We start from the raw sequence: 64367 nt of genomic DNA, 5'->3' as shown, positions 1-64367 counted from the left end.
TCCAAAATAACTCTTAGAGCATCTCCAATGGGGGGGTGTAAACCGTATAGAGTGGAAAGTTTACACCCCAAGTGTCAAAAAACTCTATCCAATGGGGGTGTTAAACCATAGATAATAGGCTACTAGTTGATAGAAGGGGTGGGAAATTCTCCATCTCTCTATCAGTCGAAAAATAGCCCGAGCGACACTTGAACACACGTCTAAACAAAAAAAAAACATTCGGACATCACTTGGAGTGTCGTCCCTATCTATTTCTAAAGTCACAATTTGAAAATTTTAAACTCGGACGACACTTGAAGTGACGTCCCACTTTAATTTAAAGAGGGACGTCACTTCAAGTGTCATCCGAGTTTAAAATTGAACTTTTTTACACTTCTCCATTGGAAACAATAGAGAATGGATATTTATGAACTATACAATAATTTGCAATTAGAGTTGTAAAATCCTAATGGCATCTAGGTAGAGCCTATGTGGAGGTGTAATTTTACACCCCCCCCCCCCCTTGGAGATGCCCTTAATGTTATAAAAAAAAAAATACTATGTGTATATACTTTTTTGTACACAACGTAACATAACTTTAGAAATACATAATTGATGAATTGGATTAAAATAGTTTTAGAAAAAGTTTAGATTGTTTTTTAACATGAATTTTTAAAACACAATAATTAATTAACGCTAGTTGCAAATTTTATAACCGCGCAACGTGCGTGCATGTATATACTTCTAGTTTATATCTATTATAATAAAACAAAATGGATAGACAAAGGGTGGTGGGGATTTCATGAGGATCTGAGTTTGATGTGCATGGGGATTTGCGTGGATCTCTTTTGAGTTTTAAGTGAATTTAATGCAAATTTAATTTCCATAAAGGTTTAGTCATTTTTCCTATTTGGTTCTTCAAAGATTTAAGCGAATTTAAACAAATTTATTGGTTATTATACATTGGATTCCATATTTCCTATTTGGATCTTTTCTTACTAATTATACGCATTTAGTACTAATTAAAGAAAAAGCGTTTCCATCGAGGATTAAGATTAGCCAAGTCTGAAACGCATGTCCCAAACCCCTCCTCTTCTCGCCTTTCTTCCCATTCATTTCCAACTTCCAAGCTCTCAATGAAACAATGTACTAAATAAAAAAAAAATTAAGGAGTTACTATTCTTACTTTCGGTTATACTTAATTCATTTAACTAAAGATCTTCCCATAAATTGACAAATTTCAAAACCTCTTCAATACATAACTCCTCACTTCATTTGACCAAAACATTTCCAAAAGAAAGAGTTTTTATCGGTGGGCTTTCATGAATGCCATTAGAGCAACATCGAGTGTTTCCTTACATTGCTCCCCTACCATTCAATGCAGTTACTCCATGAAGTTAAGCAGAACACGACTCTTCTCTCAAGTCTCTGTATAAAACCTTAGCATATGAGCTCTCTCTCTCTCAACTTGCAATACTCTCACTCCCAATTTCTAGCATCAACTTTCCTAAATCTCACCGTTAGAATTTCAGAAAGTACAACATGATTTCATTTTTCACATTAGTTCCATGAATTTCTATGTTTTCATCTTAGATTCCATGAAATTTATTGAATCCTTTTATGCTTTGCTGTGTTTTGAGCTTTTAGTGCATCTTTATACTTATTAGTACTGCTGGATATATTTTTGTTGAATTTTAGTAGCTACATCACATTTGAAATGATCTAAATACTTTTCTAAATTGTTCATCTCCCATTTTAACACATTTCATTTTCCAATTTACAATTAACTTCCAGAGAATTGTGTATTTCCTTTTGTCAGTTTATCTCCAATGGTGACACTTGAAATTCAGTAAAAAATGGAATATTTGGTAGCAAGCACTCCTTTCCCCCCACGGGTCATTTCCAATGTTTGTCACTTTTCACTTACAAAAAGAGTTGGGGTGGAAACATTCCATCTTAATTTTCACTCACCAATTTACAGACTTTGTAAGCTTTACTCTTTAATATATTCCAACTTCCTTTGATGCTTAAATGCACTTTAGTGGACTAGAAATATCTAACTACTGCTGTAGAAGTGTATTGCACCTGTTTCTTCCTCCATTCCAGCTCCAAAGCTTTTCCAATGCTCATGACACCAGTATGACTTTTAGTCACAAAACACTAATTTTTAGACCTACAGTCCTTAGTGATCTCTAAAGGTGAATCCTTAACCTGAGATTGCTCTACCCCCACTCCACGCTCCGTCTGTTTTCACATATATTCCCTGCCTTTACTTGAAGTCTTGCAGGTCTTCAACATTATTGTGCATATCATCCTTGGTTTTAGACAGGTTTGCTAAATTGCTTACTTTATCTGTGAAATTAGTGCCCCAATTTTTATTTATATATATATTTTCTTTCCTTTACATCTGCATTATTGTAATTTTGCTCTTCCATAGATCGGTTCAATTGGATATGTATTAGTGTTGCATGTGCGACTTGCCGACTTCAGTGGTTGAGTAAAAATTTATAGCATGTCAGTTTGATTAAGGGTTCAGCACAGCCCGAAAATCAACAAATATAAAGCTACTATGACCTTATTAGTCACACCAGTCACAGTAAATACAGTAGTGGAAACCAAATATACTGTATAGAACCATTGGTTATCTTTTTTTACTTCAAGTGGTCAACATTGTTTGAGCAGAATCACAAACATGGTAAACTTAATCTCTCTACCCTTCTATCATGCATGGAATCACATCTCTCAATTCTTAGGATTTATGTATTTTTTCCTATTCATGTAGATAGTTTTGGAATTGGGAATGTTGCAATCACTTCAAACTTTATATGTTATTGCTTTGTGGATATACTGGTCCTTAAGTGAAATAATTAGAACATATGTACTTTTTAATGAAATGCTAAAGATATATAAAATTGTAACTTGTATTTCATGTTCTGAACAGTAGTTCCAACTTCCAAACCAAATGACAAGGCTCAGGTTTATGTCTACATGCTCATCAGCATCTTAACCATCTTAACCAGGTATCATTTTTATTTTTATTTTTTTCATATTGTTCTGTTTGCTCTTTAGTTTTTCCAGATATTGTTCTTTGTTTGTTTTTGCCATTCCATTGTTTTCTATTGTACTTATGGGTTTAATACGTAACTACTATTCTCAAATAACAAAAGTATCCCATCTCAACCAACTTTGTGCACTTAAACCAACATCTTGAATAATCAGAATACTCAATCTAATCAACTATGGTTAAGTTAGGATAATAATTAACATTGTATGAAGAAGTGAGTGGAGCTTAGTGTATTCCTTTCGAGGTTTTGGTGATGAGGGCTAGTTACAAGGTGTTGCCACAGAATCTGATTCTACAAAGAGTTAAATTCATTTATTGATTCATACTAAAGAGTTATTGAAGTGATTGTCCATCTTCTACACTTTAATTGCTGATGTGCTGAACTTTTATAGTTTATTAATAGGTCTAAAAAATAAAGGCTAAGGTATACTACTCATGAAAAATTTACATATTATAGCATTTACTTCACCAAAGGATTTGGAAAAAAGAAAAAGTGAAAGATGACATAAATTTTAGATGTTCCTCCTTAATTGATTACTTTAGATTCATACATATTTAGAAAATAGATGCTGCTAGGTTTTGTTTTATTCCATATCACCATACGTCTCATCAACGATCCAAAAATCATAGCAGCTCTTCTGCGGATGCAATTTCATGATTGCTTTGTCAAGGTATGTGCTTGCTCTGTATCTTGACCTTTCTTTTTGGACACGTAATAGTTTACATATGTTGGGCTAGAAACATGACTATAACCCAATTTCAAATGTGAGAAGTGCATGACCTGTTTGTAAGACACCTTAATTCATGATTTTGATTTTTGTAAGCTAATGTGAACATATTTTGTTATTTTTACCTTGCCAATAAAATGTATTTCATTATTAGCTTTTCCATATTTGTGTAAACTAAGTATGGTGCTTATTGTTGATTGGAAGGGATGTGATGCATCAATGCTCCTTGATGGCAATTCAACCGAGAAAGCTGTTATATCGAACCTTAGCGTCAGAGGATACGATATCTGTCACAACCCGAATTTTGAAACAATTGCAAAGTGAATATTTGAAATATAAATATCTCAAACATCACTCGGTTCAATTGTCTAAAAACCCAGGCTATGACGGGGTGGATATAACACATGTCAAAACCTAAAACCCACGTCATACAAGAATCAACTTAAATTAAAATAATCCCAACAATTTTCCACCATCACTTTATTAAGCTATCTTCCGTCCAAACAAAACATCAAACAGACTCTCTGAATAATAGTCCTCACTACCATGTTCTCATGTCATGCTAAAAATAAAAACTACGTTATTACATCCTTTCAATAAGAATCAGACCTAATAAAAGAACTAACAGACTACTCCAGGCAAGAATCCAAATCACACGCCGCGGTTCCACTGCCTTCCACCTATGTTCCCAAGAACACACCCACGTTGCCAAAACAAAGCAAATATGGGTAATGGAATTTGCTGGTATGAGTAGACTAATTTAACCACATATAAACATTTCCAATCTTTACTTATCCAACTAACACCTTAAATATATCATAATATAATCATTCTCAGCTTGGAAGACTGATAGTTTCGTCATTTCAACCGGCATAGTTTCTTCCCAAGCAAGACTCCCATCTTATTAACTCGTTATAATAACTTGTTTTAATAACTAAGTAATTGAACTAAAACTTACCGATATTCATCTTTGTATTAGGGTAGGATCAAGGCGTCCAAGACAAAATATTATTAAGTCCTACCCTCCCAAAAAGAAAGTTAGAAATTTTATATAACGTATGTAGATATCCTATAGGTATTCAAATGTAAGCCCAAACACACTCAAGATAATCAAATCAATTTCTCTTATCAATTAATCAATTACTTTTCTTATACACCCACCCTTTAGTACCTACTCCACGATTTGCACTCCACACATTTGCCAAATCACACATTCCTATGTGCCTCTCTCCCACCGAATACCACAATATCATAGCCACCTCTGGGCTTTCATACACATATTTCACAGCCTCTTTGGGTACAAAAACTCAGGTCATTCATGGCACATTCAATGAATACCTTAGGTCATTCCCGCCACATTCAAGGAATACCTATCCTATCACTAACGGGCCATTCATGGCACATTCAATGAATGTCTTGGGTCATTCCCGCCACATTCAAGGAATACCGAACCCTATATTCCCGTACACTCAAGGAATACAACTAACCCACAAGGCGAATACCTTAGTTCCTCTTTAGGGCAGTTCAAACAATCTGGTCATTCATGGCACATTCAATGAATACCCGGGTCATTCATGGCACATTCAATGAATACCCATATATAACGCTAACGGGCCATTTATGACACATTCAATAAATGCCCACCTAACATATGACATCATCAGTCATAAAACCCAATTCCAAAACTTGAGGCGTGGAGAGTTCTAAAAGGGTGCTGTAAATTTGTTTACGCATTATTGAACTTTATTACATATATTATTTCAGAGAACGAAAAAGTATCTTGTTTCTTGTATTTTTGGTTTACGCGTTATTAATTATTATGGATGTCTAAGTGTCATAGCGTTGTGTATCATAAAAGACTGGCATATCACAGAGTAGTAAATACACGTACACAAGTATATTTAGAAAGGTCTTAGCCTAAAGTCAAGCATGCTAATAATCCTAGACCTATTATAATAGACCGAATCATAATCCGAGGTAAAAGTCAAATTTGGATTCGATTTGGTCAAAGTCAACCCCGGTCAACGATCAAAGTCAACTCCAATGGTGGTCAACAAATCAACCCGGCTAGGTCAAAAAAATCAACCAGACCTAAACTCCTCTAATCCAAAAGCCCAGAGACTAAGGCCCAAAGTCTAAACTTAAGTCCAAAAATGGAAATCTAAAGTTTAAAACATCTAAGCCCACATGCCGGCCCAAGCCCAAGCCCAGCTAAAAAGAAAACAACAACACATTTTCTTCTCCTTCTTCCTCCTCCCTTCACCAGTGCCTCCACCACCTATGTAGCCACCACCGGCCATCTATATCCAATATGAACCCAGCGGTTTGGTTCCTGGAGAAAAACCCATGTACTTTATACCAACAATTCGCGATTCCATTATACTGAAAAAATCGGGATCGACACCATTAATGGCTTCTCTGGAGCTTCAATAGCCCCACCCAATCTAGTATTTAACCCTTCCACTACAACCAACACTAAACCAAGAATTACAACTTAATAACACAAGAGTTCAAACAACAATCCAAACAGGCGACGCCATTAATGCTCCCTCCAAGCTTCGACAGCCCTCATCTCACGACACCAACAAATCGCCGTCAATTCAACTCACTAAGACGCATAGATACTTACCTAGTTCACCTCAACATTTACAGTACGTAATCATAATCAAATCAAATTAGGTACTTGTTTTGTTTCAATAGATCGGGCAGATTTTCTGGAGACACTTTCGAACTAGAGAAAACAGTAGTTAAACCATATAAATTTAAATGTAAAATTTATCATGTGAACACAATAGGTATTCTCCAAATTCCTCACATACATACAAAGTGAGTAAACACAAAATCTTAACATAAGCAGTAAAGCAGAAAACGGATATCATTATATCTTTGTCGGTAAACCCAAAACATGCTTTAAGAGTAATAAGAGTAAGAACTTTCATGTTCAATTGAAGTGAGGTATTCTCTACTCACCCGTATTACGCTCCAACTATCAGCTAGGTCTCAGAATAAAACTCATCCTTTTCTTTTTCAATAAAACCCTTTTTTTTATGTATAATACTCTCAATGTGTTTTTCCCCCAGAAACTCTACGTGAGAAAACACCATTTTTTTATTAGTTTTAAAAACCTCACCGAAAAACAAGGATAACACTTATCTAGTTACTTACGGGACTTTTATCCCTAAGCTGATAGTTATCATATATCTGTTTTATCTATTTTCATTATTATTATTATTATAGGAAAATAAAAGAAAAGGCGGGGTGTTATAATATCATTGACCAAACAAAGGCTGCCATAGAGAAAGCTTTCCCTGGTGTCGTTTCATGTGCCGATAATTGTGTTGGCGACCAGAGATGATGTTGCCTTGGTATGTATCACACGTCTAGATTGAGTTGTTGACTTTGCTGACTTTAGACATTTCCATTTTTGGGTTTTAATGACGATGTGATGGGATGGGGATTAAAGAAGATACAATGTGCCAACAGGGAGAAAGGATGGTTTAGTCTCTCTTGCTAACAATGTAGACCTTCCATCCCCTTCAATATTGGTGTCTCAATCTGATAAGAGCCCAAAATTGTAGTTTAAACTCTTTAATAGTATTTCTATTTAGATAATTATGTTATTAATAATATAGGTTCATCAATAATTACGTGCTTTTGAGTATTCCAGGCTTCGGAGTTGAATAAATGCCAATTCGTTATTAATTTGGCACTAAAAGGAGCTAAAGTGATTACTAGAGAAGTTCCATGAAGAAAGCCCAAGTTTAATAGAGAAAAAGCCCATATCAACATAGTTAAGTAAAGGTCAAACCGGATTAGAGAGCGGAAGAAAAGTCAACAGAACTTCAAAAGATCATATCTTTGGACTCATGCCTCAGAATTAGGCCTATTTTATATTAAAATGACCGGCTCAGAAAGCTCTTTCCAATGGTTCAGACCTTGACTCAATCAGAGCAGTATAAGTTGGTGAAAATGCATCCTATAGTAACACGACCATAATTAGAAGTCTTGGATTTAACCAATTGGGTTATGGACTTGATTTATGGGTCTATAACATAACCTAAAAGCCCATGCACAAAATTGTAACCTAACCTTCTCCTATATAAAGAGGGTTAAGGCTAAAACAAGAGGGCTACTCCCTCTTTAGTTTATAATAAATTAGGGTTCTCTCTCTCTCTCTCTCCTTTTTAGTTTTAGTTTATAAGTTTAGTTTGTAGCCTCCATTAGAATTATTAATAAAAGCTTTAGTTTACTTTCAATTCAAGTATCTTTAAATTATGTCTTCTATTCAATCTTTAGTTAAGATGATTCCTATGATACAAGGCTAAACCTCCATTAGAGGAGGTTTATGAAGCCATGTGAGGATGATTGGTAATTAGTATGGTTGTGGATTTGTATTAGTGTTTTAAATTTGATTCTTATGATTTCTTAGAGATAAAGATCATAAGAATTGAACTAGAGTTTAGAGCCACCACCAAAGAGATTTGTGGTGGAGCTAAACTCTCATGCTAGTGAAGCCTTGATCCGAGAGGACTTGGTGTTCTCTAGGGATCAATATGCAATTCGATAATCAACCTAATGGTCAATCGAATTGCGTGGTGGATTGAATATTCTCTATACCCTTTTATCATCATTATATCTACTGTTTTGACATCTTATTTACTATTTTCACATCACATATTACTCTCATCATTGTTCCTTTTGTTTGGTTAGTTGAATTCTATTTATGCCTTGATAGTTTATGAGTGGAACGAATCCGTACTCTTTATATATTGCATAATGAATTGAGAGTAGGAATATTGATCTAAGTACTTATTTAGTTAATTGATTATTCGTATTTACGTATAGATAGTTAGTTTACGTAAATTTGTCTTTATCAAATGCGCCGCTGCCATCTTAAACTCTTTCAGGACAAGAATTCAATTGCTTGAATCCAAGGGGCAATCCCCCGTTCTCTACCCACCCACCCTTTTCATTTTTCTTTCTTTTTTCTAATATTTTCATTATTTTTCACTGTTTTAAGCACAGGGGCACACACCCTCTATTTTGCCTTGTTCAGAGCGTTTCTGCCTTCCCTTGTGTCTACGGATTCACAGTGAAGAGTACTACGGTAAAGGTATTTGGAAATTTTGAAAAATTCTGAAATGTTTTAGGAATAATTCTTAAGGTGTTACTGATTTACTGGAATATTTTCAGATTTTTCCAAATTATTTTACCTAACAAACTAATACCATCTTTTCTGATCTTTGCATTTCAGCTTCCAAACCATAAGTTTCTGGAAAAACAGACGAGTAGGGTTACTTAGGCAGTTCTAAAAATTCTAAAATTTTATAGGAGTATCTATCATAAGTTAGGAGTTTGCAGTAAAAATTTGACGAGTTTTTTATTTGTTTTGACCACCTAAATAGTATATTGTTTCCAGTGTGTTTCTGCAGTTTTGCAACACTTAATTTTTGGATCAATAGCCGATAAGGAGGGTTTGTAGAACTCCAATTGCTCTAAACATTTTATAGGAATACGCATGATCTGTCAAAAGTCTCCAGTAAAAGTTTGGCAATTTTTGGCTCTGTTTTGATTGATTAACCATTCGATTGTTTGTATTGTGCCGAAAACTGTTTCACAAAATTTGCAGGGCAGTAGAAGGACTTTCATAGCTCCGATTATTCTGAAATTTTACAGGCTACTTACTGGACATCTTAGAAACCTACTGAAAAAATTTCAAATTTTTTGGAGCGCGCTCCCGTGCCCTAGATAGCCTACTTCCAAGCGCGCCTCGCGCTCAACCGCCTAGACATTGTGTCAAGCAAGAGCACGCCCCGCGCCCTCCATAGGCAATTCTTGAGCGTGCCCTGCCCTTAAGTGCCTGGACTTCGAGTCAAGCAAGAGCGTGCCCCGCGCCCTTTATAGGCCAATTACAAGCGTTCCCGCGCCCTCTTATGAATAAACCCGATTTCCCAGGTTAGTTCAAACTTTCATTTGTTCAAGTTATTCAGTGTTTCTATCTTCTTGAATATACTGAGATTGTGTATACAAGACGCTATTCAAACACGTAGTAAGGAGGCATTCATGTACTCCTTCTTTCACTCATCGTTTCTTCTATCAGAGAAGTTTAATTCTAGTATAATCAGGTTTGTTTTTCGTAGACATAAATACCACACGCCTATCTAGAATTTCACACATTACACCTACATTAATGGTTAAAGAACATGAGACTCCTTTCTCTTATTTTTATAAAGCCCTAAACGATGGCCCTAAGTCATGCATTGTTCTTGCAGACCTAGTTGGGGATTTTCGAATTCCCCCTAATATATTTAACTTGTTACCGGTTTTTCATGGTTTAGACCACGAGAAGCCTTACCAGCATATGCGTAGGATAGAACAAGTTCTCACTATATTCCATCATCCTAGCGTAAGTCCAGATCAAGTTAAAATTAGGGTGTTTCCTTTCACCCTAGCCGACAAGGTGGCATCTTGGTTAACTGCCTAAACGCCAAACTCTGTGGATTCATGGGCTAATCTTGTTCAATTGTTCATGGAATAGTTTTACCCACCACTGAAGATCGATGAAATGCTTCAAAAGATTCATTTCTTCCACCAGAACCCTCATGAATCCTTTTTAGAGGCCTGGAACCGTTTCACTGATCTTCTCATAGAATGTCCACATCATAACCTTGCAAAAGACACGCTTGTTCGTGCTTTCTTCAAGGGGCTTTCACATTATTATAAAGAGGTTCTAGATATCAAGACTGAGGGTAGTTTTCTTAGTAAAGGAGTCTTGGAGGCTTATAAATTTTTAGAAGATCAATCTAAGAGGAACAACAATTAGGGAGGTAACAACTCTTCCCACTCCACTCCTTCTTTTTGAGGTTAAACATGATCCCGAGCTTAAAACTCTTTATCGATGCCCTCACTAAAAGGTAGATGCCATCTCGTTAAACAACAACCCACTCTCGTCATGAACATTAAATCTACTTTCGTTGTAATGTCTGTTTTAGTCTTGAGCATTCCGACTTCTATTCTTTTCTTGTCTATGCACAACCACCACCACAACCATCACACTTCAACCAGTTAACTCAATATCAAGGACAAGGAAACTTAGGTGACCAGAATAGAGGTTTAGTGCCCATGACCCAGAACTATCAACATCAAGACATGAACGCTCAACAAGTAGGGCAGGGATCGGGTCGGGTTCGGGTCAGATATGGCTATATCCGAATCCGAATCCGAATAGTTTCATAATATCCGAACCCGATTATATCCGAAATTTAATATTCGAACCCAACCCAAACCCGACCGAACCCAACTAACCCGATCGGATAACACTAAAAACTCAAAAAAAACCCAAAAAATATATCCTAACCCAACAGACCCGAACCCGACAGACTCGAACCCGACCCGACCTGAATAAGTAAACAGATATAAAAATTGACCCAAACCTGAACTATTCGGGTTTGGGTCGGGTCAAATTTAGGACAAACCCGACCCGATTCTCTGCCCTATCAACAAGCCTTAATTCCAGTCCAACCATCTACAAACAAAGTAGTAGTGACCTTGTTGAAAAAACAAAATCAAATTATGCAACAAAACTTAAACTTGATGAAAGATCAGCATGATCAAAACTCTAAAATGATGCAACAAACGATGCAAATGATGCAGTCTTTATGCCAAAAGGTTATTGACATGTCTCCTAACCAAACTAAAACCAAACACTTTCGGAATAAAAAGATTATTCAATATAATGGTAATATAACCCCGGGGGACTATAAGCAAATACTAGTACCGCCGTTCGAGGGAGAGTAGTTGATAACAAAGTGACTATGCCTGCAGATCACTCACAAACAGGTGCTGAAAATGAAACCATATCGAATACTGTCATAGAAACTAAAGACCCTACAACTGTAGAAGTTCCAGTATGGACACTTAGATGGAAAACGGCTAAAGACAAAGCAAAGACTAATAATACTTTTGACCCTTATGCTAAATATAGAGATAAACCACTGTATCCCCAGAGTATAATTGTGTCTAAAAAAGATGATAATTTTGATGAGATTAGGGAAGTGTTTAAAAATCTGACTATAAACCTACCTTTTCTAGATGCTATAAAAAGTCTACCTGGATACGCTAAGTTTCTAAAAGAGTTGTGCACCAAGAAGAGGAAAACCAACATACTTCACGAAGCCTTCTTAACTGAACAATATCCTTCTTTATCTTAACATAACGGAATTGTTAAGTACAAGGACCCTGGTCATCCTACTGTACAATGCACCATAGGTGATACCTTTATAACAACTGCTTTATTAGACCTAGGGGAGAGTGTTAACTTACTCCTTTTTTATTTATATAAACAACTAGGTCTAACAAAACTTCAACCAACCAAAATGACTTTGCAGTTAGCTAATTGTTCTATTAAGTATCCCAAAGGCGTAGTTGAAAACATTCTCGTTAAAATTCAGGATTTTTACTACCCGGTTGACCGTTATTTCGACGTAAAACCGGTCATGATTCTATTCTCATCATCTTAGGGCATCCTTTCTTGGCAACCGCCAATGCCCAAATGAATTGCCGAGATGGCTCAATGACTCTTTCTTTTGGAAAGCTTTTACGTGGAGGTTAACATGTTTAGACTCAGCGAGGGACAACTAGGTTTGCTGTAGAAGGAGAAGTGAAGTCCATTGAGAGTTTTGTATCTTACATTAGTGTGGCCGACGCTTTCATCCCCCACTAGTAGATACCCTCTTATGGAAGAAGACAAAGATCATAATTTCGACTCCTTGGGCCGAGATTGATGACTTTTTCAAAGATGGATGAATACTATAATTATGTAGATGCGACCAAGCTAGATGAGGAATTCTATGAGTTTCTAAGAGCCCCGTGATGATCCACCCTCTCAAAACTACCTAGAGTACCACCGACCACCATCCACTTTGAGCTAATCCTTCATAAAATCCAATCATTCTTTCCACCCTTTTTTTCTAACACTTATCCACATTCTAAGTATTTTCCACAACCATTATTTTTTTTCACAATCATTCACTTGGACACCCCTTTCATTCAAAAAAAGAAGATAGTACACGCATTTCAATTAAGTTCTAGGTCCATCAAATCTAAGCTCTCATTCCATTTAAGTTAGCATATAGAAAGTCTTGGTGCTTGATTATGTTTGGTGGTGCATTCCGTGTTAATTATTTATGGAAAGATCCATAATTCTTTAGATTATTGATATATGGTAAATTGCATGCTAATAATACATATATATCACATTAGGTCTAGGGAATCTAACTTAAAAAGACCCATATAATTTTTTGTAACATACCACCTTTCTGGAGTATAGGCCAAACAAACATTTTCAAACTTAAAAAAAGTTTTCCAATTTTGTTTGGGGGTGGCGTATTTTGGTATTTTATTTTAAATCTTTTTGCCACCCTTTGCCTGTCGTGTTTACTCCAGTAGAGTTTGTGTTAGTTAATACGTAACAGTTTAATTGTGCTTCATGTTATCATATCATTTTTACAATATTTCTATTACAAGTACTGCCAATTATTGCCACGTTTCTATGATAAATTATTTCCTTATCTCTTTACACTTTGAGGACAAAGTGTTCGATTGTTTAGGGGTGGGGATGGAAACATTTGCAAATATTAGGCACTTTTAGGATGTAAATTATGCACTTTTTTTTATAAAAAATAAAAAATCATAAATATTGTTTATACTAGGCACTTAGTGATAATAGTATTGTTCCCTTCTCCATGATGATATTAGTCTAGAAATCTCACATAGTACTTGAATTAGGATTTAATTTTTGAAACATAGATTAATACGTAGGTAATAGTCATTGCATTTTTTCACGAACATCTTGCATGAGCATTTTTTATTGTACTTGGCAGTATTTTTCTGAGACCTAGGTTAGAGTACTTAATACATATCCTATGAGCATCTAGCCTAAAAGTCTCATAAGAGTGAAATATCTGAGTGATGACACAAGGGAGAAGTCAAATCCGAGTAGAGAAATCACACATCCACTTGCTTGATCACCAGACCATATCATAAGCGAGAATTTAGGCCCTCTTTGGATCGATATAGCCAGAAATTCACACCTATATAAAATTTATTATCCGTTAGTTAAGCCATTAAGCCTTTCATTTTCCTTTTCACAAACCACAAATCCTTTACCCAATAAAACAAAATAAAAAATAAAATCAGCCTACCTATCTGAATAAGTATGAGAAATAGGATGAGTGAGGAAAAGAGAAGAGAAAAAATTGTGTAAATAAAAATTAGTTAGTTGCTTCATAAAAGAAAAAGAAAAGAAGTTTCCATCCAAAGAAAAGAAAAATAAAATAAAAATAAAAATAAAATAAAAACTCCAAATATAAAATAAAATGAGTCAAAAAGCCAAAATAAAAAGGCTAAGGATGGAAACAAAGTGTAGAACCAAAAGAACAAAGTTTTCTCTATTTACATAATATGAAGACCCTATTTTCTCAGACTTGTCTTTTTAAATATCAATTTTCTTCCTTCTTTAACCAACACCTACGCCTAGTATCACCTAATAAAGACCTCTAGCTCAATTAGGAATAGGTTAGTGTGATAGTAAGTAGTAGATGTGTTTGATCAACCTCAGATTCCTTGGATTGTCATTGAGATTGTGAGGAAATGTGTGCCTACTGCACACTGGAGTTAGCAAACTTGAGTGGAAAAATCAGAGCGTTATGTGTTTTGACACATTCCTTGTGAGAACCTACTTAGGCACGCTACCCAAAAGTTTCAGAAACAGACTTGCCATTGTATTTCATATCATAGTTCATTGTATAATTGTTTATCTTAAGATGATTTGATTATTATGCATGTATTAGTTTAAGAATGATCATCCTTGTTTAAACACTAGTGAGATGTATAGATTCTGAGATAAAATTAGGGAACAATTACTTTTATTTCTTAGTCGTTGTAGTATAAATGAAGTTTGTGAGTACCTTCTCTAGAAAACTCTCACTAGGCTATAACTCGTCCACTAGGAAATTCTTAGTGGTTTAAGGCCTTATTGCATATGGTCAATGCATTCGCACTCAGCAAAACGAGACTAGTTAAAAATACATTTTTTGCCACTTATTTTAATTTCACATATTTGCTTGAGGACAAGCAAAATGCTATTTGGGGGTGGTTTAATAAGAGCCCAAAATTTTAGTTTAAACTCTTTAATAGAATTTCTATTTAGTCAATTATGTTATTAATAATATAAGTTTATCACTAATTACGTGTTTTTGAGTATTTCAGGCTTCGGAGTTGAATAAATGTCAATTCGTTACTAATTAGGCGCTAAAATGAGCTAAAGTGATTACTAGAGAAGTTATATAAAGAAAGCCCAAGTTTAATGGAGAAAAACCTCTTAAAAAGCCCAAGTCAACACTGTTAAGTGAAAGTCAAACCGGATTAGAGAGCTGAAGAAAAGTCAACAGAACTTCAACATGTCATATATTTGGACTCAGGACTTAGAATTATGCCCATTTTATATCAAAATGACCAGCTCAGAAAGCTCTTTCCAATGGTCCAGACCTTGACTCTATTAGAGCAGTATAAGTTGGTGAAATTGCATGCTACAGTAACACAACTAGAATTAGAAGTCTTGGATTTAACCAATTGGGTAATGGACTTGATTTATGGGTCTATAACCTAGCTTAAAAGCCCATGCACGAAATTGTAACCTAACCCTCTCCTATATAAAGAGGGTTAAGGCTAAAACAAGAGGGTTACTCCCTCTTTAGTTTAAAATAAATTAGGGCTCTCTCTCTCTCTCTCTCTCTCTCTCTCTCTCTCTCTCCTTTTTAATTTTAGTTTATAAGTTTAGTTTGTAGCCTCCATTAGAATTATTAATAAAAGTTTTAGTTACTTTCAATTCAAGTATCTTTAAATTATGTCTTCTATTCAATCTTTAGTTAAGTTGATTCCTATGATACAAAGCTAAACCTCCATTAGAGGAGGTTTATGAAGCCATGTGAGGATGATTGGTAATTAGTGTGGTTGTGGATTTGTATTAGCATTTTAAGTTTGATTCTTATGATTGTTTAGAGATAAAGATCATAAGAGTTGAACTAGAGTTTAGAGCCACCACCAAAGAGATTTGTGGTGGAGCTAAACTCTCATGCTAGTGAAGCCTTGATCCGAGAGGACTTGGTGTTCACTAGAGATCAATATGCAATTCGATAATCAACCTAATGGTCAATCGAATTGCATGGTGGATTGAATCTTCTCTATACCCTTTTTTATCATCATTATATTTCTTGTTTTGACATCTTATTTCTTGTTTTGACATCACATATTACTCTTATTATTGTTCCTTTTGTTTGATTAGTTGAATTCTATTTATGTCTTGATAGTTTATGAGTGGAACGAATCCATTACTTTTTATATATTGCATAATGAATTGAGAGTAGGAATATTGATCTAAGTACTTATTTAGTTAATTGATTATTTGTGTTTACGTATAGATAGTTAGTTTATGTAAATTTGTCTTTATCACAATCCCTAGCAGTATTTGCTAAAAGGGACTTGGTCTTATAGATATGGTTTTGCTTCTTGGTACTCCATCTTGGAACACTTCAAAAATTCCAAATCAAATTCATTTAGACCAAATTATTGGCAAAGTGCATAAATGATCGCATTGTTTGAATGCAATGTACTTAACAATATTAATTTGTTGTGCAATTTTTCCATTTTTTTCGTGTTCAAGGTGGTCATATAGTGGGTGTAACACATTGTTCGTTAGTTCAAGACTGACTCTATAATTTCAACAACATAGGCAAATCTGGTCCAACCATGGATCCTCTTCTCGCCATAGCATTGAGAATAAGGTGTCCAAGAAATGGAAATACCAATAACTCAATTAATCTAGACCAAGGTCTTCTTAATTCATTCATCCTTGACAACAATTACTATAGGCAAATAAAAATGAATCGTGGAATTCTTCAATTTTTCCAGTTGCATGTAGACTCAAAGTCTTGCAACTGACTTTGGTTAATATAATCGTTAAACTTTGTTCTGAGATATTGTTCGATTCTTCTGAGAGATTCTTAGAAGCGACGTTGTTATGTGTAGAAAGTGGCAATTATATTAGTTAATATTGATTTTTGGGAGTTTTTTGTTTTACTATTACCAATGTTTTAAATGTATAATATTGTTGTTCCCTTATTTTAGAATCAGAGTTCAAATGTTAGTTTGTGTTTACCAGTATGTTACATGAATATTATTTGTTTTGTAGTCAAGTGACACACTAAATGAACTCTTCAAGTCCCGCAATTATGGTGACGAACAATCTAACAAAGCATGTCGATTTCGACATGCAAACTACTCTATGGGAGAGATATTTTGACTGCTAGCTAATTAGTCACTAACCACAGTTTTTGTTGGTCTAAACGAAGCATATAAGTTCTGACCTCAATGAAGATGCCTTAGCGACTCTGATCCTTTGGCATTATAGACTGCAATTTCTAGCTACGCTACATTGACTCAATAAACTACAACCTATGCAATGCAATGGGAGCTTTTAAACATTGTAGAGGAGAATGAGGTCAACTGTTGCTAAAGAAACTTACTTCTTTTCAATGATTGAGTGATCTTCTATTTCAAAGATCTATTGGTAACGATATAATGACAGGTTACCTCTTTGTTATTGAATGATTTTAATGGTAGAGTGTTTCAAGTGTGTTTTCATTTAATTACTTGCTTAAGTTTTTAGTTGAAGGAAAAAAGTTGATTTTGTTACAAGTTTGTTTTATGCAATGAAGTATTTTCAGGACCTTGCACAACTTTGATGTTTTGCAAATAAGCTATTGAGCAACCTATTTGTTAGGAGATTAGTTTCAACAAGTCGATACCTCCAAAATGGTATACGAAAAGTTTGTAGCTTGATTAACAAGGTTCTCTTTTGGAATATTTCAAAGGTACAATATGTTTAGTCTTTAGTGTTCACTTCTAAATATACATGTATACGCTTCAAGTTTACTAGGACTGTTCGAACTTTGAAAAAAGCCGCAATTGCACCTCAATTTTAAGTACATAAAAAAGAGTGTAGTTAAGTATTGGGCATTTAGAGGGGTTGATGAAACTATCTTGGGAGACATGGTCACTTACTAGAAAGTATCTTCTTACGTACTATTCTTCCTCCATTTTTACGTATTAGGGTATTTGTACATATTAGGATTTCAAGGCTTCTATACCACCATTCAGGCCTCATTAAGAGAGGAGAATGAGTTTACCTCCTACATAACACTTTTGTGGTTTACATGTTTTCGAGTTAAGCTTATATCTTCAACATATGCAATCTATTAGAAGTCACCAACTGTTTAGTAGTGGTTATGAATCAACTGTTACGATGATGTTAATTGTATAAGGCGAAGGACTGGCCAGAGAGTGCACCAAAGCAATGACCAGAATCAAATGAAGAGGCAACCAAGTAGGTGTAGGGCAAAGCTAGAAAGAAGGAATGTACCTTGGGCTGTACAAATGCAACACTCATCTTCTCATGTAGGTTATGTTGTTCAAGGATACCAATATCTATTAAAAAATCAAGCTTGAACGGTCAGTGGTGTCTCTCAATGACAGGAGTGCGATTCAACCAATGCTCACAAGTACCACCTACTGCAGATCTCTGGCAACATGTGAAGTTTAGGCACGTGCTTATTAATTCCGATGAGACAAATGAACAAGAACCAGGTTAAACTTGCAATTTGTTTTTTGGAATCAGGATCTCAACAGAAAAACATCTCGTGTGAATTTTTCAGCTTATAAAAATACCTACAATTATTGATGGACTTGCATTTTACATTTTTAATGCCATGTTTTGCTTTCTGTGACAGCAGCCCTTTGCAAACAAATACTTACAATCAAAGCCTCCTCATCCAACGACCAGAACTGGAAGCTCGGAATCACAATTTTAGTTTTTTTTACTGGGTTAAATTTGTGTTTAATATTGATATATCATATCCATATTCGAATTGGGTATATTACACCATATATGCTAATTTAGAATGCAGTTTAGTTTACGTATTTTAACATTATCGCTCGCCTATTAACAACCAGTATTGCTTGGGAGTCATGTCAAGTAGTATTGCAAGCTCCCACCGGTGAATTCTTGCCACCATTACTGAGAGAAGCGTTTTAATTTTCTACAAAATGTATGTGTATTTTGCTTTACATATTATTTTAGTTTTGAGAACGGGCTAAAAACATTGAAATGGATTTGTTATTGTTAAAACATTTATTTGTAACTTTTTTGGGTTTTAATTTCAAACAATTGTACTAAATGAGATGTCTCTTATTGGATTGTAATTGATTTGGGAATATAATGTATATACAATTATATTTGAGGAAAAACCATCTATCTCAGGTAAAGCAAATCATGGAAAACAATGAACGTGAATGAGTTAAATATTAGTAGATATGGAACAGAGGTAATACTTTTACTTTTTAAATTGCTATTATTTTACCAAACCAATAACTTCGATTAACAGACAGCCTCCATTCAATTGTCATTTTTTGCAGCCATTTGTATATGATGATATAATATTAATCCAATTCAAAGAGATGCTACAATATTTCATTGACAAATTCAAAATTGACACTCCACCAATACACTCGAAGATAGCAAGTACACAACAACTGTTTCTCTTTCTCTAAACTTCCGATAATAGAGGTGGAATGGTGGGAATACGGACCACCAATATACAAATTTGAAGGGACACCATAAACAATCCAAGAATTTAGCTTCTAGAAGAGCAATTGACTTCTTGCGTTATGTGTATATATTTGAAGTAGAAGATTACAACTATGAAGACCTGGTAGAAAAAAGACAAAAACTTGAAATTGCAAAAAAGAAAACCGATCTTAATGAATCTATATGCTTCAAAATTGTCTAGCAAGAAATTATCAGTTTGCAGAAGAAGATTGAAGATTTAAAGTCAGGCATCAAAAACTAATTTCTTCTAGAATAAGTCCGAAGAATTATGGGTTATATTATTTGTACTAGAAGATTAGATTCGGTTCAGTCCATTATCTTATCTAATACATGACGCTTTGCTTTTAATTTGTGGCTTAGGTTTTTTCCATTGAGAGCCTTATAAAGGATGTCCTGGTAGTCACTTCTTATTCGTGTCTTGACTACCTAGGTAGGTCAACTTAAATAAAATTTAATTTTTTGGTACAAATTATCACTAATTCATAGATTTATTTGATTGAATGTGATTCTAAATTGAGAGATGTTATTCGGTCCTAATTTCTCACCCACTGAGCTTAAAGCTTCGATGTACAGATCTTTAAAACATAATAAGCACCTCTATTCAATATAATAAACACTGTTGCAAGGTCGTGTTGTAGGCACGGGTTATAGCTAGGATGGCAATAAAGTTCCGGGTGGAACACGACCCGTTAACCCAAACCCGAATAAAATTCTTATTATAAAACTAGGGTTTATGAACTGAAGAAAGTTTTCGTTTCAAGGTTTTTTAGATTGAGAGAGAGATGGGGACAGAGAGAAAAAGAAAAGTGAGTTTATTTGATGTAGTAGACGAGACAACAGTTTCATCAGCTGCAAAACTAGCCAAGTTGAATGGTGGGCTAGTTTTTAATAACTCACTAATAAATAAATGGACGGGGCGGGCTTATTCACCGAATTATTACGGAATACTTGAAAAGAGAAAGTCCCTTCCTGTTTGGCAACAGAAACAAGAGTTTTTTCAGGTTTTGAATGCCAACCAAACTTTGATTCTTGTTGGTGAAACTGGCAGTGGTAAAACTACTCAGGTTAGTTTTTCTATTTTACTTTTTTATTTCTTTTATTATTGTGTAGTATGATTGTATGCATATTTTTATGCTTTGATTTTGTGGGAAAGCCTACTTGAATTAGAAACGAAGAATGAAATATATTTGTGGGAAGTGTAATGTTTTGGAGAGAATAGAAGTCAAAAGATGTTTGGTTATTGTGTGTACATCTTTAGGGCATCGTCAACACATTGTTAAAAAGCATCGATAAATGAACTTTTGGCAAATTTTTTAAACAATTTGGACTCCCTTTGCATTGTTTAATCCGTTTGTATAATGTAGTGATTGCTGGAATCTGAAATAAATTCCTCTGAAAAATAGCAATTATTGGGACGTCCCATTTCGGAGAATATGGACAAAATGAAACTCATCATGTAATGTGTGTAGATCAAAATTTATAATCATGTAAAAGGAAAATTCTTTTGGGATGGGACAAGTTTTCCTGTCCCAGTTATAAAATGAAAATAAAAATAAAACCCTGTTGGTGCTTAACGTAGCAATGGTCCTTCTTGATTTGTCTTTTTTCCCATGAAATGTTACTACTTGGTTTGACATTTTGTAAAAGGTTTCCTTGGACAAAAAGGATACCTTTTAGGTTTGGATGTGTCTGGTACACTCGTAATAGTGAAGACTAGTGGTATGAGCTGCACATGCTCAAATCATACTTATGAACCCATTGACAAGTGTCTTATCTTATGAAGACCAACAAACCATTGGCTAAAATGGTGAGAGCAGATTTGATGAGACTGTTTTCAGAAGCTATGAAAAATTCAATATTGTTGAAGATCCTAAACTGGTTGTCTTAGGGACTGATGTTGTGGTGCTCCGTTTTAATTTTTCTTCGATATAGAACGCAATATTTAATACCTGAAGGGATGGTATGTCATAACTCTGGTTAACATCTTCCATTATTTTGGCAATAGGCGATGGATTATTCCGATGTATTTTTTTTCCTTATACTTTCTTTATTTCTTATTATTTCTGTGGTGTGCGGTTCATTTTTCCTCTACTTATTTTTCTTGGAAACTCTGAGAAATCAAGAACGTCATTACATAAATGATTTTTTTTTAATTCTTGCTTCATCTGTCCTAAAAGAGACGTATTCTTTTTTAGGTCATGTGTTAGAAAATTCTACTGGTATCACATACTATAGTTATTAGTTAGTATCTAGTACATATTGGTACATATTGGTGGAAGCCCTTCAGCAACAGTACTCACCAAAGCACTGATATTGAATATACTACTACAATAGAAAACTTGGGAGTATAGTTATATGTGGTTTAACATGGTAGTCTCTCGTCTTCTGTCTAAGTTTTAACAATGTTTAATCTATTGGTTCTGCAGATCCCCCAGTTTGTTCTTGATGCTGTTAACTTGGAAAGTCAAGACAAGCACAAGAAGATGATGGTTGCCTGCACTCAACCTCGTAGAGTTGCTGCTATGTCTGTTTCTCGTCGAGTTGCTGAGGAGATGGATGTGACCATTGGAGAAGAAGTTGGTTACAGCATCCGTTTTGAAGATTGTAGTAGTGCAAAAACTGTTTTAAAGTAAGTTGCTCTTTTGGTACATATGGGATTCTCTATACAGTGTGTTGTAAATTTCTCATTATCTTCTGTGCTCTACTTTGTTTATATTCATTTGCATGGTTGACAGGTATTTAACGGATGGTATGCTCCTAAGAGAAGCAATGACAGACCCATTGTTGGAACGCTATAAAGTGATTGTTCTTGATGAGGCTCATGAAAGAACTTTGGCAACTGATGTCCTATTTGGTCTTTTGAAGGAAGTTCTAAGAAATAGACCTGATCTGAAATTAGTTGTAATGAGTGCTACCCTTGAGGCTGAAAAGTTTCAGGCTTATTTCAGTGGTGCTCCGCTCATGAAAGTCCCTGGAAGACTTCACCCTGTGGAGATTTTTTACACACAGGATCCTGAGAGGGATTATCTTGAGGCAGCAATTAGGACAGTTGTGCAGATACACATGTGTGAGCCTGCTGGTGATATACTTGTTTTCCTTACTGGAGAGGAGGAGATAGAAGATGCCTGCCGGAAAATTAACAAAGAAGTTGCAAATTTAGGTGAGCAGGTGGGGCCTGTCAAAGTCGTGCCTCTTTATTCTACACTTCCTCCTGCTATGCAACAGAAGATATTTGATCCTGCTCCACCTGCATTGAATGACAGTGGTCCCCCTGGAAGGAAGATTGTGGTATCAACCAATATTGCAGAAACTTCTTTGACCATTGATGGTATCGTTTATGTCATTGACCCTGGTTTTGCTAAACAAAAAGTTTATAATCCACGCATACGTGTAGAGTCCTTGCTGGTATCTCCAATTTCAAGGGCTAGTGCCCACCAGAGATCTGGTCGTGCTGGAAGAACACAACCAGGGAAATGCTTCAGACTCTACACAGAGAAAAGTTTCAAGGATGATCTTCAGCCACAGACATATCCAGAGATACTTCGATCAAATCTTGCAAACACTGTTCTCACCTTGAAGAAACTCGGGATTGATGACCTTGTCCATTTTGATTTTATGGACCCTCCTGCACCTGAGACATTGATGCGCGCATTAGAGGTGTTGAATTACTTGGGTGCCCTAGATGATGATGGAAATTTAACCAAACTTGGGGAAATCATGAGTGAGTTCCCCTTGGATCCGCAAATGTCAAAGATGCTGGTTGTTAGCCCTGAATTTAATTGTTCAAATGAGATCCTCTCCATTTCAGCTATGCTGTCAGGTATGTCATATTTTATTTTTAATAACTGTCTATTTGTTCTATACTGAAATTGGTGAAGTCCGTGAGTGTCGTCTTTGGTAGGTGTTTGTGGGGAATTTAGTTTTAGATAAGCATCGGCCAAGTTATTACTTATTACGGCACTCTCAATTACTTTACTGGAGTATTTGATTGTGATATGAGTCCAGTTATGAGGACCATTAAATTTTTCAAGGGATCGGCCGTGAAGGCTCCTCCCCAGTAGGGGGTCAATCGACCAGGCCATGCTACACATTTATAATTGTGAAAACATGTTGAGGTTTTGTTAAAAATTTGCCTTGGTTTGGTATTGTGTCATCAAATGCACACCTTTTTAAGGTATGCAAAGCATTTGTTTGGTCGTCAGAGTTTTCTGGTGTCCAATTAGGATGTCATCAGCCACTCCTGGTTCTCGGTGGCATGTACCATGTACCATAGAAATTATAAGTGCTGATGTAAACGGTTGCAGTTTCTCAGTTATTCTCTCATGAAGCAAATGGCGTCTTTCCTGTTTCCTATCCATCTGCTGACCTACCGTGGGCCTCCTCTGTGATAACAATTTGTTTCTCTAGTACCCAATTGCTTTGTCCGGCCTAAGGAGGCTCAGAAAGCTGCTGATGAAGCAAAAGCACGGTTTGGCCACATCGACGGGGATCATCTCACACTTCTGAATGTGTACCATGCGTACAAACAAAACAGTGAGTTCCAAGTTATGTGTTCATTTATTCAGCATCTAATTCATCTTGTATTTGGTATTTACCTTGTTTTTGGATGGTATGTTGCAGACGAGGATGCTCAGTGGTGCTACGATAATTTTGTAAATAATAGGGCTCTGAAGTCTGCTGATAATGTGAGGCAACAGCTTGTGCGCATCATGGCTAGATTCAACTTAAAACTGTGCAGCACAGATTTCAGCAGTCGAGATTATTATGTAAACATAAAGACAACTATGTTAGCAGGGTACTTTATGCAGGTAGCTCACCTTGAGCGTGCTGGTCACTATTTGACTGTGAAAGACAATCAGGTATCTCTTAAGTGTAGATTTCTCTTGATTGTGTAGTGTAAATCCTAACGTCATGCTGTTCCCTTATCAAAAGTTAGGGTTCAAAATTTGGTGATTCTTATTTCTTGCTTCTGCAGGTTGTCCACCTTCATCCATCAAACTGCTTGGATCACAAGCCTGAGTGGGCCATTTACAATGAGTATGTCTTGACCAGCAGGAATTTTATTCGTACAGTTACAGATATTCGTGGGGAATGGTAAGTTGCTATAATAATTTTGTTTATAGTGGCTGATGTTTTATCATGTGCCCTATTTAACATTTACGGGCACATCTTTACTAGTTGCATATCTTTGTTAGTCCTGTGCAGTACTAGTATTATCTTCTGCAAATGTGCATAAACCTTTTGAAAAGGAAGTATCATGAACTGTGATTGCTAAACCTTCACTTCGCTTTGCAGGCTAGTCGACATTGCACCTCACTACTATGATCTTGCCAATTTCCCTTCGTGTGAGGCTAAGCGTGTCCTGGAAAAGCATTACAAGAAACGTGAGAAGGAGAGGGAGGATAACAAGAGCTGGAAATAAGTTTGACTCGGTCCATTTCTTCTCACCATTAGTTGGGTTCATCTTTGTTGAAAAGGATAGCTTGTTGAAGATAAATGAGCTGGAAGTAAGTTTAATTTATTGATTTGGTCTCCCCTTCAGATGGTTTTATACTGCAATTGAGGGAAGGTTAGGTTGATTTGACTCAGGTCTCTTCAGTTGCATATGCAGGGTGTTCAGGGGCACAAAGAGGTCACTGCCTGAGTCGGAGTCGAGGTTCAGTCGTCCTGTTAATTGTGTACGCTTGCAAGTCTGCAATCTATAATTTTGGTTGGAGTGGTTGGTTTTTGTGGTATGATTAATGTGGTTTAGTACCAAACAAAATTGCTCCCACAAATTCATGTTGTACTAGATTTAAGTCATTTAACTACGGATGTTTTTATATCTGAAAGTTGAGGGAAAATTGCGTTACACAGGTAGAAACACCTCATCCTCTTGTTTCTACAGGCTCTTACTGGTGTTCTAATCAGCTACTGTTTCAGTTAAATGAAATGCAAATTTTATCAACAAGGGTATTATGTTTTTATTTTCCGGATAAACGAAATATTACTTGGACGAGCAACAGAGCAAGAGGCTTTTTATATGGGTCTTTTGCATTTTGGTCCTACTATTAATAGCGAATTTAGGATTTGGTCCACAATTAATCGTTTATTGCAGTTTGGTCCCAAATTGCCGTTAAAGTGTGTTGACCGTGAGTTGACCGAACGGTACACGTCTATTCCATCAATATATTTTCTAAAATACCTATAATACCCTGCACATGTCGTACACGTGACTTATTTGAGGACCAAACTGCAAATATTGTTATTAAAAGTGGGACCAAATTGCAAATATTGCTATTAAAAATGGGACCAATTACTAAAAACTACACATGACATCATCTCATTCATTCAATCCAAGCGGTTTTAGACAATTAACATTTTTTTTTCTTGAATACCACTCCACCACCACCTCCACCCTCCATAACAATCAATCGCCACCACCACCACTATCTAACAACAATGTCAGTCATTAACAATCAATCTTTTTTTTTTTTTTTTTTTTATTTCAAGTTAAGATAAGAGTTGTTAAAAATTTTGTCTCGTTTATTAAGGAGTTTAAGTTGAAATTTCAAATACCCAATCTTTTTTATTTTTATTTTTTTAATTCAAAATTAATTTTTGTAGTCTTATAGTATTTTAAGTTCAATAGGACAAATTAGTATAGTCAAGGCGTTAAAGAGCACCTAAGGCATAATACTCTCTCTCCTTGCCTTAGAAGAAGGCTGTGTGGCGCGCTGATTGAAGTGAGGCACGTAGTAATAAAAAAATAGATAAATCAAATAAAAAATAAAATAAAAATAAAATATGACATAAATTATCACTAAATTACTTAGCCAAACTTTAAAATTAATTTTATGTGATTGTAAACATGAAACCATTGTAGTCATTTAAAAGAAAAATCTTAAGCAATAAGTAAAAAGTAAAATAAAATTCGTATCTCTCAAAACAATCTAGCTCAACTTCAATAAACTAAAATAATGAACCAATCGAATTAAGCCAAATGAGTTCTTTATGAAATAGAACCGTGATTCAAATTTTAGAATCCCGTAAAACTTCATTTAATTCATCTTTGTGTTTTCTTTCAATCCATACAACTTAACAAAACTAGTCAAAATTAAGTTTGAGAGTGTACTCTTAATAAAACTTACTAAATTTGTAAAATTTCTTGAACCATACAACAATTGGATTGGGTGTAAATGTGTCACAAATAGCAAAAATTGTAAAAAAAAAAATGAAAAAATTGTAAAAGTTTAATAAAGTGCGCCTTGTGCCCTCAATTAAAAGCACACAAAAGCGTGAAAAGACGCCTCATGTTAGTATACACGCTGCACTGGTGAGGCACAAAAATGCCTCTCCAGCGCCTAGCATTTGCTACTATTTTGGGACAAATGATTTTTATCTTTGTATAAAGTTGAGAAAACTAGATGGCGGTGATTGTGGAATGGTGATGAATGAGGTGATAATTGAGTAGTGGAGAAGAAGGTGGTAGTAGTTATGGTGGTAAGATATGAAGAATATAAAATGTAAGTTTGGGACTCGGTTAGTTGAGATACACATGGTGTAAGGCGAAGTGGATTGATTAAAATCAAATGATTAAATGATGACTAATTATTAAGGGTAAATATGGTATTATAAAATTTTAGATGGATTGATGAGACCAAAATATAATAAACGATTAATTGTGGACCAAATCCTAATATCACTATTATCACTAGGACCAAACCCTAATATCACTATTATCACTAGGACCAAACTGTAAAATACCAGTTAAGTGATGACTGTTGATTAGTTTCACGTGCAGTACACGTGTTAGGTTAATTTCGGTATTAAGAAAGTATAGACGGACCTATGTCAATTTGGGACCAAACTGCAATAAACGATTAATTGTGGACCAAACCCTAAATTCGCTATTAATAGTAGGACCAAAATGCAAAAGACCCTTTTTATATCCTAGTTTGATTCGTTTAGGTTTTGTCTTCCAGTATTCGTTTCCACAACAATTTTACTATTTGAAAAGGAAGTATCATCTCTTGTACAAGCAACCACGTCTTTTGAGGACTGACTACCTAAATCACCTTATAAATACGTGAGACGAAGTGTATCCCTCGTAATTAGATTTTATCAATTATTGTTTTCTGGAACGAAAAAATATCTGGTAAGTAGTAAGTTAGTTGTGGAGGGTCATTGGAAATTTGGACTAGGAGATTGTGAATTTGATGAAAGTTGAGTTGATCAAATTAAGTACCAGGGTTATCATGTACTAATTATGTGTTTGTTTATGCAAATAAAGGAAGTAAATATTGGGAAAGAGCCCTTGCTTCGACTCATCCTTATGGGTAGGAAAAGCCTTCCAGATCCTAGCAAGAAAATCCGACCTTATTGGGGATTTGTAGAAATGGTCACAACGAAAATCGAAGATGTAAAGGATGCCCTTAAAGGAGGTATACATGTATATACAGTTATGTAACATGTCTCTCTTGCAAATGCTTTTGTACTTTATTTGGAATTAGAATATATGCAATCTTTTTATTTGTTGGATCCTCCTAGCGTATTCAAATACTTTTGTTTTGCAGAGGACTATGTTTTGCAGAGGACTATGATACAAAATCTTTTATTTGGTTTGACTGTTAATTTTTAAGTTATATAACTGAAAATAACACAACTGCCCCCACCTAAATAAAATTGAACTTTATCTTTTTGAAAACAATAAACACATTTGTGTCATTTTTAGTTGCTACAGTCAACCAATCCAAAAGTTAACCGTGTGTTTAGGAGGAGACCATAATTCCCCATCTAGTATAGTGGGGGAAATCCTAGTTGGGTCATCTAGGGTAATACAGTTAACCCCAAAAACTAGAAGACATAAGCACACTTCTCCAGCAAGAACATTGGGTAAGCAAGAGCATTGGATGAAGGAGTTTATCGAATCTTGAGGCATGAGTCGGGTAAAAAGATGCACACCCATTTGATCTACAAGCTTGAATTCCCTCCTGAAGGGGAGAAAAATGAACCACAAGAGTCACTTAGCATAGAGCGTGAAGCATCATTTATCATACAAATAAAGAACCCTGACCAACATGGCTCATCATCCCGGTTTAGTGGACTTGAGACAAAGCGCAAGGCTGTCTTCCCAGCCCACTTACAAGGTCAGTTTGGAAAATTGAGATACACTCATACACTATGGCAGATCCCCAGGACTTTTTGAACTATGAAGGGCGTGAGTTCCTACTTATAGCAGCTTCAGATGACATTGAGGAAGAGTTGGGACTGGAACTGAAGGGGAACCATCAGATGCCTCGTGTTCCGACTTATTGATAACTTTTGGGGAGACTGCATCAGCTAGTCCCCTTCTCAAGGGTACTTGGGATTGAACTAGTTCTAAATCTGACTTCATATGTTTTGCTGCTAGCCACAAGTAATGATACAGGCCTAATAATTTGACCTATTTTACAATATAACTGTTGTTTTGCAGCAATGATACACAGCCCTACTAATTTGACCTACTTTACAGACCTACTTTACAGTGCGCAGTAGTACGTACGGCACATATATGTGTATATGTGCCGAACTCATGTTCCGACGCACATCCACCCCCTCTCTACTCATGTTTCCAAAGTCTAACATCCCATAAAAATTCAGCTCCCCAAAAACAAATAAAATGGATGTTAGACATCCCATGTTAAATTCACCCAAAAAACTTGTTAACTCACCCCAATAAAACAATTGGCTATACCAAATATCCCCTTACTCCTCCCTTCTTTGTTATAGATGAACATATATCTAAAACCATTATTGCACAGTGGGCGAAAATGCTCATATGCGATTTCAGGAGGCCACATCAGCATAATTTTTAAGTAGGTATCTAAAGTTAATTAAAAAAAAAAGAACAATATTTTAATTATTTACAATTCAGTCCTTACTAAAAATTATACCAAATGTTGGATTTGCTCGAGATTGGTTATATGTTTTCGAGATCCATAAAATCATGAGAAAACAATTACACGCCCATCAAAATTATGATTCGTGATATATCTACGGAACATTAAAACACACAAAATGATTCCAAAAAAAAAAAAAAACCCTATCGACATTCATATCTCTTCTCTATAGAGAGTTGGCAGAGCCCGAACGGTTTTATTCAGTTCCCGAAGTGAATTAAAAAGAGAGTATGGCTAAATCTTGCAAAGGGTTGGCAATGGAACTGGTAAATTGTCTTAGTGAATCCGACTGTGTTAAGGTAACACCCCTTTTGTTTCTATACCCAAACGGCTTATTTAGGTTGATGAAAATTTGGTATGTTATTGTAGGTTGAAAACAAATCATATAGGGAGTGTGCTAGTGAAAAGAGCGCCATCCATATAATCGAGTGTGTCGGGTTAAGGGAAACTTATTTCAATTGCAAAAGAGGCCGGTATGTTTCCTTTTCCCATTCTTTTGGAGATTTCGGTCGATGGCCAATTCCCATTTTGTTCATTTGTTTCTCATTTACACATATTTACAATGAAGAGACAAAAACCAATGATGTGGCTCATGTATAAGTTTTTTTTTGACCGTATGTTTTGCCACTACGACGGTTGAAGTAGGCAAAGAGTGACTTTGAGAACTCTTGCTTTAAGGATGTCAACTAAAAAAATGTTGACTATGAGTGCTTTGTGATTGTATTCATCTGTAATTAGAGGCGAGGAGTTTGAATTTGACAAAGTACATTGTGTGTTTTCATCTATAATCATAAACTAGATATTTAAGAGTTTGTTCGTGGGTCGGCCAACCATTTTAATTCTAGGACTACGTTGGTCACTAATAATAGAGTCCCGTGTTATAGAGGGATGAATGTTTAGTGCCGACAAAAGTGGCTCAAATTTTATAGTAACAGCCAGATTTGAGAGGATGAGAACTGGATCACGAGGGGATTTGATACTTGAGTTTCCACTTAACCCGGATTCTAGGCGTCGTTGGTTTTATCCATAAAAACTGCTGCCATCCGTTTCATTCATCTTAAACACAATGCCAGAGGTTTGAGGATCTTCATGTTTAGGATCTGTAAGGTTAAAAAGAAAGATTATTGTGATGTTATTGATACAAATCATAACATATTTATAAATGCTACATGGTTTGATAATTTTTCTGCTCTTATCATATGGTGATCATGTGGTATATATAAGCTAAGGTGGAGATTGTTGTTAGAGAAGGTGATCAAGATGGTTGAACTATTGCGTCTACAATTAGCGAGGTTAGCACATCTGATTTGGTTCTAGGTCTCCATGATCAAAGTTTTTTACATAGGTAAGTCAATTTGGATTTTGTCAATTGTATATACAAATGTGTTATGAGTTTCATTTTTGAGTTTGTTAAATGAATCATCACTAATTAGGATGTTTTAATGTTTGATTTAGTATATTCCCTTTTTTTTTCCCACGATTACAATTTCTATTGATTCGTGACCAAAGCCTTTTAATGCTTCGAGCTGAGTATTATTGGTTCTTATTGAATGTGATGTGAAACCTGTATATAGGAAGGAGAAGGGTATCGAAGTCAAGTCAATCGATATTACTAAGAGGATGTGCACAACTGCACATGCATGTCAGTAATGGTTAGACCCATTAATTTAGGATCTTCACGAGAAAAAATATGCATTTGTTAATTCTAATTTACGAGAGAATTATCAATAACATTAGTGAAAATCGTTTATAGAACTAGGCTTTTATTAAAAGGACTGAAAATAATCTAATTGACAAGATTTAGATCTAATTTTATTTTATTTTTATAATTTAATCTTTTTCTTTTATGTTGATTTATAAATAATCGATTGTTGGTTTGCGATATATGGCAGGATTAGCACCAGAAGGATCTCAGTTCGATGGTCGTCAGTATGATTCGAAGATGAATGATTTGTATGTTTTACTGGATTTATATATTTGAGCTTTTATTATTGGATGTGGAATATGATATTGTATTTTTGGGTTTTTGATTGGATGTGTGTAGACTCACACGATGAGTTTTGATGCAATGAATTTGCAAGAGAACCTTCTCAGGGGAATTTATGCTTATGGTAAGTATCAGCTGCGCCTTTCAGTTTTTCATAAGCATGTGAGATATTTTCTTTGGGAGTTTGAGAAATATTCAAATAATATTTTTTTAGCTAGGTACTAGTTGAATTTACAAGGAAAATCGAGTTTGTTGGGTTTTTTGCTGAATGATTATTTGGCGGTATGTGTTGCATAAGCTGCCTGCTCTCATTGTGTTGGATTATCTGTTGTAAATAGGTGTTTTGCATATTGTACTGCATCATGAGTAGCTCTTGGTTCTCCTAGAAATAAGAATTCCATGTGATTTACTTTTCTTTTTGTTTTTGTAGGTTTTGAGAAGCCCTCTGCTATTCAGCAAAGGGGGATTGGGATTGTTCTTCAAGCAAGGGGCTTGATGTGATCCAACAAGCCTGGTCTGGAACAGAAAGAGGCGGCTTTGCTCCCTCATACTCGATAGCATCAAGATGTTTGTCTTTGGATGAGGGTGATGAAATGCTCTCCGGAGGTTTTAAGGATCAAGTCATTCCTTTTATCCCTTGGACTCTTTGTGTATGTTATCATTAATAATAATTTTGTCGCGTTTTTCAAAAAATTATAGGGTTTACATTTGGCACATATAATAATCATCTGTCATCATTGAGGGAACATGAATATGATCATTTAGATGAACTGTATGTATGATCATTTAGGCAAAATCGTGTATGTGCACCTCAATTAGTAAATTAAAAATGACATTTGGAACAAGAAAAAAAAAAGAGAATACAGTTTTATCAAAAAATTAGGATTTAAGCTTACGTGGCCACCATGAAAAATGCCAACGTCTCTTTCTTTAATTTCTCCTCATATATATCATCATTAGCTGCATAATCATTCTAACGAAAATACACATAATTAAAGCATGACACGCCAAACTTTTAACAGATTTGACATCCCATAGAGATAGACAAAATACATGTAAGACATACCAAGTAAACTACTTTGACAACTGTTTTTTCGTATCTAGCCTTAATCTCTTCTGCCAATGCCTGTCACAAAAAGTGATTCAACAATATATACATAGTATTATTCTTATTTTTTATGAACAAACTTGGAAGTGATTGGTAATAGAGAATGAAGATGGTTGTGAACTTAAATCAAATATATCATTCTACTAACAATCATAACCTATACTAACATTCGCCATTGCCACCTCCATATTTTTTGAAGAAAATAATAGTTCAAACAAAAATTTCAATTTGAGTCCACTATACAATATACTACATCTTTCTGCAGCCTGATAGACCAGATAAAATGGATAGAGTAGAAGCCGCTGGTGGAAGAGTCATAAATTGGAATGGCTATAGAGTACTTGGAGTGCTTGCTACTTCTCGATCCATAGGTATGTTCAATGATTTATCCTTTAAGAAATGGAATTAGTCTTACTTCCTGCTTTGTTTATGCTATCTTACGAGCGTAATTAAGATCTAAATATGATGAATGTAGGCGATCAATTACTTTAAACCGTATGTGATTTTCGCATCGGAGGTTGAGATAACGATTAAAGCGATGGTTTATATGATGTTATGTCAAATGAGATGGCTTGCCAAGTTGTAAGGCATTGTCGAAATGGTCAAATTGGGAGAACATTTGCAAATTCCACCAAGGAAAGTGATGTTTGAAAGCAGCCTTGATCTTAATTTGAGTTGGCAATGGCTCAGGTAGTAAGGACAACATTAGTGTAGTGGTAATTGAGTTGAGCAAATCAAGTTGAAAAATATGTAGCGATGAATTGTTACGCTTTTGTCCATATATAGGCCGAAGTTTTAGTTTTCCATTGTAGTTTTATAATTTTCTTCTACTTGAGCTTTGAAGTTTCAATTTTGAAAAACAAATTGTACAATGATACTTTCCATATGTATGTATGTTTCTATTTTCGGCTTCAAAAGGGTACCAACTCGAACTACTCCTGTGAGTAATCTTATGGTCCAACTCGAAGCAGCATGTAAGCATTTAGAAGAGATTCACCTTATTAGCGATACTGACAGTACACCCCAAAAATGCAAATAACGATTGAATGTCCTCGACTACTAGGTGAACGCATAATTTTCATTCTTTCTTTTCATAAGCTTTCATGCTTTGGTAGGACTCCAGTATAAGAGTTCACAATTAATTCACGTTGTTTGTTTGTTTTAGAAAAAGGACAAATATTACAAACAAGGTTCACTCACAACTGTTGTGGTGATAGAGGTTTTCACCAGACCCAGCAAGTAAACCAAGGCCGATTGCCTAACTAAAAAACCGAATGTGGATCTTTAGCTTTGGTTATGTTGCAAATTGGCATTTTAAAGTGGATCTTTAGCTCTATGGAAGAGCACTTGAATGTGAAATACATCCCAAGAGACGGTGGTTCAAATCCACCAAGGTCCTGTACTATTGTCCATAATTTGAGTAGTATATTAAGTAAGATTCGTCAGTGGTTTTTAACGGATATTATGTAGTTATTATTCCTTTAGATTGTTAAAATGTGAGGTTCGCCCATGTCGCCAAAATGGAAACAATCCCGGCATGGCCGGGTGAAATGCTAGTTTTATATTGAATATCTTGGTCATGAAAATGATATCTTGAGAATGCAAACTCTCATACATAATTTTGTATAATCATCAAAATTTGGTATTTGATTTGGTGGGGGTGAGCCAGGCCTGTGCAATAGTGCAACGCATAGGCGACACATGAGGAACCCAGCAGCTAGCTACTGTTATAGAACCTCCCCTTCAAACATTAATTTAATATCGTGTGAACCATTGGCTCACATATCAGATATTAAACTGATAAGAACAGATACTACACTTGATCTTAGCCAAAAGGCCGAGAAAGGTATGCTTTGGTTATCGTTTGAAGTTCCGTCTTATACTCCCAGCCCCAGTTTAACCGTTTTTACTAGACAGTGTGGGACAAAACCACACATTGAACGCGTGATTACATAAATGTGTGAATTATAGCAACTCTCGAGTTAAGGATGCTTCTAGCTTGCTCAAATGTTGTAGTCAATAAGAAACAATAGATCGATCTATTAGTCTATTCCTTGAGGTTATATTGGTTTGATACTTCATATGATACATCACAGAGGCAAAATTGAAATAGATATTTTTTGGAAAGATTTGTTAGCATTTGTTAGGATAGGGCTTACATAGTTGATATTTTTGGTATCGCATGTATGTTTTAATGTAATGACTGTTAGGGAGGACCTTTGCATAAAGCTGAACACACATAGAATTATTCTAATTATCATTGGAAACAAAACTAGTTTAGTTTTTTTTAGAATAAGGTGCTTCCTTAGATCACCCTCTTGCACCCAGCCTTGTGTAATATCGTTGTTGACCTCATACTCTCTAATTCAAGCTTGACGACTCATCAAATGGGACACTCACTGCTTTGTTTATAGCCATTGTTATACGATATTAAAGATGTATTAGATAATTGTCTGGAAAGTGGAAACTTGTGAAAATATCTAAGAGCATATATTTGTAAAGAGATTTCAAGAACTAGAAGCATTGTATATGTAATTAAGGAGTAATTAATCTGAGATAATTGTATAGATTGAGACAAGTGGATAGATCTGGATCAAGCACTATATGATTAAACCTATAATAAGAAGTGAATAAGAAGTTTTGAAAATAATTCCAGTCAACAGTGTTGCTGTGTATCTCGACTATCAGTGATTATTCGGTACTAATAGCTTTCATCACAAAATCATATTACTTTTGAGAGTCGAACTTAATCCGCCATGTTGATTGTGGATATCAGTATTAAGAAATATGCAAACCAACACGACTTTTAGACTTGAGGATTTTGTTAGTTGTTAATGAACTTTTTGTGAATTGTGTTAAGGAAATATTTCGCTGGTACTTTTTTATTTTTTGTCGGTTTTCTAAAATATAGCACAGACCTATCTAACATATTCCCACTATTCCTTAATTTTTTTATTTACCAAACTAACATCGTCAATATCGACACTATTTAATCACTCAAAAGCCGTGACTGAAATTCCGACTCATAAATATCAGAAAAACTATATCCTGCCAAAGAAGATACTGAAAATTGAGTCAGTCAAATATCATAGAGGCAATTGGAAACTTCACACTTTCACAGACCCTCCTAATTTGAAGCTTAGAATTTGAGATGGCAAAAAAATGTTCCACTCTCATCCTATCTGTAACCAAAGATCAGTTTCCAGCTTTCATTTGTTGTTACTTGTTAGTCAAAGAACTTTTTTTTGGTGAAGGTTGTTAGTCAAGAACTTGAATTCATTCAAACATGCACTTGAAACAAGGATGTTCCTTATTACTTAAAGTTCCAGAAAAATCCCCACTATGATTACTATCCAACTCAAATCCACTTCCTCCAAAGAAGAATCTGTCGTGATAAAAAGATTGAACCATGAAAAAGACATAACACTAGCATTTGAGTATTTCAAGTCAATAACAAACACCAACTCATTTAACACACTCACTCGACTTACCAAACCATGATATATAAACTCCAGTGCGAAAATGAATTAGATGGTGTTCAATATCTTTTACAAAGGATGAACATAGATGGGGTTAATTGTACTGAAGACATTTTCATTGCTGTGATAAATTGTTATAAGAAAGTTAATAAGGCGGCGAAACAAGTGGTGCAGATGTTTTATAGGTTGAATGATTTTGGGTGTAAGCCAATGGTGAAGATTTATAATTGTTTGTTAGATACATTGTTGAATGAAAATAAATTTCATATGATTAATATTGTTTATATGTTTATATGAAGAAAGACAGTAGTCACTATAGAGTGTGAAGCATCAAGCATCATACAAATAAAGAACCAACTGGCTCAGTATACCAGTAGCATCATACAAATAAAGAACCAACTGGCTCATTATCCCAGTCCAGTTGAATTTTTGGGGAGACTGCGTCAGCTAGCCCCCTGCTCAAATTGTATAATCTTGGTCTTGAAACTGATCGTCTTCAGAATTTTAGCCATATCATGCCTTAAAGGCCGACCAGTCTGTTATCAAGAAACTTGGTATTTGATTTGTGCAGTAGTGTTAAGCATAGGCGACACATGAAGAACCCAGCAGCAAGCTACTGTTATGGAACCTCCCCCTACAAACATTAATTTAATATCATGTGAGCCACTACCGGCTCACATATCAGATATTAAACTGATAAGAACAGATACTACACTTGATCTTAGCCAAAAGGCCGAGAAAGGTATGCTTTGTTTAGGTTTTGAAGTCCTATCTTATACTCCCAGCACCCAGTTTACGTGTTCTTGCTATGCAGTGTGGGACAAAGGCATACATTGAACGCTTGATTACGGAAATGCAGTGCAGACTGCAGCGCAGTGTGAGAGGCTGAGAGCCTCTGGAGTTCTAATGGAATGCTTCTAGGCGTTCTAGCTAGCACAGATTTCGTAGTCAATAATAAACAATAGATTGTCTACTGTCTGGTCATTGATATTATATTGCTCTGATAGTTCGTGTCGTTCATTACAGAGGCAAAATTGAAATGAAAATTTGTTGGAAATATGTGTTAGCATTTGTTAGGATATGGCTTACATAGTTGATCATTTTTGGGTGTAACATGTATTTGGATAATGTAATGGCAGTACGGCACCATTGCATCAAACTGAACACACATGTAACATTCACAGAATTATGCCAAATATCATGGGAAACATAACTAGTCAGTTATAATCTTTTTTTAAGGTGCTTCCTTAATTAGATCAACGTCTTGCACACAGCCTTGTCTAACACCGTTGTTGACTTCATACTCTCCAATTCAAGCAGGTCCTCATCGGCTCATCCTCAAGCTTGGCGACTCATCAGATGGGACATTGACAGCTTTGTTCATAACCATTGACCCATTGTTATACTATATTTAAATATATCTAACTACTTTAAAGGAGTCCGGTTCCTCTATAACCGGATACAGATATTAATCTCTATAAGGCTGGGTGCAATGGCACCCCATTCCTTCAAAACTGGAGGGAGTGGCGGTGGTCATTGCCCCCCATCTCTCTATTTTACTCTCCATATATAGAGAGTGAAATGGAGGAATAGAGAGTGCATTCCACGCCACTTGAAGTGGAGTGGTTTGTAAAACTCAAACGGGCACTTTCACTTCAAGTGGTGCAATATGCAATTTCAAACCGCGCCATTTGAAGTAGAGTGGTTTGCAAAGTGTCCCCACCAGATTACATGGTAATTATGAGAACAGTGAATTACTACACTACCCCCACTACTTCTATTTTATTACGGATGTATCCTATTACTCAATTTAATTTAATTTTGCCGTGTGTGTTTTTGCGTAATTAAAACAAAATTTTCCAAATTAATTGACAATTATAAAATAAAACGAATTGCATAACATAAAAAAAAAACATTCCATTATTACAACACACACAAATTAAAATGGCATGAAATAACACAACACTTCCAAAAGATATTCAATTTCAATCGGAATCTTTGTCGCATTCGGTGAAGTCTAAGTTCCTTGATACACCAGACATACGTGCTTGCATATCCAGATTAATTTGACGTTTCATCCCCTTATAATATATTTTCCCCTCTGGTGTCATATCTGAAGTATTTGTGGTCATGATTTTTTACTCCCACTCCAATCTCGCGAGGGTTGGCTCCTTTTCTTTATTTTTACCACGTGAAGAATTTTTTTCACTGGATTCATAAACTTCATAGGCTTTTTTCCCGCGGTCACGCGAGTCTTCAATAGCCTCCATCGCTCGTCGAGAGTATTCTTCAATATTCTTCAGACTGGGTGTATTTTGTGATTCAGCTCTTTTCACTTGTTTTGCTTTTGTCTTACGCCCACGTACCTTTGTCGGCGAAGGATTTCCGGCATACGAGAATCAGGGTGTTGCCCGATCTCGACACCAATCTTTCGACGCGGGTGATGTGAAATCCATATTGTTAATGGAGATGCCAGGTGTCGGTGAGACGTCATGTGGAGCCCATTTATGGTTGTCTTTCAATAGTTCCCATGCGTGATCCATGGTAAAATTCTTGTGACCCGTTGACCTTTCGACATACATCTATTTTGCTTATGTCATCTGTTAAGAAAAATTATACAAACTGTAATATTAAATGAAATACAAATTAAATTTAACAATACTAGTGAATTTCATATCAATACTTACAATATGTGCATCGCTTGCTCTCGAAATGTTAAATCATTCAAACTAGATGGACACAACCACCTAAAACGAGTTATAGCTTTGTTGATACTTCCCAACGATTTTCCAAGCTTTTCTTGGTTCGATGAATATAATGTAACTTCAATCTCTTTGTCTCAGTAGTGATTCGCAATATTATCCCGAGCATGTTATAGATTTGGTTGATCCCAAGAATTGGATCAATAGAGAATCAGAACCATGCTTCAATTAAAATTGTGTCTTCCATTGGGTTAAATGACGATTTCCTAGAAGACATTGCTATAAAACAAGCTTAGTACTAAATGAGAATAAAACTGAGAGAATGAGATTTTATTTTTTGTTGGTTCAAAACAGAATGAGAAATGTGTGAATTGTATGATGAGAATGGATACGCATTTATAACTAAAAAATCATAAATGTGGCACTCGCTCCAAGGAAATAAATGTGGCACTCGTTCCAAGGAAATAAATATGGCACTCTCTCCAAGAAAATAAATGTGGCACTCGCTCCAAGGAAATAAATGTGGCACTCTCTCCAAGTCAGGAAATAAATGTGGCACTCGCTCCAATCTCCAATCTCCATTCTCCAAAATCTTATCTTCAAAAAATTTGGACCTCAATTTTAGATTTCATTTGTCTATATAAACAATAATAAGCATATACCATTCCAATGTACCTTCTTACTTCGTTCATTATTTTCTCTTTCTTGTATAATCTTAAGGAAAATGGCCTCTGGAGCTGGTCTTTCTCATCATCATTCTTCCAACTCTTCTGATAATGAAAACAATGATGCTATTAATCGAAGAAAAAATTTTCTTCAATTCTACCAACAAGATCAAGATTTTTTGGATACCACAGCTACTGGCATCCAAGCAAATCTTGCTGCAGCGGTTGCTATCTATAATAATGTCATTCAACCCGAAAGGCCCCGCCTAGGGTCTATTGCGGCAGACGCAAGTATCGTGAACCGTAATAGAGTCATGGGCAATGCTCGCCTAAAAGGCTGATTACTTTGGTCCGAATCCCACATATGATGAAGGCATTTTCAACGAAATGCGAACCGATCGAGTAGTCGACTATTCTTGAGGATTAGGAGTCGCCTAAAGCAACATAGTGACGTTTGGAAGAAGAAATCTGACGCAGCTGGTAAAGTCGGATTGTCATCTCGGGGAAAAATGTTGTGTGCATTGCAAACGGTAGCTTACGGAACCCAAGCTGATTTTCTGGATCAGTATTTCTGCATTGCTAAATCAACCATACTCTCATATGTAAAATTGTTCTGCCAACATATAGTGGAGGCATTTGGTCCCGAATATTTGAGAGAACCAAACCAGGAGGACATTGCAAGGTTGCTTAACGTTGTTGAGCTAAGGGGGTTTCCAGGAATGCTTGGTAGTCTCGATTGTATGCATTGGACTTGGGAAGCATGTCCAACAGAGTGGGCAGGACAGTACACTGGAAGACATGGAGCTGCAACCATCATACTCGAGGCAGTTGCTTCTTACGACATGTGGATATGACACGCTTACTTCGGCCTACCAGGTACTAATAATGACGTTAATGTTTTGTGGCGCTCTACTCTTTTCAATAATCTCATGTTTGGTCTTACCCCTCCTGCAAACTATACTGTCATGGGTAGAAACTACACCATTGATTACTATCTGACGGATGGTATATATCCTAAATGGTCTACACTAGTGAAAGCGATTAAAAAACCTAGAGGTGAAAGAGAACAATTTTTTACACAGATGCAAGAGTGTTACAGGAAAGATGTTGAACGAGCATTTGGAGTTCTTCAAAAAAGATTTGCCATTGTTAGGGGTCGAGCTTGCCTATGGGAGAAAGATGTGTTGCATGATGTTATGTCAGCATGCATAATTATGCATAACATGATTGTGGAAGAAGAAAGACATACATATGTGCATGCAGAAGAGTTTGGAGATTTACCACCTACAAGGGACTATAATTATGAAGAGGCTGCTGTCCCACATATTGTTCTTGAACGAGACACTAGTAATGTTGAATTTATAAGAGTCCTACAACGTTTAGCTTATATGCACAATCGAGTTGAGCATAGAGAATTAGAACCACGCTTAATTAATCACTTGTGGGAATGGCGTGCAAACCAATAAATAAAGTTGTTTGGTGTCTTATTATTTCCAAGTTCAAACCAATAAATAAAGTTGTTTGTTGTCTTATTATTTCCAAGTTCAAACCAATAAATAAAGTTATTTGTTGTCTTATTATTTCCAAGTTCCAGTCTTCACGTTTCAATGTTGTATGTTGTGTTGTATGTAACTTTTAAGTTTTGTATTTCAAATGTTATGTGTTTGAAGTTACATATTATAAACTATCTTTTGAAAAAAAAAAAAAAAAAAAAAAAAAAAGGACAGAGCCTCCTTTGTATTTTCAGTACTTTTTCATAATATTAATCCTGTCATACCTGCAATGTATCATAAACTACATTATTACATCCTGTCATACCCGACAATCTCCTTGTATTTTCAATACTTTCCCATAATCAACATGATATCAAATATATACACCATTTGAGGAAATTAAATATTTCTTACAAACACAATAAATAAGTCCTCCACTTATTACAACTTGAAAGGAAATATATTTTAAAAACTATATTACAACTTGAAAGGAAATACGTCCTCCAGTTGCTGTTAGTGTGATTGAAACTGGAGGGTCCAAAAGCACAAGTCCCAAAGAAAAGTGGTTTAAATGAGTATCTGCTGAAAAATTACCATTCATCTTGAGACTATTCTTCTGCTCGTCCACCACTACTGCTGTAACAAAGAAAGGCTATATATGACTATGTGGATTTCATGGCATTGTACTAGTAAGAGTTATGATATCGATAGCCATAATAAAGGATCGGGAATTTTACAACATACAGTAAGTGTTATCACATTTAATAAAATCAACATTGGACTAGGAAGCTATCTTGACGATATAACCATTAAGGAATGCCAAAATCATCACAAATCTAGCTTTCTTTATGAGAGAAAAAATACCGAGATGAATAGCGGCCATCATCATCATCATAGGCTTTCTTTATAAGCAGTTCTTCCTAGCAAGGCTTAAAGCCTGTAATAATTAACTCTTGAATGACAAGCTAAGAAAATCGCAGACACATACTCATTTAATTTAACAAACAAATAATTTCATGTAATCAACGGTTCTTCCATCTATCTAACAAGGGCTGAAGCAGATTGTCTGACTGAACTAAACTGAACATAAATCATGTTCATAACGAAGAATATTTGAGTAAACAGACAAATATTCATCTGCGCAAATATTTGAGTAATAGCACTGTCATGAAAGATCGAGCCTATGATGATGATGAAAGCTTTAATCTACTAAAACTAGCTAAAGGTAGAACCAACACCCAACCTAAAGCAAAGGAATCCAAGGATAAGCCATCCAAGTTCACAACTTGGACCAAACGAAAATGATTTACTAGACCCTATAATCTTGGAAGTCAAACTCACTTGTCGGTTTGTAACCGGCTTTTTCGTCTAGCTTCCAAGATTCTCTCTTTGTCATTCACTAGTACCACAAGATGAGACTTCTTCCATCGACATCACTCGGTCTCTCCCACTAGAATCAATGTATTGAAAATCGACAAATACCTGCAAGATGAAAAAAAATGTCACAAGTAAGTTACAAGATCATGAGTACAAGCATCACAAAAATATATTTATAAAAATAGGTAAAATAATCCAAGGTTAAAAATTTGAGGATGTTATACCATCAAGCCACCAAGGGAGCTATTAAAGTACCGTGCTAAAACCACCCTCCACTGCCACTACTATCCCCCTGAAAAGTACTTCTAACGCCATCAAAGCCAGAGTCACCATGAAAGCTGGAGTGGCGCCTAGATGTTTGTGGAGGCTCAAATTGAGGATAGTATACACCTCCCAGTGGGGTCATATGAGTCTCAAATACTTGGGAATGAGTATGTTGATCCTCTGAACTACTATGACCAACAGTATACACCCCATTTGAGATATGAGATATAACACGAGCCTTTGAAGCATTTGCATGTAGAACATCCTCTAACATTGCCTTCATCTTAGCCTGCATATATTCAAAGATAACAATTACTTATCATAACCAACACTAACAAGTATGGTAACAAATACAAATAAAACAATCAAACAAATTAAGTTACTTACACGAGACATCTGATCAGAAATAGGAAGTTGTGGCACTGATTCTTGACCCACTGGTTCAATATGGTGATGAATGATCTGCCCATTCTGTAAAGTGATAGGGACAGTCCAGTTGCTTGCAGTGTCGGGTGCATCGACCTCACGCTCTCTCTGGGGGTAAGGTGTGTAAGACAAGGTCGCATCTACCGGTTATGAGATATGCACATCATCCTGGAGACCAGATGGACCAATGTAATCAACATTTACAGCTCTACGCAAGGCGGGAAGAAGCATACCTACTGACACGTGACCCCAATAAGCTTTGTACTGGTCCTCACTAACAAGTCGGACCAAACTAGCGTTAGGAACACCAACATTTTCTGACCACCATTTGTAGTGTCGCAGGAGAGGCCCGACTAAGATCCGTGAGGGAAGGTGGAGCACAAGGAATTGAAGCTTCACCCGTCACTTGGCGCCGACAATGCTCTCCCAAATACCATGTATGTACATGAGCTCCAAACACAATGCATCGCAGGTTAGTCAACTCTTTAGCCCTCTGAACATAATGATGTTCTATGTAACCCTTCCATGGCTGCCATATAATAGAAGCCCGACTACGAAACTCTAACTGCTGTCGAGCTAGGTCTAAAATATGACGAGCTTCACCCGAGGCATGCTGACGAAAACTTGGACCCCAATTATTTATAGCTGGAAACTGGTTAGGCTCAGGTACTTTGCGAACGTGCATGCCATTTTGGCAATAAGAGTAATACCAGTACTGAACACAATTAATTTAGATTAACTCACAAATTCAAATAACTAAGTACTTAATTTAATAAATAACATGTAATTAATTTTCATTACCTCAAGCACTTGCCATATCGCCGACATAGTTTTAGTCCCAGGTTCAGTGTCATAGCGACATACTTTGTCCAAAGATCGAATTAGGTACGCATACGCAGCTCCTCCCCAATCATAACTACAAATATCGTCTATAGTAGTAAGGCTCGCCAAATACCCCAAACGCACCGTGCTATTACTTTTTGGACACAAAATATGACCAATAACATACAACATAAAAGCTCGTAAAAACATATCCCTTTCCACCTCTTCATCGGAATAGGCATAACACGTATATTGCTCCAAATGAACCAACTTGATGCTACCATACTGAATGTCATTTTCATTCAACAGTGTGAGATATTCTTCAGCCAACTCAAATGACTCAAAGCTCTTATCATAAGCCAGCAGCTTCCCAACTCCAATACGCAGACCAGTCAACATAGCGAAATCAAGTGGCGTGATTCCTAGCTCCCCACACGGTAAGTGAAACGTATGGGTAGAATCCTACTATCTCTCCACAATGGCCTCTGTTAAAGCATGGTCGGCCTGCTCATCATCTATTCGTGCAAAAATGTCGAACCCAATGTCACTAATGAATTGCCCAAATTCGACGGTGTCTATTAATTTCATCCACTTCAACACAAGAGTCCAAGTCCCTTTAAGACCAATTTTTGAACCGCCCCAAAGATTTCAAGATCAGAAGATATATGTGTCTCTTCATTTGGAACAACACGTTCATACGACGTGGGATCATACAATGTAATAGGAGGATTTGTATCCTCTGAATGAGAAGATATTTGTTTCACGGCCTTTTTTCTACTCCTTGAACTCCAAAGTACACTTCAAATCCGGACATTTTACTGGAGATCAACTCGAATTAAACAATGTACATGAAGATATAATTTAACAATAATTCCACTAAACTAACGTGTTTCATGAGTCAAATACGAAACAAACTACACTAACAACCGACAACCGACAAATAATACTAACAATATGGCAATACATAATTGAGACCTACTATTCAATAAATGGATCATCTCAAACAACAATTTCAAAATAAAAATCAGCATTCACATATAATCCAACCAAATAAACTCTACAAAGTAATAAATAAGGTCAAAAGCACATTTACATACATGTAGCATATATCTTTACAATAAGAATGAGTGATACACTAATCTGATCACTTACACCTAATTCATACCAAATCAGTATAGGAACCACTCATATCAACTAATGATCTTTTCATCTTAATCATAAGAATACATTCAAATATGGTACAATACAGCAAAATGATATGACTTATGTGCTACACTCAAACAATACATAATTATATGTGCTATACCCAAGTAAGAAATAAGGCAAACAAGTAGAGAAGACTTGCCTGTTCCACAAGAGAATTAACACCAAGGACAGGACCTATTGAAGCCTCCAAACTCCTGGTCGATGGGGAAGTGGCGCTAAATGGGGAAGTGGCGCAGATGAATTTTGGAGCGAAATTGGAAAATTAGCTGAGGAAGAAGAAAGAGGTTAGGTTAAAGGGCTTAGGGCAGTTTTCGTCTTTTACAAAATGTGGGTTTTCATTCTGGTTGATTTGGTTGAAGTGGTGTCAAATTTTTTTTCCAAACCGCCGGTTGAACTGGCGTAGGATGGTTCAAACCATTGCTTCGACCAAACCTACTCTCTATCCTCATACCACTGTGCTATTGAGGAATAGGGATAAAGGGTGGCTGACCATTGGACTCAGCCTAAGAGTATTCCCAATGCAGGGGAGTAATAGGGGTTTGTGAAAAAAGTCACCAATTTTTGGGGAAAATGGTTCTGCAATGCAGAGGTGAAAAACTAGGTGACTTTTTTCCCTAGTTGATTTTAAGGTGAAACCTTTCACCGAGATAGTGGCTGACTTGTTAACTTCGGACGGGATGTTGGATTCCATCTTGTGTTTTTTTAAAAAAAAGTTTTTTTTTTTCGGACGGGATGTTGGATTCCGTCTCGCATGATTTTTCGATTTTTTTTTTTTTTTAAATTTCAGACGGGATGTTTCATTCCGTCCGGAGTGTTTTTTCGATTTTTACGTCCAGACGAATCCAACATCCCGTCCGAGATATTTTTTTCACCTTTGCATTGCACAGCTTCACCTTATTTTTCACCAAAACGGTGAAAAGAAGGTGAATAAGTGCTGAGGTGTGATAAGGGGGGGATTATATTCACCTGCATTGCAAATGCTCTAACGGTGTTATTTAACCGTTAAAACTGTGCCGAGATACACAACACACAAATTTCAAGGTCGAAGTCTGTATTTCGAGGCAAATGTGTGTATTCCAAGATGATCCAACGGTTAAATAACACAGTTACAGAGATTAATCTCTGTACCCGGTTATAGAGGAACTAGACTCTTTAAAGAGAACTGTTCGGTGAATAGTAGACTTTTCCAATTATATCCCTATCCGGTTTCAATTATTACGATTATGGTCATAAGGATATTTTGTAATAATATAAGTGAGGGAAGGGTAAAACTGTCATGTAAAATTCAAACATGTCTCCCTGATTTTACGACATTGCCCTCAGTTTTACAAACATTTGCGATATTACCACTAACCGAAAGTTAGATTTTTGTGTTGCCTAGCCCAAACCAACTGACCGTCTCTTCCTATTTTACGATATTGAGCTCCGTTTTATAAGCATTTGTCATATTACCACTGACCAAAAGTTAGATTTTTGTGCTGTCCGGCCCAAAACAACTGACCACACACGTGGCGTAGACACGTGCCAGAAAACTAATACTAGATAATTGTCTGGAATGTGGAAACTTATCAAAATATCTAAGAGTGGATATTTGTAAAGAGATTTCAAGAACTAGAAGCATTGTGTAATTATAATTGAGATAATTGTATAGATTAAGGCGAAAGTGGATAGATCTAGATCAAATCTATGATTTAAACCTATAAATAGGGTGACAAGTTTGTAAGCATGTAAGAACCATTGAGGTAGAGTGAATGAGAAGTTTGGGGAAACTTGATTCTGACATAACAAGATTGTGTAGTTTCGCTTCTCAATGATTGCTCATTTTGAAAGACCGAGATGAAGGCGAGGCCATCGCCACACATCCGATAGGGGATGGGAAGGTACAAGCCCGTGGTGCGACCCTTGGCATGGGTGGGGATCTTGGCGAGAAAAATTTGACATGAGGTTCTTCTATGACTCGGCATGTAACGGAGAGCTAAGGTATCAAGGTTTATAGAGGATGGGCACCGGCAAATACCACGCCCGATTCAAAAGATACTATCCGAATTAGTGCAAGGCATCGAAGAAGAGGTGAACATCCATTCGGGTGAAGACGAAGTGATCTGGACAGTTACAGAAAGGGGAGATTACGAGATGAAGGACACATATGATAGCATCAGAACTGTCAAACAAAGCACCCAGTGGCACCACATAGTCTGGTTTCGCAACAAAATACCCAGGTACTCATTTATAACTTGGTTAGCGATGAGGAGAGGGTTGAAAACACTGCAAAAACTGAAGGAATGGAAGGTGGTGGCTAATGATGGATGTGTACTATGCAATAGGGACTGTGAAACAGAGGAACACCTGTTCTTTACTTGCAGCTATGGCCGAGAGATATGGGAAAGGCTAATAGCAAGAGCTGGGTATCAAAGAGGGATAGAAACCACTTGGCAGTGTGGAACTGAATTTGGACCGATATGAGAAAACTATAGGGAAAGGAGGCTACCGAGATGTGTTGAGGCTGCTGTTCACAGGATACATTTATTGGACCTGGAAAGAGAGGAACAACAGATGTTTCGAACACAAGTTTGCGACTGCAGCAACAGTAACGCAACTGATCATAAATGAAATTAAGGTTAAGGTCCAAGCAATGGAGATTAAAATGGAGGAGGGGCTGGAAAAGGAGAGGTTCAAACAACTGTGGCAGAAGCAAATAGAGGGGACTCAGCATAAAAAAATCAAATGCAAGTGGCAGAAGGCGAGGGAAGGCAATCACACTCTAAACTCTGATGGGAGTGTGAAAGGAACACAGGGACTGTGGGCAGCAGTAATACGAGATAGCAATGGGCTTGTAGTGGCAGCAGCCCATAGGCATTCAGCATACAACAACATAGCGATGGTGGAATTGCAAGGGGTAGAGCAAGGGCTCGTTCTAGCCTTAGCGCACAATGTCAGAAGGGTAGAAGCGCAGACAGACTCCTCTAATGTGGAAGCATTCCTAAACACGAAGAGATACCCCTGGCAGGCGAGAAAATTGATAAAAAAACATAGAAGCAATGCGAAAGTCGCCTCACTTTCTTCTCCATAGACCACATATATCGAGAGACAAACCAACTTGCAGACGCACTCATTGCGAACTGCCCAAATGTAACATTTGTCGAACTTGTACCTAGTTCCTTTGCAGAAGATGTAAGGAAAATAGCCTATGATGATGCCATAGGAAGAGAGTATGAGAGATGTAACCGAAAGCTTCTTTTGTTAATGAAAAGGGGTAGGGGACCTCTAAAACAACATAAAAATTAAAAAAAAAAAAAAAAAAAGATTGCTCGTTACTTATAGCACACCATTTGACTTGAGAATTTTGCTAGTCGTTGTTAATGATTTTTTTTTTTTTTTTTTTTTTTTTTTTGAGCAAGTTTTGCTATGAAGTCATCAAGGAGATGATGGTATTTTCTGCTGTTTTTTATGGCTTCCACAAAGTTGTTGAAATTCATACTTTGAATTTGGGTGTCGGTTTTTGAATGAATTTACATAGTATTAATGTTTTAATTAACTAATTTCATACTAGTTAACTGGCATGTGTCTACGCCACATGTGCGGTCAGTTGGTATGGGCCAGGTAGCACAAAAATCTAATTTTCGGTCAGTAACAATCTCGTACTTATTTGTAAAATTGAGGGCAATGTGATACATCAAGAGAGACACGTCTGAATTGTTTGTAAGAGAGACGCCTCACATAAATTATTACACAATTATCTTTTGAACAATGATGGTAATATTTGAAACCAAATGGGGGTATAATGGGAAATGGGCACTGTTTACAAACCATCTCTACACTATATGATAGCCGGGTCTATCGGGAAGCCTCCTCAACTCTCGAGTAAGCCAATTTAAATCTCTCTTTTATTATAATTTAGCTATTCCTCCTTTGAGTTCGAAATATTTATTAAATACCCCTAAATCAAACACCCACCAATTTCAATCGAAATCAAACACTAATTACCAATTCCAATCAAACACTAATTACCAATTCCAATCGAAATTAAACACCAAGTTTACTGTATTACACATACACACCAACTCCACACACCAATTTCTCTCTATATATATGAAGGGCTTTCTTGAGAGTTTGTTGAGAGGTATAAGGTTTTTTTAAGCATTATCAAGTGTGGTTCTTTGTGGAAGAGGTATAAGGTTAGAATTTTGCTTTTTTTTTTTTTAATTATTATTATTATAGAAGTTTGATGGATATGTGAAATCATGTGAAACTATGATTGTGTCATGTTTTGCTTTCAACTTTCTCTTTGATCTTGACTGTTTTTCTTTGGGTGGTATTAGCTTCCTCGATACATTACTAGAATCTATAAATTGTCAAAGGGGAACCCGGATCGCCTCCTGTTTATAGGTCAATGCTGATTTCTCTACCAAACCAAACAGATCCTATTTTTGTCACTCATTCTAGCTCTTTCCATAGTAGCCATGTCAGTTAGTTTCTCTCATGGCTGAAATCTGCGGTTGCTCTCTCTCTGCGGTACTTATTGTCTTTGTTGCATAACCACTAAGTTGTAACTGAATCCACACCTCCATAGGCTGCAGTAATAATCGCGGCGGGAAGCCACAGTTGACACTTGCTACCTATCCATAATCTGCTCAAGTCCCCGTATGGCATTTGATCGGCCTTAGGCGTAAACTCGGAAAATTACCCCACCGCATGGAGTCATGAATAGTTAGTTGAGATTCCACAAGATATTTGTAATTACTATTTTAAATATATAGTTGGGCGGGTTTGAGAAAAACTCGAAGTTCATTATTATTATAAAAATGAATTTGTTAGAAAACTATGAATTATAAACTAGCCACTTTAATCGGTAGTTAGGCTACCGTTTGAGATGGTATACCAAAAAATAAACTGATTCTAATCGGAGAATCACAACATTCTAATAGCTAACCACCCTATATAACAAATTAAGAGATCAACCTTTTTAGGTTGTTTAGCGACTAGCTTAACTCACTAATTTAGTGAAGGTCGGTAAACAAAATAAAAATGTATATCTGACTACCGCCTATTAGCATACAATCTAGAAAGACATCAACATCTGCTTTCGATTAATAAAAGGTTAGTTTCAAATTACGGAGACAACATTACACACATAAATAAAATGGCCATGTGCGGTTAGTTTCTCTCATGGCTGAAATCTGCGGTTGCTCGTCTCTTGCGAGTATTTATTGTCTTTGTTGCATAACCACTAAATTGTAACTGAATCCACACCTCCATAGGCTGCAGTAATATTCGGCGGCGAAAAAGCACAGAGTTGACACTTGCTACCTATCCATAATCTGCTCAAGTCCCCGTATGGCATTACTAGAATTTATAAATTGTCAAAGGGGAACCGGATCTGCCTCGTTTTATAGGTCAATGCTGATTTCTCTTTGCCCAAACTTAGCATCCTATTTTCTGTCACTCATTCTAGCTCTTTCCATAGTAGCCATGTCTGGTTAGTTTCTCTCCATAATTAAAGTACATGAAATAAAATATTGTTGGATTGGAACACAAGGGAATGCATGCATTACTGCAAAACTAATCGTAGGTGTAGACCCAGTAGTATTAATTTGTAATGGTCCTCATCCCTCGATCTGAGCTGTGCTTTACGTCGCAGAAGTCAGTGCTCTGTTTCATTATCTCTACGGTGACTATGATATGCCAAGAGTGTTTGACAGTAGCAAGTAAGCCTTCTCAGCTAATGACTTCTCTCGAGCCTCTGCACATGCTTTCTCTAATCTTTCACGAGCCTCTGCCAATGCTCTTTGACAAGTGATAGCTCTCTCCCATTTGACCCCTTCGCCCTTTCACGAGCCTCAATATCGCCCCGGTATAAGGATTGTTGTACTTATTGTAAGAGTGGAAAACCCGACATGGGCTGATCCGTTGATTTAAAAGTAATTTGGCGTGCATTTTTCGATAATACATTGGAGATAAGAAATTTGAACCGATTTTACCTAGAAACTGGTGTACTTCTTAGGATGTGTATTTGGACATATTTTCAAATCATGTAGTATGAGTGGAAAATATTGACTTGCTCATATGTGTTTATCTCTTAGATCTAAAAGAAATTATGTTCGTAAAATTTTTACCATCCCGTGTTTGGAAATTAAGGATAAATTAATCTTTGGAGTATACCTATATCCGTTTCTTATAATAGGCACTTGTTGGCTAGGGGCGTGCTAGAGCTGAATTTCAGGATTGGGAAAAGAAAGAAGAGCAGGTTTGTAATACAACTTGACATTGTCTCACTTTTATTCTATGCATGTTACATCAACCACGTCAAAGAGTCTTTGATTTCCGGTGGTTGCAAGTCTGCAACACTTTATGCTTCTTCTTTTATTTATTTATATGATACAATGGACTATATAGCTCCAAAGATTTGATGTGTGCCCATACATCCTTACCAATTTTGGAACAAAAAAGTCAATGTTTGTTTTGAGTTCGCGTTTATTGGTTGCTTGCATGTTACAACTAATGGTAATAATTGTAGGGTCAACCGATAACCCGATAGAACTTGCCGGTCTGTAATGCTTCATGTGCTTTTTGCGGGACATCTTTTTCCATCTTTTTTATTCTAGGTAACTTAAAAGTCCCCTTAAGAACATGTGCTAGCCTACACCTCATCCCGGACATATATAAATGTGCTAAACTCTATAAGTAGTCACTTATTAGTCCTTTGAGTGCTTTCTTTTGTTCGGTAACTCCAAATGTATTGTTGTTCACTTGAGTGTTGGGCTGTTTAGTATGATAGTAATGCCTCCCTACATCATCAAGTAGTGTGTCTTGATTGGAAAGGATCATGCAGCTGTAATATCTTTCTATCTCTGATACCCTCAACGCATCTGATTGAATATAATATATCAATTAATACATTGAAGGTATATTGTCTTAGGCATTTGGTGTCTAAGTCGAGTACAAGATAGTGAGACCGTTAGTTGCCATGCATGGCCTAACAAAGGTATCAAATGTCTTAATGTCAATTTGTAGATTTGGTTTTCCTAAAGTTTGCGGTTGGGTCCTGAATTTACTATTGTTATAAAACTTCTAAGCTATAAAACTTTATTTTCTAACAAAACTTTGTTTGCTATTGTTATGAGAACCTTATATTAGAGTTTGCCCTCTTGGATTCACGTAAATCGTTTCTTTCTGAGGTAATGTTAAAATTTTAAATTACATGATTTAATTCATAATTTTTTGTATGTGCATGTAATTATATATCCGAAAGTACTTCTTTTCTTTATATTAGATTTTTTTGTGAGTGCATAGTTATTTTTTTTTTGTTATATCTGAGTACTTCTTTTGTATGTGTTCAATCTAACTACTCTATATTAAGTGTCCCTTACAATTATAATTCTGCCTTTTTTTATCTTTATTATAAGAAATCCCTATGGCCAAGGACAAGAATAAACAGGTTCGTAAATCAAGGCTAAGATGCAATCTTCTCCCACAAAGAGAGTTGGTTATAAATGATTCACGTGCTACCAGAATTTCAAATATTCGAAAAGTTCAATCTATGCACAGAGAAGAAACCGTGAATAGGCAAAGAAGCATCACTACTGATGTTGATTTTCAGAACATCAACAACAATTCAACAAATTTTAATTTGTCAGATTTTGATTTCATTGACAGCATTCCACTTCGCAAAAGTACTCGCGATATTGGTAAGTATTAAATTAAACACGTTGAATATTTCGATTAATAACTTATATCTTTTTTCTTATCTTTTTTTTCTTTATATAGAACTATGGGACTTTGGTGAACCTAACAAAATTTGTTCTTTCTGTGGAGCTATACTCTGGAATGAAGAAAGGAACAACAAGAAACAAAAGGGACAACTTCCTACATTCTCCATTTGTTGTCAAGTGGGAAAAATACAACTTCCACTATTGAAGAATCCTCCACAATTCTTAAAGGATCTGCTTGAATTAAGGGGACCAAGAAGCACTCATTTTATTGAAAACGTAAGATCATATAATTCGATCTTTGCTTTCACATCAATGGGTGGAAAAATAGACTATGCAATTAACAATGGTGGTGGTCCATATGTCTTCAGAATTCATGGACAAAATTACCATAAAATCGGATCGTTACTTCCATTAGGAGATAAACCAAAGTTTGCGCACTTTATATATATGACACAGAGAACGAGGTGTCCAATAGGTTAAGTGCTCTACCCAATCAAGCACTTTCGAACAAGCATTGGATGGTAGTATAGTTGAAGGATTGATAACAATCTTTGAATGAGGAAAATGAAATTGCAAAGGCCTTCCGAATGGCACGAGATAGGTTCAATGAAGAGGACTACATACCATGCGCATTAGACTTATTGGCACACGCTCAAAGATGCAAGGCAAGATTACAACCCGCCTACATCTAATCGAAGTAGCAAAGCGATGCTTGGAAATGGAGTTGAATTTCATCATCGAGATATAGTTGTTGAACACCAAGAAGAAGGCCTCAAACGAATTACTGAACATTATCCTAGCTTTATGGCAATGCAATATCTTCTTTTATTTCCATACGGTGAGGACGGCTACACATTCGATATTTTGTATCGAGGAGAAGAAGAAATATCAGAAAATCACCGCAACACAGTTAGCATGCGAGAATATTATGCCTTCAGACTTCAACATAGAGAAAATGAGGGCCAGACTTTAGTCAGAGGTGGTAAAGTAAAATTGCAATTTTTGGTCGATATATACACATGTGTAGAAGAAGAAGAAAGACTTGATTGGTTCGAAACAACCAAAGTCCACAATTAGAGCGAGAACTATATAAGAATATAGTTGACTCAGTGCACGCTGGAGACACAGATGCAAGATTAGTCGGAAAGCGTTTAGTTTTGCCTTCTTCATTTACTGGTGGGCCACGGTACATGGTGCAGAATTATCAAGATGCCATTGCTATATGCAGATGGGCGGGACCTCGGATCTATTCATCACATTCACTTGCAATCCAAAGTGGAATGAAATTAAACTTGCAATGAAAAGAGTTGAAGGTCTAAAATCCGAATCTTGTCACGAAGTTGTTGTTAGGCGTTTAAGATAAAAGTGGATCATATTATGAAGGACCTCAAAGAAGAAGAACACTTTGGCAAAGTTATGGCAGGTAATTTTAAATATTTTACATCTTAATTTTATTTGTGTGATGCCTAAACTATGTGACTCTTGGCTTGAAAACATCTTATTCCTTCTTTTTTCCCCCCGTAAATTATTCATTTTTATTTTATTTTATTTTCTGTTGGTTTTACTTTTATATAGGAAGAATTAGTCGGTTTACAATATAATGTCTAATGTCTCACTTAGAACCTTCAAGCCAAGTGTAATAACTAATAAATAAGCCAAAAAAGGAATGATATTCCAACTGAAAAAGGACTTGAGGGACAAAAGGCAAACAAAGCCACTGGTTGCTCAGGGTTATGCAGAACTTTATATATTATACTCCTTTCTTAGACGTATCGGCTTTATAAAAACAAATTTGTAAATTTTCATGTGATATAGTGGTATCAAGCATTCATATTTATTTACTTTTAAATTTGAATTTTGCAGCAATCTATGTTATTGAATTCCAAAAACGAGGTCTACCACACGCTCACATACTACTTTGGTTGCACCCTGATGACAAACCTTCTACACCAACTGACATTGATAAGATTATATCAGCTGAACTTCCAGACAAAAATGATGACCCGTTGTTATATGAAATTGTCTTAGACAACATGATTCACGGTCCATGTGGAGAGCTAGACAAGAATTCACCTTGCATGAACGAACGAAAATGTACTAGACTTTATCCAAAAGAATTCTGCGAAGAAACTACATTCGATGACAAGGGATTTGCAAAGTACATGAGAAGACCAGGTAGAACAACTACAAAAAAACGGAAGAAGAAGACTTTCACCGTTGATAACAGATGGGTTGTTCCTTATAATCCAGCTCTTTCAAAGAAATATGGAGCACACATCAACGTGGAGTTCTGTAATAGAAGTCGAATGGTCAAGTATCTCTTCAAATACTTGAGCAAAGGTCAAGATAGATCCACTGTTGTTGTTGAGACTGATACCACTATCGAAAACACAGAAACCGAAGAAACAATAATACAAGTTGATGAAATTCAAAGATTCTTAGACTGTCGGTATGTATCTGCACATGAAGCTTGCTGGAGATTATTTGGATACGATATCCAATATCGATACCCACCTGTTGAGAGACTACCATTCCATCTTGAAGGCTTAACATACGGTGTTCTATCATGACGATGACAACACAAATGAAGTCATCACCCGTGAAAGTGCAAAGAAAACCAAATTCTGAGTGGATGCGCTATAACCAATTACATGAAGATGGTAGACACCGAGGTATGTTGATTTCCCATTAAAATTTGTTTGGGTTGATTCTTTTAAATGTTGGCAATTAAGACGAAAGGAGTAAAAAATCGGAAGGATCTTTTATGCACATCCGGACGTCGGTGAACGGTTTTATTTGCGAATGGTATTAAATGTTCAAAAAGGTGCAACCTCATATAAAGATCTCAAAACTGTCAACGGTAAAGTGTATGAGGATTTCAAATCAACATGTGTTGCACTTGGACTGTTGCAAAATGACGACGAATGGAACGATGCAATCGTTGAAGCAAGTCAATGGGCTGGTAGTGCTTCCTTAAGGCAGTTATTTGCAACACTATTAGTTTTCTGTGAGGTGAGTGAACCTTTGGTTCTATGGAACAAACATTGGGAGTTGTTTACAGACGACATACTGGACAAAGAAAGAACTCGAGCAAATGACGGTGATCTGATTTTAACACCTGAAGAGCTTAGAAACCATGCGCTGACTGAGATTGACAGATTACTTAAACAAGTAAACCGTCAACTGAAGGATTTTAAGATACCGTTCAAAGATATGAGGTCAGAACCTAGAGACCCAGATAGACTCATCACGGAAGAACAACAATATAGTCACAATGAAATGCACCAACAATTTCATGAAATGCAAAACTGCCTGAATCATGACCAGAGGACTATATATGATGAAATTATAAATGCAGTCAATACAAACTCAGGTGGGGTTTATTTTGTCTATGGAGGAGGAGGAACTGGCAAGACATTCCTCTACAATACCATACTGACCCAACTGCGGTCACAAGGGAAAATAGCCATTGCGATTTGCTTTCTTCAGAATAAGCGGCTCTACTTTTCCAGTGGAAAGACAGCAAGATTCAAGATTTAAAATCCCAATAGAAATTGATGAGTACTCAACCTGCAATATAAGTCAAAACACCATGCTGGCCAGACTTATTCAACGAGCTGATCTTATAGTATGGGACGAAGCTCCTATGACCCACAGGCATGATTTTGAGGCAGTAGACAGGACGCTAAAAGATCTAATGGGCAAAGAAAATGAAAACAAGATCTTTGGAGGTAAAATTATTCTGCTAGGGGAGATTTCGTGCAGATTTTACTTGTCATTCCAAGAGGTACAAGGGAATTAATAATTTCTTCATCGATAAACAGATCACATATTTGGCACCATTGCAAAGTCTTCAAGCTAACTAGAAACATGCGCTTAGAGAATGTGGATTCTTCATTGGCGTCAGATTTCAGCAAGTGGGTATTAGACCTCGGAGAAGGAAACTTACCTGCCATTTCCATATTCGAAGGTAAAGAAAAAAATTGGATCCAAATTCCTAATGATCTTCTTATTCCCCCTGGCTATGACAACATAAGTGATATCATGTCAAGTATTTACAAAGATTTACCATCAAAATACATGGATGACAACTACTTCAGAGATAGATGCATTCTGTCACCTACAAACGAGTCTGTAGATGATATCAACTCCCACATCCTGTCTTCTTTCGAAGGACAAATGCGTGAGTACTTCAGCGCCGATTCAATAAGCTCAATATCTGAAAATATTGAAGAACAGTATGCAGTATACCCAGTTGAATTTCTTAACACAATTAAAGGATCTGGTCTTCCAAACCACAAGTTGGAGTTAAAACTTGGCACGCCAATCATGCTCATTAGAAACATAAACCAGAGCCTTGGTCTTTGTAATGGAACGAGACTTATTGTTATCAAACTAGCTCCAAAGGTCATTAGAGCAAAAATTATAACAGGGAGCAACATTGGCGGGGAAACTGATATACCAAGGATAGAGACAACTTATAAGTGCACGAACTGGCCTTTTAGTTTGAAGAGATCTGAGTTTCAATAAAGATTTGTTTCGCAATGACAATAAATAAAAGTCAAGGACAAACATTGAAGCATGTGGGGGTATACTTGCCTAAGCCAGTTTTCAGTCATGGACAACTATATGTTGCAGTATCACGAACAACTACACGATCAGGACTGAAATTCCTAATCAAGAAAAATGGTGAAGAACCAGAAGGATACACTCAGAACATTGTCTACAAAGAAGCATTCAACAATTTACAATGAGGTAAAAAAAATATTAGTTCAATCTCAAATTTTCATTTTTTAACTTCGTATAAAGCGAATTACTTATTAACTAATTAATTTTTTTATTCTATTGCAGTGTAGAAGACCAACAGCTACTATGGAGACATTATTCACATTCGCCATTTTTTTTTAAATTCTCTTTTGTTCTTTATTGGAATATACGAACCCATTTTCTATATATATATATATATATATGCCAAGTGTTTGAATTCACTACAGTTTACTACTTCATTGGACATACCTTTGTTTTCATTTTATATTTATTTTTTAGTTAATTATATTAAATTTGAAAAGATAATCTCCTACTTATCTGTTCTCGGTCGATCTACTTGCAGCATTTAGACATGACAACTCATTACAATTTGATAAAGCAAGTCACCAAGTCGGTTAGGAATTTGAAGCTCGAGTAAGAATTGATAGAATTTTGGGACCACTATCCGGTTGGAAATGAGACATTGTTAAGTAAGGATATGATCCTCATCGACGAAAAAGTAAGTACCACACTTATTCAATATCTCTTTTATCACTTTAAGATTTATATCCATTATTTTTTTCATTCATATTGGGGTGACCAAATCAATGCGTCTATACCTATGGAAATCTATCCACGTTTAAGGAAAAAGTTCAAGATGGTTGATTGGTACATTTGGAAAAATTCAACATTAAAAACGTTAGGTCTTACTGTCCCGTGAACAATAAAAACAAGATAACATTTGAGAAGTATACAACCATGAGGAATATTTCAGATGAAACATCAATTCCACGACAACTATTCAGCTTTGTCGATTTCAAGAAATTAGCCCCACGTGATAAGCAAGGCCTAATTTCTTCTTGGTAATTCTAACATTTTTTTTTCAAAGTACATTAGTTCGTTTATTGGTAAAATTTTCATAGGCTTACTAATAAAGTTTATCTTATTCAGATGTCATTGGTTTCTACAACAACATCGGTGAATTGCAAAAAATGTTCACACAAGAATGGGACAAGCGGATAAAAATCAATCTACATTGATAATGAGAGGTATGCTTTTTCTTATTAATGATACTTTACTATTTAATAAACCAACTAATCACCAATGGTATATTTTTAACTCTATTTCCTTATTTGTTGTTAGAATGGAATGCTTGGAAATTACTTTTTGGGGGAGATCGGATTAAACAAATACCACAAGTCCTAACAAAAATGGCCCAAGAGATATTATAACTGTGACTTCAACAACAGTCAGATTGTTCTCAGGTACATCTATCTAAATATGTACATTCAATAAATTTGAGTGATATGTGCTAATGTACAAAGTTATTGGGCTTAAGGTAAATATGTACTCCAAGCAACACCGGCCACAAAGGTGTATATAAACCTGGAAACAGATGATGCTCATACTTTTAAAAATAGGTAACAATTACTTATTTCACAGGAAAAAATCATGTACATACTTTAAAGTTTATGACATATCTCTCATGTAAAATGCAGTTCAAACAATCCACGGGCAGAGTTGCCAATTTCCAGAAAAAGGCCATCTACCTATGCAACAGAGGCAATTCAAGTGAAAAATTTAGAAGAAATTGACACATTGCTACTAAGTACTTCATCAGTGGTAACTTCCTGCCTTTATCCAAGTTCATGTGTAATTATTCTTTTCAATTATTGTTTGACTGTTTAACAAAATTTAAAATTATCAATGTATAGGGGAAAAGGTACAAATTTAAAGCAAAAATATCAGATATTGACAACAAATACAACTGGCATTACAATTGTTGTGAAAGCGACCAGTCTTGAGGAAAGAAAAGTAGAACTAAAATATCCAGAATGGTGGTGTGACTATTGTTCCATTTCAATGAAAGAACCAACAAAAAGGTATTGAAACAAATATTATTAAATAAATTACAAATATTATCATAGAGACTAAAGTAATTACATTCTATGTAGGTACAAAGTCCAATTTGAAATAGAAGATTCAACATGCAAAAAGTTGATAACAACGTTTGATGATGAGGCCGAATATTTGTTGCAACGTCCTTTGGATGAACTGTTGAAAATTGAGAAACAGGTATTAATTAGCTTTAACTCTTTAAAATTACATTTATTTACAAAAAATCTCGCACGATGACATTAACATTAAAATATTCTATGCAGGAAAATGGCTTCGACTTGGTTTCTGAAATATTAGAAGAACCAATTGGCAAGGAATATGAATTTGAAGTCAGAATAACAAAGTACAACTGTGAAAATAGAAAAGATAGCTCATTAACCGTCTCAAAAATAGACAAAATTGAAAAGGTAAGTACAAATTTTACTGTTGGTTATATGCATTGTTAAAATTTTACTGTTGCAGTTTATTGCCTAAGCAAGTTGTGGAACTTTAGCTTCCTTTCATACCCCGGTAATAGTCATAGCTAACGTTTCGCTCTACTACTAACCTATCTTAAAAACAGGGCATCAAAATCATCAAACAAGATGATGAAGAACCAAATGCCAAAAACAATGTGTAGAAATTCAGGTAACATACTCATTCCTAATACTTGGAAATAAAATATTGAAATAATAACTAATTATAAGATTTAAAATTATTCTTAATACAGGATTGATTGAATTCATAAGGCTTCTCATCAATAGAATCATGACGTAACGAAGGAGTGCAAGGCGACATCTGAAAATACACTCAAGTTATATGTTGAAGTTGCTTTATTTATATATTTTTCTTATTTAAAGGGATATTATACATACATTAAACTCATTATTTGCTCATTGTCTTCCACTTAATTGAAAGTTCTTTACTATCTAATAGTAAATGATCTTTGCAGGTTTGCTTATTTAAACATCTTTCAAAATTTATATATGGGGCTTAGAAATATCTATTTGATTAGTTTAAAGGGGATAGTGTGCTTACAGTCTTTAGTTTATCCATGTCAAGGCAGGAGTAGGTACTATGGTACTTTTGTGATAGGGAGATTTCACTAATGTTTATGAAGTCTATGGAATTCCACTGAACTAGAAATATCTATGCAGAGCATGTTTGATTTTGCATATCCCGTGGTGTTTTAGAAACACAATCCAACCGTCATAGATCTTTATAAATTCTAACAATGTGATGCAATGTCCAATTTTACATGTTTGGAAATGGTATTTTTTTTTCAACCACATTAGGGGTTGGTGGTTGAAGGGGGAGGGGAGATTAATGGAATTGAGGGGATTGTAGTTGGCGAGTTGGAAGTGAAGGGATGGTTGTTGGAATGGTTTTTGGGATGGTGGCCGATTGAAATGGATGATATGGGTTTTGAAAGCGGTGGATAAAGCCGGGTATAAGACACCTTCTCCTATTCAAATGGCGGTGATACCACTTGGGTTGCATGAGAGAGATGTGATTGGGATTATGGGCTGGGTCGTAAAACCGCTGCTTTTGTACTTCCTATGTTGACTTATATATCTAGATTGACACCTATGAGTGAGGAAAATGAGGTGAGGGGGTCCTTATCTTTTGTTGTTATGAGTATAAAGCCCGATGAATTCAGCTCTTAGAAACTTTAGCTTTCTTTTTACTCGTGAAATCTTTGGCAACAGACCATTAGGACTGAATGGAAACGGCTTTCTTTGATACTTCAATAGGTATCTCTACTTTACATTCTCCCTGCAAAGTCAATAGGTATCACAGTGCAGAAAATCCGCAATAGGTATACTTTCAATAGGGTACCATTAGATTTGAAACCCTGTGATCAATAGGTATGTCCTTGAGAACATCCTCCCGATACTTTTACATGATGGTGAAACCGATATCTGATTGTTTATGAGTACTCTACTACATTCCACGGGTAGTATCTTGACTTTGTGAGTTGTTGTGCTACAAAGACTTGGTTCTGAATTTTTGAAGAGAAAAATATTAGTATTGTTCTGAACTACTCCTTTGGGAATTCAACTTGGATGGTTCAAACAACTTTTACTTTACTTTTGCCCATCAAAGTCCAGTAAGTATATTAATCAATGAAGTGGGTGACTTCTCTCGCTCTTTCCCTACAACAAAATTGCATTTGCTCTGTGCTCAGTCTCTGTGTTTGTACTAGGATATGCTGAAATATTTTGAAACTAACCATTATGGAGAGGTTACAACTTTTGCCATGATGGAGAAGGGCTAATAGCTGCATAATACGGGCCTCTCTTTAGTAATTTATTATAAACTTATTATACTAATTGTTTAACATTGTGGAGCCTGATGTCGCTATTTTCGGGAAGAAGGATTATCAGCAATGGAGGATTATTTGTCGAATGGTACGTTTTTTTTTATAGGAATTTTACTTGGTTTTTGTTACTTAAAAAATTTGTTATACCTGTACCAGAATGTGGTATATGTTTTGATGGAATTGTACTTTCTTCTCCTAATAAAGTTGTATTGGTTAAAATTTATAGATATTTAACTTGAAACAACTGGAGATACAATACATAATGCTGCATTTTTAATATGTTGATAATGCTTATCGAGGTATACTCTTTTTGTTTATATGTTGCAGTGTATTATTCACAGATTATACAGATTGTGGATTATTCATTAGTGTGTCGGCGTGAATTAAGATTGTTTATTCGAACTTGAGTTCCAACTCCAAATCGGACTTGAGAGTAATGTAGGTCACATATTAATATCCCTAAGCAATTTGTTAATAAAATTTATGATTTTGTATCCTCGGGTTTGGGATCTCGATTTTTGCAAAGTAACCATCATTGGTTACGGAAATAGTGCGGAGGCTGATGGTCTTGCAATGAGTTCACATAATGTCGTCTTTTACGGAAAAGAGCGGAACAAGGTTTGTTTAGTGCTATGCTATGTTTAGTCATTTAGCCATGGCGTGAATTTCATGGGTAGGAGGATCAACAAAGACCGAACAATTGATCTTGAGAATGGAATCATTTCACGATCACCAATAGTTCCCATGCATTGCAATTGGATTGGTTCATAACTCATACGAAATCAATATGTTCCTTTAAAACAAGTAAATATATATAACCACTATACAAGAATGTGTATATAATCGTTTGAATTATTGTCCAAGTTTCAGCATTCAGGATTGTTTTCGAATTAATATTTTTGTTTTGTTGGTTATTTGTAGAAAAAGGCTCTCTTCGTGGTGGGGCAAATTGGAATTAATGACTACAACTATGCCTTTTTTGAGGGTAAAACCCTGGAGGAGGTCAAATTCTACTACCAAAACCACTATGCTTCCAGATTATTCGAGTTCCTTTGCTCCTTAAATTCTGCATTACCGAGGCCTCCTACATTATATATCATTCCTTTTGGTATTAAAGAGTGATATCTTATCTAAAAACAATTGTAAAACAGAGTTATTTTAGATAATTAATTATCTATGAATCCATTTAGAAATCTATCAATAAAATCGATTGTTGTGTCACAGAAAAGAAACTTTAGTCCGAATCAAATCTCAATCCTCCAGCCCAAACATATACCACGGGACAGGGTAGTGTACATAATAATTGCTCATATAATGATCCTTAAGCAGAATTTTCTTAAAATACCACGTGTGCACCGGCTACTTTTGAAAAACCGGTGCGAAGCTCGGTTTGCATACTAGTTCTCTCTAAAGTAGTTAGATTAATGGAATGAGCATATCAATTAAATAATTAAATAATCAGACCTATTTAGCATATTCCCAAATATTCTTTTCCACCAAATAAACATTCTTGATTCCCCTAACTAACCTCGTCAATATCGCGATTCATTTAATCACTCAAAGATCGGTTATTGAAATTCCGACACATAAATATCAGAAAAACTATATCTCGATCCTCGACACATAAATATCAAAAAAACTATATCTCGAATCTCGATCCTTGACAAAGATATCAAAAATTGAGTTTAAGATATCAGAGAGCGATCAGAAATTGGAAAATTGGAAATTGGACTATTATGACTCGGCCACCCTCAAAACTCCTACTTCACAAACCCTCCTAATTTTAAGCTTATAAAATTTGAGATGGCAAAAAATATTTCACTCTCTTCTTAGACTATCTCCAACCGTAGCAGTGAAATACTGCTATTCTATCAAATTTATACCTTTGACTATAACAGGATCATGGTTAGTGATTCCAAATGGAATCTTGGAATTTCATCCGATATTTTAGTTTTTCAAAAAACTGAAATGATACAATATCAAATTTTTGAAAAATAACTAAAATATTTAATAAAAATTAAAACAATTAATAAAATCGAATTAATGATTAAACATGGTTTATTGATCGATTTCATAAAAATAACTAACCCTAGAACTAAGGATTTAACACTAAATCAAAATCAAAATTAAAAGGTTTTGAGTAGAAAAATCAAGAGTTGAAGAAGGAGAAGGAGAAAATTGAAGAAAAAAGATGATGAGATGTAGATCCGACATCAATCTACCACTTATGTTCACCACATTAAAAGCTCTTCTAACCACATTAACGGCATCATCTTCACCAATTTTTATGTTCTTCCACCATTAACTAACTATGTTGCTAAATTTTAATTATAATGGGAGAAACTAGAAAGATTGAGATAGGGTTTTTAAATCTTAGACCATTAGATTGTGTATCTAAAAAATCAATGGTTGTTATTAAATATGGCAACCTTGCATATTTCGACACTATCCTTGATATTCCGAACAAAAATTCAATTTTTTCAACCCATCAGAATTTTGAGGATTTCGGAATAATGAACTATATATGAGCAACATGCCATTTTCATCTCCAACGGTTCAAGAGTTGCACACCACATGATATGGGGTATGATAAATTCCCCATCCCACTTTTCTCTCCTGCTTCATGTCTCATCAGCTGACATATCATATCATGTAGCGTTAAGGCTCATTGCTATTCTGCTAAAATCTATCATGTATATGAGAGTGAATATGACAATTTCACTTAAATGAGGCTGAGGTTGGCAATATAACAGTTTGGTAATTAGTT

At 35.8% G+C, this 64367-nt stretch overlaps 5 protein-coding genes, 1 long non-coding RNA gene, 3 other non-coding genes and 1 pseudogene across 12 annotated transcripts; 7 read left to right on the top strand and 3 right to left on the bottom strand.

The window, feature by feature from the left end:
* Positions 1-7240: 7240 nt before the first annotated feature.
* LOC147480865 (uncharacterized) lies at positions 7241-15556 on the top strand. The gene is made up of 2 exons (XR_015205037.1): positions 7241-9726; positions 15040-15556. It is a non-coding gene; the product is annotated as an uncharacterized LOC147480865 (long non-coding RNA).
* On the bottom strand, positions 10337-10440 carry LOC147480866 (small nucleolar RNA R71). Its single transcript, XR_015207129.1, has one exon. It is a non-coding gene; the product is annotated as a small nucleolar RNA R71 (small nucleolar RNA).
* A 4580-nt stretch (positions 15557-20136) lies between the features above and the next one.
* LOC147480864 (putative pre-mRNA-splicing factor ATP-dependent RNA helicase DEAH2) lies at positions 20137-25445 on the top strand. 4 transcript variants are annotated; one of them, XR_015204465.1, is made up of 8 exons: positions 20137-20559; positions 21922-22124; positions 22231-23315; positions 23903-24028; positions 24116-24354; positions 24471-24589; positions 24791-25002; positions 25107-25445. XR_015204465.1 is itself a non-coding variant. In XM_086577216.1 (7 exons), exons 1-7 carry the CDS (start codon positions 20278-20280, stop codon positions 24915-24917), a joined length of 2181 nt encoding a protein of 726 aa, XP_086433342.1. In that variant the 5' UTR covers positions 20137-20277; the 3' UTR covers positions 24918-25445. The 4 variants fall into 4 exon arrangements, 1 of the variants encoding a protein (XP_086433342.1); XR_015204464.1 differs by having other exon boundaries at positions 25095-25445; XR_015204466.1 differs by lacking the exon at positions 20137-20559 and adding an exon at positions 21304-21455 and having other exon boundaries at positions 25095-25445.
* A 2001-nt stretch (positions 25446-27446) lies between these two features.
* LOC147480863 (uncharacterized) lies at positions 27447-29066 on the top strand (annotated as a pseudogene).
* A 579-nt stretch (positions 29067-29645) lies between these two features.
* Positions 29646-31065, top strand: LOC147480862 (cytochrome c oxidase assembly factor 5-like). The gene is made up of 3 exons (XM_086578765.1): positions 29646-29714; positions 29785-29888; positions 30990-31065. The coding sequence occupies exons 1-3, from the start codon at positions 29646-29648 to the stop codon at positions 31063-31065; spliced, it is 249 nt and encodes an 82-aa protein (XP_086434891.1).
* Positions 31066-34165: 3100 nt separating this feature from the next.
* On the bottom strand, positions 34166-34360 carry LOC147480861 (U2 spliceosomal RNA). Its single transcript, XR_015207068.1, has one exon. It is a non-coding gene; the product is annotated as a U2 spliceosomal RNA (small nuclear RNA).
* Positions 34361-36538: 2178 nt separating this feature from the next.
* On the bottom strand, positions 36539-36735 carry LOC147480860 (U2 spliceosomal RNA). The gene has a single exon (XR_015207070.1). It is a non-coding gene; the product is annotated as a U2 spliceosomal RNA (small nuclear RNA).
* Positions 36736-55455: 18720 nt separating this feature from the next.
* LOC147480859 (uncharacterized) lies at positions 55456-56193 on the top strand. Its single transcript, XM_086578764.1, has one exon. It carries the CDS (start codon positions 55456-55458, stop codon positions 56191-56193), a length of 738 nt encoding a protein of 245 aa, XP_086434890.1.
* Positions 56194-56523: 330 nt separating this feature from the next.
* LOC147480858 (uncharacterized) lies at positions 56524-57183 on the top strand. Its single transcript, XM_086578763.1, has one exon. It carries the CDS (start codon positions 56524-56526, stop codon positions 57181-57183), a length of 660 nt encoding a protein of 219 aa, XP_086434889.1.
* A 2030-nt stretch (positions 57184-59213) lies between these two features.
* LOC147480857 (uncharacterized) lies at positions 59214-59917 on the top strand. Its single transcript, XM_086578762.1, has 4 exons — positions 59214-59282; positions 59355-59475; positions 59562-59705; positions 59861-59917. Exons 1-4 carry the CDS (start codon positions 59263-59265, stop codon positions 59915-59917), a joined length of 342 nt encoding a protein of 113 aa, XP_086434888.1. The 5' UTR covers positions 59214-59262.
* The last annotated feature ends 4450 nt before the right edge of the window (positions 59918-64367 follow it).

Source organism: Coptis chinensis, chromosome 8, assembly GCF_015680905.1.
Source record: "Coptis chinensis isolate HL-2020 chromosome 8, ASM1568090v1, whole genome shotgun sequence".
NCBI classification, from domain to species: domain Eukaryota; kingdom Viridiplantae; phylum Streptophyta; class Magnoliopsida; order Ranunculales; family Ranunculaceae; genus Coptis; species Coptis chinensis.
Note: the sequence above shows the minus strand (reverse complement) of the source record. Positions and strands in the feature narration are given on the sequence as shown.

Excerpts from the sequence above, each read along its gene's own strand:
- LOC147480864 (XM_086577216.1), top strand. The coding sequence starts at position 20,278 with ATGGGGACAGAGAGAAAAAGAAAAGTGAGTTTATTTGATGTAGTAGAC. Across the intron at positions 20,560-21,921 it reads GCAGTGGTAAAACTACTCAG|ATCCCCCAGTTTGTTCTTGA; the intron begins GTTAGTTTTTCT and ends TTGGTTCTGCAG. Across the intron at positions 24,355-24,470 it reads TGACTGTGAAAGACAATCAG|GTTGTCCACCTTCATCCATC; the intron begins GTATCTCTTAAG and ends TTGCTTCTGCAG.
- LOC147480862 (XM_086578765.1), top strand. The coding sequence starts at position 29,646 with ATGGCTAAATCTTGCAAAGGGTTGGCAATGGAACTGGTAAATTGTCTT. Across the intron at positions 29,715-29,784 it reads GTGAATCCGACTGTGTTAAG|GTTGAAAACAAATCATATAG; the intron begins GTAACACCCCTT and ends ATGTTATTGTAG. Across the intron at positions 29,889-30,989 it reads TTCAATTGCAAAAGAGGCCG|GAAGGAGAAGGGTATCGAAG; the intron begins GTATGTTTCCTT and ends ACCTGTATATAG.
- LOC147480859 (XM_086578764.1), top strand. The coding sequence starts at position 55,456 with ATGGTATTAAATGTTCAAAAAGGTGCAACCTCATATAAAGATCTCAAA.
- LOC147480858 (XM_086578763.1), top strand. The coding sequence starts at position 56,524 with ATGCGCTTAGAGAATGTGGATTCTTCATTGGCGTCAGATTTCAGCAAG.
- LOC147480857 (XM_086578762.1), top strand. The coding sequence starts at position 59,263 with ATGAAAGAACCAACAAAAAG. Across the intron at positions 59,283-59,354 it reads ATGAAAGAACCAACAAAAAG|GTACAAAGTCCAATTTGAAA; the intron begins GTATTGAAACAA and ends CATTCTATGTAG. Across the intron at positions 59,476-59,561 it reads TGTTGAAAATTGAGAAACAG|GAAAATGGCTTCGACTTGGT; the intron begins GTATTAATTAGC and ends TATTCTATGCAG.